The sequence below is a fragment of the Phyllobates terribilis genome, unplaced genomic scaffold (genome assembly GCF_046119375.1).
Source record: "Phyllobates terribilis strain yellow unplaced genomic scaffold, ASM4611937v1 Scaffold_1__5_contigs__length_1240528914, whole genome shotgun sequence".
NCBI classification, from domain to species: domain Eukaryota; kingdom Metazoa; phylum Chordata; class Amphibia; order Anura; family Dendrobatidae; genus Phyllobates; species Phyllobates terribilis.
Genome location: NW_027362761.1, coordinates 427,442,394 through 427,514,482, shown reverse-complemented (window position 1 = coordinate 427,514,482; position 72,089 = coordinate 427,442,394).

Here is a 72,089-nt window from a genome sequence, read left to right as displayed (position 1 = left end):
GGTGCAGAAGGCAGATGATCAGAGAAAAGGTGCATAGCTAATATTTTCATTCAGTCCTACTGGGTGGAGGGTATTCAAGGTCCAGATCCAACGGGACTCAAGTTGGGCCAACTTCTGTCCGATTTTTCCCCCTCGTATATTGGGTATAATTGAATCAATCCCCCTAATCCTAAAAACCGAGGCATCACAATTGTGGTAGATTTTGAAATGGCGCGGTATAGTCTTAAGGGTGGATACATCCGTGTGGTCGGCAGCAGCAATAATCCCCAACACATGTTCGCGAACCCGAATCTTGAATTGCCGGGTAGTCATCCCTACATATAGTAATCCACATGGGCATGTAGCCGAATATATCACATATTTGGTGGTACATGTGATAAATTTTTTGATCTTGTAGATTTTGGACCCATCTGATCCCAAGAACGTATCGCAACGTTCAACATTTGGGCATGCCACACACCGACCACACGGAGCACACCCAGATCTCCCGGGCTGTCCGTCCAAAAATGTGCCACCCCCAGAGCCCTCATAATGTGACCGTACTAGATAATCACGAAGATTCCTAGACCGTCTAGTGGTGATTGATGGTTTGTCCGAGATAAACCTCGAGATAATCGGATCAGCCTTCAAGATATGCCATGATTTAGATAGTATTCCTCTAAGACAAGGGAATTGGGAGTTAAAACTCGTGACAAATCTAACTTGCCCGGAGTTGCATCTCCTATTTTTGTTGTCATATAGTAAACTATTTCGGGAAGTGTGCTTGGCCCTATTATACGCCCTTTTAATCATACGTCGGCTGTATCCTCGAGCGAAAAACCTATCACTCAACTCCAACGCCTGTCTCTCGAAGTCATCATCCGTGGAGCAGATCCTCCGAATGCGGAGAAACTGACCCACGGGTACCGACCGAATAACATGTCCAGGGTGTGAGGAAGAGGCATGCAATAGCATATTAGTAGATGTGGGTTTACGGTATACAGAAGTTTGTATGCAGTTATTATCATCTCTCTTTAAGGACACATCAAGGAATTCAATCTGATGGTAATCAAATTGATATGTTAAGTGAATATTACGGTTATTCTCATTTAAGTGTTTCATGAATGCATCCAATGAAGCTATATTCCCCTGCCAGATCAGAAGGACATCATCGATGTACCGCGTCCAAAGAAGGACGCCGCCCATCGATTCACCAAGATCTGACAGGCTGAGGTCCCTTTCCCACAGCCCCAGGAACAGGCAGGCGTAGGCCGGAGCAAAGGCCGCGCCCATGGCTGTCCCCTGGAGCTGCAGGAAAAAGGACCCCTTAAAAACAAAAAAGTTATGATGAAGGCTGTGGGGCTGTGGGAAAGGGACCTCAGCCTGTCAGATCTTGGTGAATCGATGGGCGGCGTCCTTCTTTGGACGCGGTACATCGATGATGTCCTTCTGATCTGGCAGGGGAATATAGCTTCATTGGATGCATTCATGAAACACTTAAATGAGAATAACCGTAATATTCACTTAACATATCAATTTGATTACCATCAGATTGAATTCCTTGATGTGTCCTTAAAGAGAGATGATAATAACTGCATACAAACTTCTGTATACCGTAAACCCACATCTACTAATATGCTATTGCATGCCTCTTCCTCACACCCTGGACATGTTATTCGGTCGGTACCCGTGGGTCAGTTTCTCCGCATTCGGAGGATCTGCTCCACGGATGATGACTTCGAGAGACAGGCGTTGGAGTTGAGTGATAGGTTTTTCGCTCGAGGATACAGCCGACGTATGATTAAAAGGGCGTATAATAGGGCCAAGCACACTTCCCGAAATAGTTTACTATATGACAACAAAAATAGGAGATGCAACTCCGGGCAAGTTAGATTTGTCACGAGTTTTAACTCCCAATTCCCTTGTCTTAGAGGAATACTATCTAAATCATGGCATATCTTGAAGGCTGATCCGATTATCTCGAGGTTTATCTCGGACAAACCATCAATCACCACTAGACGGTCTAGGAATCTTCGTGATTATCTAGTACGGTCACATTATGAGGGCTCTGGGGGTGGCACATTTTTGGACGGACAGCCCGGGAGATCTGGGTGTGCTCCGTGTGGTCGGTGTGTGGCATGCCCAAATGTTGAACGTTGCGATACGTTCTTGGGATCAGATGGGTCCAAAATCTACAAGATCAAAAAATTTATCACATGTACCACCAAATATGTGATATATTCGGCTACATGCCCATGTGGATTACTATATGTAGGTATGACTACCCGGCAATTCAAGATTCGGGTTCGCGAACATGTGTTGGGGATTATTGCTGCTGCCGACCACACGGATGTATCCACCCTTAAGACTATACCGCGCCATTTCAAAATCTACCACAATTGTGATGCCTCGGTTTTTAGGATTAGGGGGATTGATTCAATTATACCCAATATACGAGGGGGAAAAATCGGACAGAAGTTGGCCCAACTTGAGTCCCGTTGGATCTGGACCTTGAATACCCTCCACCCAGTAGGACTGAATGAAAATATTAGCTATGCACCTTTTCTCTGATCATCTGCCTTCTGCACCTGCTTATCACATTACTTTGTTATATGTGACCATGATTATACCGTCCTAACAGGTTCTATGGATATTCTTTGTTTATTATTATTCTTTTATATGGTTTTAATCTATGTTTTTTGTGTTGTCTAGGATCTTGCTTTGTTTTTGTATGCTTTTTCACACTATGAATTGGGACAGTCTCAGTGGATCGAATTAACTACACAATACAGAGCGTGAAAACCTACGGCTATGAGATGCTAACCGCTCACTTGGGATAATGCCGTCTATTTTGTTGTCTTAATATATCAATTAGTCATGTATTTTATTTTATGACATAAAATATGGATCCTGCATGATCTTTATATAGATGTATATCTGTGGTATGTGATACTTTGTAATCTGTGGATGATATATGGCCATCACTAAGGAAAATATATATATAAATTGATGTAGATCTATTAGGTTGATGTTCTCCCTCTATGCTATAATTGGTAATACTATTTTGTGTTCCAACTCCTTGGGGCCACTACAGTGACTTTATGCTACCATACCATACCATGTATATCCTTTTATGGTCATGCTGTGGATGTGCGGTCTAATGTAATTTATATGTTCTGATAGATACTTGTTTTCATATTGTCCCAAATCATAGCATATATATGTGTTGTTTTATTCCTGTATATATTCTGTGAACTGACCTTGCACGCATGCGCACTATGGACTCTAGACGCTGACCGGCTCTCCGCGTCTCTGGTGCCTTCCGGCGTCCGGTCACGTGTGGCCTGCCGCCGTTTGTCATGTGACGCGGACGCCGTTTGGCGTCGCGATCTCCATGGTGACGCATGCGTCACTTCCGGTCACTTCCGGTTTTCGGCACTGCGGTATGCTGATATAAAGTGGATCCTCCACACATGTCTTCAAGCCCCCTGACGAAGGGACATCCGAAACGCGCGTCGGGGCTCCTGCTTCACGTGTGTAGCCTGTCCTCTGCCCCTGTGCCCTGACTGTCTGCTCACAGATCTCCCCTTGCTTTCCATTGGTATGTATAGTGGGGCTTCTATGGCTGTATATGAGATTACTACATGAATAATACTATTGTTATGTCTAAGGGCACATGATTACTTTCTAATAGACACCTACTGATTGTACTTTTGAATATGGGGCTGTGATAGTGACTATCTATTTTGCAATTTTGTAACTATACAATGATATATTTAACACGTGGATTGTGGTTTTTGTCCATGGTATTTGTATTTTACCCCTTTTTGCTACTATGTGTTTAATAAATTTTTGATACATTTATATATCTATGGCTTTTTGATCGTTTATTTTTCTCCTTGTTTCTAACATATGTTTTGCTTACGATTTAGCCTATTATATGTCCACATCCTAGTAGTCCTGGATATGAAAATACTTATTGAGCATAATATTGATGACTCCCATATGGGACATAAACTACTGCTACGTCCATGAACTGTATGTATTATCTAACGTTTGCTGTGTTCTGCACAGGTGCTCTTTGTTCTGGTATTATGGATTACAGGGCTAAGGAAAAGTCCTGGCTGTCCCAATTTGAGCAAGCATTTGGGGGTGATGTGACGGTTGTGCAGGAGGCAGATGATCGGGGATGGGAAGATAAATCTATAATGATTCAAAATCTACTAATCAAAAGAACTAAACTGTGGTGGAATAGGGCATTCTTGGGAAAATATATTGGTCGACAGATGATCCCAAGAGGACTGCGGATCCGGGTTACTCCCACATTTCCGGTGGATGATGAACTTTTTATTAATAAATGGGAGGAGACATGCACTAAATGCTCCATGTCCCTCTTGCAGCTCCTAATAGACTTAAACGCTAGATCCATCTCGGAATTAGATGGACAAATTGATATGGCCCAGGCTGATATTAGATCCTGCTATCCATCTGAGAAGATTGCCAACTTTGATTCTCAGATTGACAAAATCCTAGATTCTACAGTTAAAAAGATACATGATTTACAGATATCTAAATTTAATAGAGATCTGAAGGACTACCACCAGAAGAAGATATATTTTTGGCGTAAGACTGGAGTGCAGATACCTAACTCTCTGCGGAAATTTTCGAATTCTTCCGCTACATCGATAAGTGGGTGTTCTGAGACTTCCTCTTCATCTATGCTGACAAGGTCCGGGACCTCCAATAAAAGGCTGCGGGATGTCAGCTTCCATCCATACAAACGTCATGACTCTAAATCTCCTGATTATAAGAGGAATAATACTAAGGTAATTAACCTCAGTAATTATATACTGACTCAGTCGGATCACTCCTTATTGAGTAGGGGGCTATCTTTTGCACCGGTTGCACAATTTGATATATTTTCCACAATAAAAGACTTGCATATTTTTGCTCGATCTTTGATCTTTAAGAAACACTTCTTTGATGGTGGTCTCAATGATCTTTTCCCAACAGAGGAGGAACAGGCAGCGCTGAGGACATTGGAGGAATTATCTTCTGAACATAATACTCCTATAGGAGGTAAGATCCCTGAGTCTATACGTCCCCGCTCCAGGAAGTTCCCCCCCATGGCGACCTGTGCCAACGTGGATCTCTTTGTTCGGATTGTCTCGGGGGAACTCAGGGCTTTGTCCCGTTTTGGGGCCCGCCGCGACAATTTGACAAGAGACGAACGTGTAAGACTTAGTGCATTACAGAAAATACCTGACATATTGATAAAACCGGCGGATAAGGGGGGCAATATTGTTATCTGGCCAAAGTCAATGTATGAGAAAGAGGCATATCGTCAGCTAAATAACAAATTATGCTATAAAAAACTTACATACAATCCCTTAACATCATATATGACGGAACTTAAATCTATTGTCTACAGGGCAGTAGATGAGGGTACTATTACGAAGGAATTGGCTGCCGCTCTGATTGTATCTGAGCCAACAATCTCTACATTGTATCTACTACCGAAAATTCATAAAGATGCTGTTGCCCCCCCAGGTCGCCCTATTATTTCAGGAGAGGGGAACTTCTTGGAGAATGTTGGTAGGTGGATTGACTCACATCTGCAGCCGCTGGTGGAGAGTCTGCCATCCTTTTTGAAAGATACAGGTGAACTATTGAGGAGAGTGGATTGTTTACATATTGAGAATGACACTGTACTGGTGGCTGCGGATGTTGAGTCATTGTACACCAACATTAGACACGTGGACGGACTTGCAGCCGTAAAATTCTTTTTGGGTACATCAACTTTACCAAGCCCACTTAGGGATCTTATCCTCGAACTCCTTCAATTTGCCCTTCATCATAACTTTTTTGTTTTTAAGGGGTCCTTTTTCCTGCAGCTCCAGGGGACAGCCATGGGCGCGGCCTTTGCTCCGGCCTACGCCTGCCTGTTCCTGGGGCTGTGGGAAAGGGACCTCAGCCTGTCAGATCTTGGTGAATCGATGGGCGGCGTCCTTCTTTGGACGCGGTACATCGATGATGTCCTTCTGATCTGGCAGGGGAATATAGCTTCATTGGATGCATTCATGAAACACTTAAATGAGAATAACCGTAATATTCACTTAACATATCAATTTGATTACCATCAGATTGAATTCCTTGATGTGTCCTTAAAGAGAGATGATAATAACTGCATACAAACTTCTGTATACCGTAAACCCACATCTACTAATATGCTATTGCATGCCTCTTCCTCACACCCTGGACATGTTATTCGGTCGGTACCCGTGGGTCAGTTTCTCCGCATTCGGAGGATCTGCTCCACGGATGATGACTTCGAGAGACAGGCGTTGGAGTTGAGTGATAGGTTTTTCGCTCGAGGATACAGCCGACGTATGATTAAAAGGGCGTATAATAGGGCCAAGCACACTTCCCGAAATAGTTTACTATATGACAACAAAAATAGGAGATGCAACTCCGGGCAAGTTAGATTTGTCACGAGTTTTAACTCCCAATTCCCTTGTCTTAGAGGAATACTATCTAAATCATGGCATATCTTGAAGGCTGATCCGATTATCTCGAGGTTTATCTCGGACAAACCATCAATCACCACTAGACGGTCTAGGAATCTTCGTGATTATCTAGTACGGTCACATTATGAGGGCTCTGGGGGTGGCACATTTTTGGACGGACAGCCCGGGAGATCTGGGTGTGCTCCGTGTGGTCGGTGTGTGGCATGCCCAAATGTTGAACGTTGCGATACGTTCTTGGGATCAGATGGGTCCAAAATCTACAAGATCAAAAAATTTATCACATGTACCACCAAATATGTGATATATTCGGCTACATGCCCATGTGGATTACTATATGTAGGGATGACTACCCGGCAATTCAAGATTCGGGTTCGCGAACATGTGTTGGGGATTATTGCTGCTGCCGACCACACGGATGTATCCACCCTTAAGACTATACCGCGCCATTTCAAAATCTACCACAATTGTGATGCCTCGGTTTTTAGGATTAGGGGGATTGATTCAATTATACCCAATATACGAGGGGGAAAAATCGGACAGAAGTTGGCCCAACTTGAGTCCCGTTGGATCTGGACCTTGAATACCCTCCACCCAGTAGGACTGAATGAAAATATTAGCTATGCTCCTTTTCTCTGATCATCTGCCTTCTGCACCTGCTTATCACATTACTTTGTTATATGTGACCATGATTATACCGTCCTAACAGGTTCTATGGATATTCTTTGTTTATTATTATTCTTTTATATGGTTTTAATCTATGTTTTTTGTGTTGTCTAGGATCTTGCTTTGTTTTTGTATGCTTTTTCACACTATGAATTGGGACAGTCTCAGTGGATCGAATTAACTACACAATACAGAGCGTGAAAACCTACGGCTATGAGATGCTAACCGCTCACTTGGGATAATGCCGTCTATTTTGTTGTCTTAATATATCAATTAGTCATGTATTTTATTTTATGACATAAAATATGGATCCTGCATGATCTTTATATAGATGTATATCTGTGGTATGTGATACTTTGTAATCTGTGGATGATATATGGCCATCACTAAGGAAAATATATATATAAATTGATGTAGATCTATTAGGTTGATGTTCTCCCTCTATGCTATAATTGGTAATACTATTTTGTGTTCCAACTCCTTGGGGCCACTACAGTGACTTTATGCTACCATACCATACCATGTATATCCTTTTATGGTCATGCTGTGGATGTGCGGTCTAATGTAATTTATATGTTCTGATAGATACTTGTTTTCATATTGTCCCAAATCATAGCATATATATGTGTTGTTTTATTCCTGTATATATTCTGTGAACTGACCTTGCACGCATGCGCACTATGGACTCTAGACGCTGACCGGCTCTCCGCGTCTCTGGTGCCTTCCGGCGTCGGGTCACGTGTGGCCTGCCGCCGTTTGTCATGTGACGCGGACGCCGTTTGGCGTCGCGATCTCCATGGTGACGCATGCGTCACTTCCGGTCACTTCCGGTTTTCGGCACTGCGGTATGCCGATATAAAGTGGATCCTCCACACATGTCTTCAAGCCCCCTGACGAAGGGACATCCGAAACGCGCGTCGGGGCTCCTGCTCCACGTGTGTAGCCTGTCCTCTGCCCCTGTGCCCTGACTGTCTGCTCACAGATCTCCCCTTGCTTTCCATTGGTATGTATAGTGGGGCTTCTATGGCTGTATATGAGATTACTACATGAATAATACTATTGTTATGTCTAAGGGCACATGATTACTTTCTAATAGACACCTACTGATTGTACTTTTGAATATGGGGCTGTGATAGTGACTATCTATTTTGCAATTTTGTAACTATACAATGATATATTTAACACGTGGATTGTGGTTTTTGTCCATGGTATTTGTATTTTACCCCTTTTTGCTACTATGTGTTTAATAAATTTTTGATACATTTATATATCTATGGCTTTTTGATCGTTTATTTTTCTCCTTGTTTCTAACATATGTTTTGCTTACGATTTAGCCTATTATATGTCCACATCCTAGTAGTCCTGGATATGAAAATACTTATTGAGCATAATATTGATGACTCCCATATGGGACATAAACTACTGCTACGTCCATGAACTGTATGTATTATATTAATTTTAAGACTGACTGATTGCGGTGAGCCCTGACTGCGCAGTATGGAGGTGGTGTGAATTCACTCTGCACAGTTGTCTCATTAAGGCAGAGGTTGAGTGCGCAGATGGAGGCCCTAGAGGAGGTGGAGGAGGCAGAAGCAGTCGAGGAAGTTGGAAATACAGAGGTTTGTTCTGCAAGCCTTTGGGATTCCAAGATTTGTGGAGCAGCCTTTTCCCCACCTGCCCCCACAGCCACCAGAGTCACCCAGTGCCCAGTCAGCGAGATGTAACGTCCTTGACCATGCTTACTCGTCCAGGTGTCTGTGGTGAAATGCACCCTGGCAGACATAGATTTAGTCAAGGAACAGGCAATGTTGTCTGCGACATGCTGGTGTAGTGCAGGCACAGCTTTCTTAGAGAAGTAATGGTGACTGGGCAACTGTTACTGGGGAACTGCGCCAGCCATCAGCTTTCGGAAACCGTCTGTATCTACCAGGCGGAAAGGCATCATTTCCGTGACCAACAGATTGTAGACAGTGGTTCAACCTCTTAGCTTTCTCATGTGTTGGATGAAACAATCTTTTATGTGACCACAACTGCGGGACCGAAGGATGGCTGCAGTGTTGAGAGAGAGCGCAGTATGGTGAAACGGACAAACTGATCGATTGTGAGTGAGGTGCAGGCAGAGATGTTACGGTGGATTGAGAAACATGTGGTGTGCTCGGTGAAACAAACACAGCAGGCATGTCCGCTTCCGTTACAGCTGACGGGTTCTCACTCAGCCTGACTGGAGCGGGTAGAGAACCGGAGGTTCTGTGGTGGGAGAACTGCGTGATTAATCTTGGCACAGTAACAGAGGAGGAGGAAGAAGCAGTGGATGTGGTTGATGGGACAGCTGATGGTTGTTGAGCTCCGCTGGTCCGCATTTCAGCGCAGTATGATTCCCAGCGTAACGCATGTTGTGTGCGCATGTGAAGGTTCATGCATGTAGTAGTCAAATTATTGCACTTTTTCCCTCTACTGAGTTTTTTCTTGCAAAGTGCACAGATAACATGAGTTGGCTCATCCTTTGCGGTGACAAAAAATGCCAGGGCTAGACAATCCTTGCCACCCCTGCGAGCTGCAGAACTGCAACTGCTGCTGGCCACAGCCACAGTTGTGGCTAAGGATGCAGTGCTTCCCGTGCTTGCATCACTCCGCATCTGCGTTGTAGGGTGAAAGATAACCTCCTCTTCTTCCTCCTCCACCTCCTCAGATGAACTACTCGGCTGCATGACTCTGGGCTCACACCAAGTAGGATCTTCAACCTCGTCATCTTCCAATGTGTTATCTCATTCCTCGCCCTCAGAGTGACCCTTCTCTTGTTGCGCTGACAGCACAGTACAGTCCGCATGAGCTTCAGGTATCTGAGTCTCATCAGGATCATCTCCCTCCCCAGTGGTTAACGTCTGGTGACGAGGGTCAGGAACCTGCTCGGACCTTACTCTGTCCTGCCCCAAATCAAACCAAAAAACATTTTGCTCATCAGTGCAGAAGCTTTCCTCCTCTTCTTGACTCTATGAATGTTTGGAGTACACTTCTGATGCCCATGGTATAGAATGGGTGAACAGTTCTACAGACTTGCCCATCTGTGGTTCGCTACAGTCAGTTGGGCAGTTGGACAGTTGTGACGCCGGGGGAAGTAAGGGTAATTGGGGTGCCACCTCTGTGGACTGTACTGTGTGTGGTGTTAAGGTGGAGAAAGAAGAGGAGAGGCCACTTGAAGCAGCGCTTGCATCCACTGGAGCACCTGCTCTTTCTGGCCATTATCAACAAGGCCTATCGTGCAGCTGCCAAAGAAAGGAAGTGGAGTAGCCCATCCACTAACAGAAGTTGTTAGTTGTCTTTGGATAGGACATAACTGTTTGGGTTCACTATTGCTTTCACTAACATTACCACCTACCCCACGTATACCTTGAACACCAAGCCTATTCCCCCCTTCCATTGCGACCTCTCTTTTTTCCACTCATGTTACTCAGATAGTGTGGTAGGAGCACGCTATTAGCAAAACAAAATTAGATTTTTTCCTCTGCAACAACTCTGCACACACCTGAATTTCAGTGGCACTAAACGACAAGGTAAGATATGGCTTGCTGTATAACGTTACTAACAGAACAAAGTATTTTTTTTAGTGTGGATGAGGCCTATATAGCATATGAGATATTCTCAAAACTATTTCAAACTGAGATGTCCCCTGTTGTATAACGTTAGGAACCGAACAAAATATTTTTTTAGTGTAGGTGAGGCCTATATAACATACGAGATATTCTCCAAACTATTTCAAACGGAGATGTCCAATGCTGTATAATGTTACTAACAGAGGAAAGTATTTTTTTAGTGTGGATGAGGCCTGTATAACATACGAGATATTCTCCAAACTATTTCAAACTGAGAAGTCCCATGCTATATAACGTTACTAACAGAAGAAAGTATTTTTTTTAGCGTGGATGAGGCCTATATAACATATGAGATATTCTCCAAACTACTGTATTTCAAACTGAGATGTCCCCTGCTGTATAGTAACATACACTGCTCAAAAAAATAAAGGGAACACTCAAATAACACATCCTAGGTCTGAATGAATGAGATATTCTCATTGAATACTTTGTTCTGTACAAAGTTGAATGTGCTGACAACAAAATCACACAGAAATCATCAATGGAAATCAAATTTATTTACCAATGGAGGCCTGGATTTGGAATCACCCCCAAAATTAAAGTGGAAAAACACACTACAGGCTGATCCAACTTTGATGTAATGTCCTTAAAACAAGTCAAAATGAGGCTCAGTATTGTGTGTGGCCTCCACGTGCCAGTATGACCTCCCTACAATGCCTGGGCATGCTCCTGATGAGGTTGCGGATGGTCTCCTGTGGAATATCCTCCAAGACCTGGACTAAAGCATCCGCCATCTCCTGGACAGTCTGTGGTGCAACGTTGGTGGATGGAGCGAGACATGATGCCCCAGATGTGGTCAATCGGATTCAGGTCTGGGGAACGGGCGGGCCAGTCCATAGCTTCAATGCCTTCATCTTGCAGGAACTGCTGACACACTCCAGCCACATGAGGTCTGGCATTGTCCTGCATTAGGAGGAACCCAGGGCCAACCGCACCAGCATATGGTCTCACAAGGGGTCTGAGGATCTCATCTCGGTACCTAATGGCAGTCAGGTTACCTCTGGCAAGCACATGGAGGGCTGTGCGGCCCTCCAAAGAAATGACACCCCACACCATTACTGACTCACTGCCAAACCGGTCATGCTGAAGGATTTTGCAGGCAGTAGATCGTCTCCAGACTCTGTCACGTCTGTCACATGTGCTCAGTGTGAACCTGCTTTCATCTGTGAATAGCACATGGCGCCAGTGGCGACATTGCCAATCCTGGTGTTCTGTGGCAAATGCCAAGCGTCCTGCACGGTGTTGGCCTGTGAGCAGAACCCCCATCTGTGGCCGTCGGGCCCTCATAACACCCTCATGGAGTCGGTTTCTATCCGATTGTGCAGACTCATGCACATTTGAGGCCTGCTGGAGGTCATTTTGCAGGGCTCTGGCAGTGCTCCTCCTGTTCCTCCTTGCACAAAGGAGGAGGTAACGGTCCTGCTGCTGGGTTGTTGCCCTCCTATGGCTCTTTCCACATCCACACAGCTACCCTTCTTGCCACAGCTCGCACTGATGTGCCATCCTGGATGAACTGCACTACCTGAGCAAAGTCTGTGGGTTGAACTGTAGACACCGCCTCATGCAACTGTACCTCTAGGGGTGAGAGCAATGGCAAAATGAAAAAGTGACCAAAAAAACAGCCAAAAAGGATGAGAACAGAGAAATGGTCTGTGGTCACCACTTGCAGAACTGCTCCTTTATAGGGGGTATCTTGCTAATTGCTTATCATTTCTACCAGTTGTCTGTTCCATTTGCACAACAGCAGGAGAAATTGATTCACAATCAGTGTTGCTTCATAACTGAACAGGTAGATTTCACAGAAGTGTTATTGACTTGGAGTTACATTGTGTTGTTTAACCCCTTTACCCCCGAGGGTGGTTTGCACGTTAATGACCAGGCCAATTTAATTACTCTGGAACGCTTCAACGGATCCCCCTGATTCTGAGAATGTTTTTTCGTGACATATTGTTCTTCATGAAAGTGGTAAAATTTCTTCGATATCACTTGCGTTTATTTGTGAAAAAATCTGAAATTTGGCAAAAATTTTGAAAATTTTGCAATTTTCAAAATTTTAATTTTTATGCCCTTAAATCAAAGAGATATGTCACACAAAATAGTTAATAAATAACATTTTCCACATGTCTACTTTACATAAGCACAATTTTGGAACAAAAATTTTTTTTAGTAGGGAGCTATAAGGGTTAAAAGTTGACCAGCGATTTCTCATTTTAACAACAAAATTTACAAAACCATTTTTTTAGAGACCACATCACATTTGACGTGACTTTGAGGGGCCTTTATGACAGAAATACCCAAAAGTGATGCCATTCCAAAAACTGCACCCCTCATGGTGCTCAAAACCACATTCAAGAAGTTTATTAACCCTTCAGGTGCTTCACAGGAATTTTTGGAATGTGGAAGAAAAAAATGAACATTTAACTTTTTTCACAACAATGTTACTTTAGACCCAATTTTTTTTATTTTCGCAGGGGTAACAGGAAAAAATGGACCCCAAAATTTGTTGTGCAATTGCCCCTGAGCACACAGATACCCCATATGTGAGAAAAAAACACTGTTTGGACACACGGCAGAGTTTGGAAGGGAAGGAGCGCCATTTGACTTTTTGAATGTAAAATTTGCTTGAATAATTAGCGGACACCGTGTTGCATTTGGGGAGCCCCTGATGTGCCTAAACAGTGGAAACCCCCCACAAGTGACACCATTTTGGAAACTAGACCCCTTAGGGAACTTATCTAGATGTGTGGTGAGCACTTTGAACCCCCAGGTGCTTCACAGAAGTTTATAACATTGAGCCGTAAAAACCGAACAAAGTATTTTTTTACTGTGTATGAGGCCTGTATAACATAGAATATATGCTCCAAGATATTTAAAACTCACATATAGCCTGCTGTATTACATTAAGAACAGCATAAAATAGATTTTTTTTATTCTGCATAAGCTCTGCATACAGCTGCATTTCAACGCCACTAAAGGACTAGGTGGCTTATAGCTGAGTGTAAAACTTTTTCGAGAGAACAAAATATTTTTTGGACTCTGGCTAGCAACAGAAAAAATCTATTTTTTACTCTGAAAACAGCTGAACTTCAACGCCACTAATGTAGTAGGTGGCTTATAGCAGAGTGTATGACGTTTGTCACAGAAAAAAATATTTTTTGGACTCTGGCTAGCAACATAAAAAAATCTATTTTTTTTACTCTGAAAACAGCTGAACTTCAATGTCACTAATGTAGTATTTGGCTTTTACCAAAGTGTATCACGTTTGTGACACAAAAAAATCTTTTGTGGACTCTGGCTAGTAACAGAAAAAAATCTATTTTTTTACTCTGAAAACAGCTGAACTTCAACGTCACTAATGAAGTTCACCAATCATCACAACTAAAATAGTAGGTGGCTTATAGCAGAGTGTATAACGTTTGCGCCACAAAAAAATCTTTTGTGGACTTTGCCTAGCAAGACAAAAAAATCTATTTTTTTACTCTGAAAACAGCTGCAGTTCATCGCCACTAAAATAGTAGGTGGCTTATAGCAGAGTGTATCACATTTGTCACAGAAAAAAATATTTTTTGGACTCTGCCTAGGACGACAAAAAATCTACTTTTTTACTCTGAAAACAGCTGAAGTTCAAAGCCACTAATGTAGTATGTGGCTTTTACCAGAGTATATCACGTTTGCGACACAAAAAAATATTTTTTGGACTCTGGCTAGAAACAGAAAAAAATAATTTTTTTTACTCTGAAAACAGCTGAAGTTCAAAGCCACTAATGTAGTATGTGGCTTTTACCAAAGTGTATCACGTTTGCGACACAAAAAAATATTTTTTGGAGTCTGGCTAGAAACAGAAAAAAAAAATTTTTTTTACTCTGAAAACAGCTGAACTTCAACGTCACTAATGTAGTATGTGGCTTTTACAAGAGTGTATCACAATTGCGAAACAAAAAAATCTTTTGTGGACTCTGCCTAGCAAGACAAAAAATCTATTTTTTTACTCTGAAAACAGCTGAACTTCAACGTCACTAATGTAGTAGGTGGCTTATAGCATAGTGTATCACGTTTGTCACAGAAAAAAAATATTTTTGGACTCTGCCTAGCAAGACAAAAAATCTATTTTTTACTCTGAAAACAGCTGAAGTTCACCGCCACTAAAATAGTAGGTGGCTTATCGCAGAGTATCACATTTGCGACAAAATAAAATTATTTTTTGGACTCTGCCTAACAAGACAAAAAATCAAATTTTTTACTCTGAAAACAGCTGAAATTCACCAATCACCACCACTAAAATAGTAGATGGCTTATAGCAGAGTGTATCACATTTGTCACAGAAAAAAATCTTTTGTGGACTTTGCCTAGGAAGACAAAAAATCCAAAAAATCTATTTTTTTACTCTGAAAACAGCTGATGTTCAACACCACTAAAATAGTAGATGGCTTATAGCAGAGTGTATCACATTTGCGAGACAAAAAATCTTTTGTGGACTCTTTTTTACTGTGCATACAGCTGAATTTCACCCACCAAAAATGACAAAGTGGGCTATCACAGCTTGCATTATCACATTAGCAAATGAAAAAAAAATTTTTTGTGCTCTGCACTGAGAAGCTCTGCAGAGTCCACAGACAGCTGAATTTCAACCCCTCAAAATCAAAAGTGGGCTATAAGGGCATACTTGCTTTATCACATTAGCAAGTGCAAAAATAGACTGAAGGTAAACTCGTGCATACAGCACAATACAACCAGTGCACAACATAGTTCTATGCCATGGGCCCTGCTGTTTCTCTCTGAATCTCAGTAGTTGCACAAGAAAAAAAAAGTGCTGCAAAGTTGATTTCACAGGTACACGGCAGAGGACTTATCTACACTATCTGACTTCCAAACAAGCGCCCATCTATCTAGCTAATATCTTTCATTAAACAGGAGCATATTCAGCAGCGTCTGTCACCGGCAGTGTGACATGCATAAAATGGTGCTGAGAGAACATGGCTGCTACTTATATAGAGTGGACATGTGATTTCTGCAGCCAATGGCACAAGCCCTTGTATCTGGTCAGTGTGGTTGCTTCCTGCACTCTGATTTGCTAGCCGCACTTTCCTCACTTAAAGTCACAGGGGAAAAAAAAAACATTACAAGTGCGCCACTGATCTGACCTGTTCTGAGCTATCACCAGCCCCCCCACTCATCTAACATGTCCCCCTGCTCAACATATATGACGCGCCCCCTGGGCCGTGGGGTACTCAGTGCCGGGCCGGTCATTGAGGGGTGATGTCACAGTGACGGTGACCTGGTCTTCGACCCAGGGTGGTCAATCAAAAGGGGAATTATTTACAGGGGATTTATAGTTTTCGTATAGAGTTTGTGACGCCACCTGTGGTATGCGGCTAAATGGAGCCGCCGCTGCTGTGCAGAACCTCTGGAGCTGATGTTTAGTGCAGCAGAATTGGTTCAGCTCTCCACAGGAAGAGCTTAGCTCCAGGGCAGTGTAGAGATGTTGTAGATGTTATATGTGATCCTGGTCGTTGTAGTGTAGGGGTGATGGTGCAGCAGCAATAACGGACAGAGGCAGTGGGCTTTTACTCATGGTTGTTGCAATCCAAGTTACAGGTACCGGTGTAACTTCCCTCGTCGTGCTGCGCGTACTCAGGGAGGGGTTCAGTCAACCCTCAGGTTTTTTCGGAGTATTTAGCGGGACCCCCTTCTGTGTGTTCTCCTTCTCTGGCTGTCTCCCTGCACCTCACACCTAGTGTCCCAATCCGGTAACCGCGGGCCTTGTCGGGCGACGTCTGTTCCGTCCCCAGGGTCCTCTATGGCTACCTTCTTGGTGAGACTGATATGGACTGTTGGCTGCAGAACCTGAAATACTGCAGCCTCCAGTTTCTAGTTGAGACATAAAGTACTCTGCTAGTTGAGGGACCGGTCCCCTTTGTGTGGCCTGACCCCTCCACCTCCTGGTAGATTCGGGCATATGGGTGGCTTCCAGCATGGCCCGTACCCCTGGGGTCCCTTCCTCGTTCCTCCTGGAGCCTTCTCCCCTGCTCCTCTCTTTCTCAGTCCTGAGCCTCTCCTCAGGCCCTCCTCCTGAGCAGAGCTCCTACAGAGCTCCTGCTCCCAACTCCTCTCACTGTAGACTATCCCCTTGACCCAAGATGGTTCCCTCTTTATCTCACTTCCTTTCTTGTGCTCCCCTGAACTATGTCCTCCAGCCAAACCCACTACATGGTTCCACCCTTCAGCTAGGGACCAGGGACTGTGCTCTCACTTAGGAGCAATCTCGCCCTGCCCACACTGAAGTGGAATGTGTTGGATGCAGGTGTTAGGGTCCCGGGCTGTACTCCTTCCTTACCTGAGAGTGAGATACCACACCTCTGGGTGAGATGCAGTACCTCTGTGGCGACCGAACCCTCAGGGGCGCCAAATATACAAGCACTATGCTAGCAAAACTGTTAAAAACGCTGTAGCTGCCCTGTAATCACGTTCCCACACTTATTCACCGAACGGTGACTATTTTCCTGAATTTAAGAAAAAATGTTCGTGTTTCCGATAACGAATCCGAATGTGCCATATTCGTGTCGAACTTAAGTTTGGAGATCGGATTTCGAACATATTTGCTCATCACTACTCAGTAGTACAACAACTCAACCTCAAAAGCCTCCTTATCACAGTCTCCTCTGAATAGTTGATGTTGAGATGTATCTGCTATGTAGCATCGGCGTCTCTGCCCCCTGCTAGGCAGAGACGCCGTCCCTCTCACCTCCTCGCTCCCCGTGCGGCGTCCTCCAGCGCTCCTCTTCCTGCTGCTGCTGCCGGCGCGCGCTGCTTCCCGGGCACTGTGCTTAGGGCGCGTGTGCTCCCTCTCTCTTAAGGGGGCCGCACGCGCCGTCCTAAGCAGTCCCCGGCCAATAGCCAGAGGACCTCCCATATATAAGGCACCTCCTCCAAAATGGAGGTGCCCGAGCAATAGTTGTTGCACAGTATACTTACCTCTGCTTCAGCCCTCAGGTCCAGTTGCCAGCCTGATTACTGTTCCAGTCCGCCAGCCTGACTACTCTCCAGCCCGACAGTCTGTCTTCCGTTCTACCTGCCAGTCTGTCTATGGGCAAGTCCGCCCGCTTACCAGGAAGCACCTGCCAGTTACCTGCCTGCTACCTGCCAAGCCTGCTAGCCCGCTCACCTGGGAGCACTCGCCTGTTACCTGCCTGGTACCTGCCAAGCCTGCTAGCCCGCTCATCTGGGAGCACTCGCCTGTTACCTGCCTGCTACCTGCCATGCCTGCTAGCCCGCTCACCTGGGAGCACTCGACTGTTACCTGCTTGTTACTAGAGATGAGCGTTGTTCTACTCGAACTGTTCGCCAATCTCAAATTCGAGCTGTTTTGGGCGGTGTTCGAGCCGGTCGGCGAACACGAACAATTTGAGAAAAATTCGGCTGTTCGAGGTTATGCTCGATAACTGTTCGTGCACCAAAATCATAACTGGATTTTTTCTCAGTAATGATGAAAATTAATGTTAATACGCAGTTTGAGTGTACAGCGGGGCGGGGGGAGGGGCAGGGGATGGATCTCTGCAGGAACAATGAAGATCTCCATTTTTTTTTCTCTTTCCCGCATTTGCAGTGGGGAGGTGCAATCTGTCAGCCTATCAGCAGCGCACACACGGAGCGAAGTGCTTTTTTTCACACAAGCAAGGGCATGTGTGATTGGCAGTGTATGTCACATGTCCTTGTCCTATAAGACCAAGCCATTTTCCCCGTCGCCACCATTTTCTCACTGCTGCAGCTGCGTGTTAGACGGCACCGCTGTTGCTGTGTGCGCTATACCTTGTTAATTTCAAGCCAATTTTCGCACAAATATACAGATAGCTTGGGAGTAGGGAATAGTTGTGATTGCAGTCCTTTTAAGGACTAGGTTACAGCATTTCCTACGACTTTTATCAGGCAGGTCTGTGCTCTTAAATAGATAGATTGTGGGAGTAAAGACTAATTGTAATTGGAGTCCTTTTCAGGACTAGGTTACATCAGTTCCTATCAGTTTTTGCCAGGCAGGTCTGTGCCAGTGCTGTGCAAGTTTTTTTCACAGCATTTGGCTGAATCTAGCAAAGCTAATCCTTTTTGGCCTATTGCAGAGTGTGTTAGTCAGTGGAGTAGCCTATCTGTGTTGCAAGATATACCACCTGTGTATAGAATACCAATTTTTTTACTGCACCTAGTGAAGTAAAATCTTTTGGGCATAGCATCATTCTATTAGTCCATCTATACTGACCTCCATCAGGTTGCAAACTGAATATAATTTTTTTCTGCATCTAGCTCTGAAAAAATATTTGGGCTTCTAGCAGTGTGTGGGACTTGGTCTATTAGTCCATCTATACTGACCTCCATCAGGTTGCAAATTAAAAATAATTTTTTTCTTCATTTAGCTCTGAAAAAATATTTGGGCTTCTAGCAGTGTGTGGGACTTGTTCTATTAGTCCTTCTATACTGACGTCCAGCAGGTTGCAAATTGAATATAATTTTTTTCTGCATCTAGCTCTGAAAAAATATTTGGGCTTCTAGCGGTGTGTGGGACTTGGTCTATTAGTCCATCTATACTGACCTCCATCAGGTTGCAAATTAAAAATAATTTTTTTCTGCATCTAGCTCTGAAAAAATATTTGGGCTTCTAGCAGTGTGTGGGACTTGGTCTATTAGTCCATCTATACTGACCTCCATCAGGTTGCAAATTAAAAATAATTTTTTTCTGCATCTAGCTCTGAAAAAATATTTGGGCATCTAGCGGTGTGTGGGACTTGGTCTATTAGTCCATCTATACTGACCTCCATCAGGTTGCAAATTGAATAAAAAAATTTTCTGCATCTAGTTCTGAAAAAATATTTGGGCTTCTAGCGGTGTGTGGGACTTGGTCTATTAGTCCATCTATACTTACCTCCATCAGGTTGCAAATTAAAAATAATTTTTTTCTGCATCTAACCCAGCCAATAGTTTTGGCCTAATACCACAGTTTGGCCACTCAGCTCTGCTCGGTTACCATCCATTGTTTTTTTGTGCAAACAACTCCAGAGTTGTGAATTAGTTAACCACCAAAATGAGTGGAAAAAGGCCTGCTGCTGGTGGAAAGGGGAATAGGCGTGTTGGGAAGGGGAAAAAAGGTTGTGTCCGTGGGGTAGGTGCAGAAGAAAGACCATCTTCCAGCCAAACTAAAATGTCTACTTCTTTTAGCGGACAATGTGATAAGATCCCTTTCTTACGGCCACGCCAATCGCTACAAATTCCAGATGAGGCACAAAAACAGCAGGTGCTTCAACGGATATCAAGTGCTCCTTTAAGTGGGCTCTCCTCCACATCAACTTCAACATCACAAATACTCCAGTCCTCAAAGGTGTCACCCAAATCGCACTTGCTTCCTCACAGCTCCCAAATCTCCAGCTGCCCGTCTGAGTATGAGGTAGAACAGATGGTTGAGTCTGCAGAGCTGTTTACTCATACTATAGCCTGGGAATCAGAGGTCGACTCCAGCGCTTCTGTGAATCCAGACGAGGAAATGATCTGCACTGATGCCCAGAATCTTTATGAGTCGGATCCAGGACCAGACGCAGAAGGTTCTGACCATAATGTAGACCCTCATTCCCAAACTGTAACTCCTGTTGGTGGAGACAATGAGGAAGACGATGATAAGACTCAAATACCTGATTGGAGCGACAACTTTAGTTTTTTGTCAGGGCAGGAACAGGTTGGCTCTGAGGACGACGGGTGTGATAACGCACAGGGTGATGATGATGAGGTCGGAGATCCCACTTACTGTCAACCCACAGTCAGCCAAGAGATGAGGTCAGCAGAGGAGGTGGAGGAAGATGCTAGTGACGACGAGGTCAGGTTGCGCCTTCCTGGACAGAGACGTAGTACTGGAAGCACGTCAACAACTGCATCCTCAAACACAACTCTGCCTCTCACCACAAGTCGTGGTGGCTCTTCAGGTCGCATGGGTGCTAAGCCTTGCATAGCCTGGGCATTTTTTCAGATCGATAAAGATGACCCAACTCGTGTTATCTGTAACATTTGTCAGCAAAAGCTAAGTAGAGGCCAAAAAATACATAGTTTGAGTACTTCATGCATGAACCGGCACATGGACATGAAGCATAAGTTGCAGTGGGAAGCTCAGTGTGCTACAATGCGGTCTAGCCGGCCGGGCCAACCACCGTCTGCCATATCTTGTGCATCCGCGGCCTCTTCATCCTCTGTGACTGGGGGGACAGCAGTCACACCTGTTTTGGGGCGCAGACCTGCCACCTCTTTACCCGCAACAGCCAGCGTGATTGGCAGGTCATCATTTTCTTTGGAGGTGGTAACACCAGCTGGTCTTGAGCGCTGTCCGACATCGATAGCACCACCTTTGGATCAAGGCAACCTAACATGTCCGCCTGCATCTTCCTCACAGACCGGCAGTTTGCCGGGGACACCCTTATCAACCCCGTCTAAGCACAATAGCCAGCCCTCGGTCCCTCAGATGTGGACAAGTAAAAGACCATTTCCTCCTAGCCATGAGAAAGCTAAGAGGTTGAATTTCACCATCTGCAAGCTCTTGGCTACAGAAATGCTGCCTTTCCGCCTGGTGGACACAGAGGATTTTCGAGACCTTATGTCCGTCGCAGTGCCCCAGTACCAGATGCCCAGTCGGCACTACTTCTCAAAGAAAGGTGTGCCTGCGCTCCACCAGCATGTCGCACACAACATCACCGCTTCTTTGAGAAACTCTGTGTGTGACAGGGTGCATTTCACCACAGACACTTGGACGAGTAGGCATGGACAGGGGCGTTACATGTCGCTGACTGGGCACTGGGTAACTATGGTGACAGCAGGACAAGGGGCTGCTGTCCAAGTCTTGCCGTCCCCACGAGTTGTGCGTCAATCCTCTTTATGTCATTTTTCCTCCACTGCTTCTGCCTCCTCAACCTCCTCTCGGTCCTCCACTAGCACCCAAAGCCTGTCTGGTCATGCCACAAGCTTTCTAACTGCGCAGAAGGGATCCTACACACCTCCTTACTATGCTGGCAGCAGGGCTCAACGTCATCAGGCGGTTTTTATTTTGAAATGTCTGGGAAATGTGAGTCACACAGCTGAGGAGTTGTGGTCAGCTCTGGAGAACCAGTTTCATTAATGGTTGTCTCCACTGGACCTGAAACCAGGGAAGGCCGTGTGCGACAATGCTGCAAACCTGTGTGCGACCCTTTGCCGGGGCAATGTCACACACGTGCCTTGTATGGCTCACGTGTTGAACCTGGTTGTCCAGCAATTTTTAGCCCACTATCCCTGACTAGATGGCCTTCTGCAGAGGGCACGGTCGCTGTGTGATGACTTCCGACATTTGCATCCCGCAGCTCAGCGACTTCTACAGAAGTCGTTGGGCCTGCCACTTCACCAGCTAAAATGCGATGTGCCTACCCGGTGGAATTCAACTCTGCACATGTTGCAGCAACTGTGGCAGCACCGACAAGCCCTGGTGCAATACGTTCTGACGTATAGCCTGGGCCAACGAGATTCAGAGGTGGGGCAAATCACGCTGGAGGAGTGGTCTCAGATCAGGGACCTATGCACCCTTCTGCACAGTTTTGAAATGGCGACGAAGATGTTTAGTGCTGACGATGCCATTATCAGCATGACTATTCCGGTGATTTACATGCTGGAGCACATGTTAAACAGAATTCGGAGTCAGGTGGTGGCACAAGAGGAGGTGGAGGAAGTAGAGGAGGAGGAGTTGTATGCGGAAGGGCTAACATCTGCAAGGTCCAGACGGTCGGCAGCACCAGGGCGGCAGGCATGTGAGGGTGCGGGATATGATTTTACCAGGGCGCATGGTAGCAGCCAAACTAGTGAGGAAGGTGCAGGAGCCCAGGAAGAAGTGGAGGACGAACTGATGGAAGACTCATCAGATGAGGGAGACCTTGATCACATTTCTGTTGTGCGAGGTTGGGGGGAGAGGACAGAGGAAGGAAGCATGATTGTTACCTCGCCACCAACACAACAGGGACTTGGTGCTCCTGGATGCGCAACACACATGAGTGCCTTCTTGCTGCACTACCTGCAACATGACCCTCGAATTGTGAGAATTAGAAATAATCCTGACTACTGGGTTGCCACACTGTTAGATCCCCGGTACAAAAGTAAATTTGCAGAAATTATTCCTGCCATAGAAAGGGATGCACGCATGCAGGAGTATCAGCAGAGACTGTTGCAGAATCTTACATGTGCTTTTCCACAAAATACCAGTGGTGCACGTAGTGAATCTCACAGTTCCAACTTGCCAACCGTGGTCTGTATGGAATTGTTCAATAAAGGGCCCAAAATTAAGATAACATAGATGGGAGAGGTCTCTATGAATAGGAATTCCTAAGTATTTGATACCCTGTGAGGGCCAGGCAAAGGGAAAGTTGGACTGGATGGAATCCTATATGGATTTAGGGAGGGAGACATCGAGGGCCTCAGACTTCGCTGCATTGATTTTAAAATTTTACCATGTAACAAAGTGATCTATTTCAGCCATAACAGCAGGGATGGATATATGTGATTGAGTGATATATACTAGGACATCATCAGCAAATAGAGAGCACTTGTACTCGGTGCCTCCCACCTCAATCCACCTAATATTGGGGTTATGGCGAATTGATGAGAGCAGGTGCTCCGTCACTAGGATGTATAAGAGAGGGGACAGAGGACATCCCTGCCTTGTCCCATTGGTGATTGTGAAAGGTGATGAAAATGTTCTGACGCACCCCCTGGGCCTTGGGACACCCGGAGCCGGACCCTTTTTGGTGGATGCTGGTGGTTGTAGTCTTCGTGGCGGCGATCCGGTTCCGTGGCTCAGGGCCGTCAAACCAGTGGCGGAACTATTTATGTGGTTTTGATGTTTAAATGTCCGACTACGCCACCCGTGGATTGCGGTCAGAGTGAACCGCCGCTACAGGGCAGACCGCTAAGGCTGGTGTTGTGGGTGCAGCAGAGCGTAGCATAACTCCCCACGGGAGGAGTATAGCCTCAGGGCAGTGTATGCGGAGGATGGGGGTGATGGTGCAGGGCAGCAGCAGTAACGACACGGAGTCAGTGATGCAGTTCAGGGCCTTTACTCACAGTTCTTATTATCCAGACCACGTCTGCAGGTAACGGCTGCCCACGTCGTACTGTGCTCACCAGGTGAGGGGCTCAGGCAACTCCCAGATAACTTTGGAGCGCTTCACAGGACCCCCTTTGTGTGTCCTTTGTCTGGCCTTTCTTACCAACACTTCTGTCCGGCTGCCTCGGGCCTCCTCTTGGTAAACTTGGCGCCAGTTTCCCTGACCCTATGTGGTGCCTTCCTAGCGGGTGGAGCAAGGGGCTGCGCCACATAAAATGTCAGAGCCTCCGGTTTCTAGCTGAGGGTCGTTTCCTGCCTCCACTAGTTCGGGGACCGGTCTCCCCCTTTGGCCTGACCCCTCCACGCAGGTGGATTCGGGCGTGCGGTGGTGACTCGCCCGTCCGCACCCCTGGGATCCCTTCATTCCTCGTTCCTGGAGCCTTCTCCGCTCCTCTTCCTTCCTTCTCCCTCTTGCAGGCCTGGGCCTCTGTTACTAGGCCCGCCTCCGGAGCAGTGCTCATGCAGAGCCCCTGCTCCCTGCCACTTCTGCTCAGACTTCTCTGCACTGAACTAAGATGGTGCCCACCTTTTATACTCCCTTCTCAATGCACCCAGGAACTGCTTCCTCCCTGCTCCTGCACTGCAGGGTTCCCCTTCCTCAGTGTTCCCTCCCCCCACTCCAGCCAGGGACAGGGACTGTCGTGCCCATCTCAGGGGCATATTGGTCGCCCTGCCCCACGGCAATGTGGTGTAATGCATGCAGGTGTCGGGTCCTGATCCACACTCCATCCTTATCTGAGAGTGAGATATCACACCTCTGGGTGAGGTGCAATACGTCTGTAGCAACCGAGCCCTCGGTGCTACAGTTCCATTTATCTTCAGCCTAGGTGACGTATTGTGATACAGGGCCGTGATTTTGGCTATAAAAGGGTCCCCTAGACCCCTACCCCAAGCTTTTTAAGAGAATCATATATGGCGTGCCAGGAGACTCTATGGAATGCTTTCTCAGCATCCAACGAGAGTATCTACTTACAAATTTTTAACTGCATCTAGCCCAGGAAATACTTTGTGCCTAGTAGCAGTGTCTGCTAGTCAGCGGATTATCCCGGCTGTTAAGCAAGCTACACCACCTGTAGTTTGGACACTTAATTTTTTCAAAGGAAATGCTTCGGGACCACGGGATACTTAGTGAAGAGCATCAGGAGGCACCCCAAGGCATAGAGGCTGGGACTGGCACTAGGATGCCTTGCGGTGGACAGCCGAGCTCGATCCTTATAAAAGCTTTTTAACTGCAGCAGCTTTAGTGGACGCTACTGGAGCTGGAATTACGCGGCTGCTGGCATGAGACTTGCCCTCCAATAGATCCTTGTAAATGGATTTAAAGTGTATTCATTCAAATTAGAGGGACAATTTAAATTAAAAAGCTTAGAGCTGCCTCCACCACAGGGGGGCTCTCTCGACCCACCAGCGGACAGGCACCAGTATTGGGAGAGGGGGGCTGGCCGTCAGGGTTCACCGCGGCTCTGGCACAAACCCGGCGACACGGAGGTGGCACGGGCAGGAGCGGACTGGCCGTCTCGGCTTCTCACTTTTTGGATTTTAGAAGGGCATGACATGCCTATATCTGTGTCTCCCCCTCCTTTTACTCCTCCACCTCTTTTCTTTTCGCATGACTATATGTACTTGTCACTTTTCCATGTGTTAGTTGTGTCTTCTGAGCAGTTTGTCAGCTTTTGGACACCTTTGAAGGTGTTTTCTATGTGTTTCTATGTGTTTTTGTTTGCCTGCCATTGGTTTTAACGGTGTTCGAAGGTGTTCGACGAACAGTTCGACGAACAGTTCGGCGAACACACGGGTGTTCGACGAACCGAACCGAACTCGAACACTACGGGGGTGGCTCAACACTACTTGTTACCTGCCAGCCTACCTGGAGACCCGACCGTCACTTGCCGGGACCACCTGTCTGCTAACCTAGAGACTCCATCCTGCTCTGCCGTCACGTGCCGTGACCACCTGTCAGCTTACCCAGAGACTTCTGCCTACTTGTTGTGCCCATCCGCTATACTGGTCAGTCCCAGTCATCTGACCCGTGGGAGTCACCTCCTCTCTTACAAGGTCATTCCCAGAGTAGCACCTGGTCCCTCTGCTCGGTCCCTCCCTGGTCATGGAGTCGTTAGCCACCGTATGACCAGGGTCGGTCTGAGTTGATACTTAGTTACGCCCCTCTGGGTCCCTCCTTGCACCGCGGCACAGAGGTTCCACCACCCGGATCCGTAACATGCTACTTATTGTCAGTACTTCATTTATGAAGGCTTATATGTGGGTTGCTGTCAATTTGCATTTTCTAAGGCTGGTAGCTGTGATCAACATATCCTCTGAAGTTGCGATGATTCTTGGTCTTCCTTTCCAGGGGCGGTCCTCATGAGAGCCAATTTCATCATTGTGATTGATGATTTTCATGACTGCCATTGAGGATACCTTCAAGATTGTAGCCGTTGTCGAAAATTGATTGATCTCTATGTCTTACAGTAATGATGAACTGTCACTTCTCTGGCTGTGAAATAGGGCTCAGCAATGTGTGGAACTGTCTACCAACACTGCCTCTACAATATATACTTGATGGTCGCAAACACATTTTGATAGCCCTTCTCCGGGTCAGTTAAATTATGGCAATACTAAACTTGTCCAATTATTTTTTTTATTTTAGTGTTTAACCCCTTTACAGCCCAAGGCGTATTAATACTTACCTGCGCCCTGGGCTTTAAGAGCCAGGTACGTATTAGTACACCCTGTTGATTTTGCCCGCACACAGGCTGTGCGAGCGCGATCGACTCCGGGTGTCAGCTGACACCCTCTGCTATGTGTCGATCGCAGCATTGGGGGGGCAAGGGGAGGTGATCGCGATTCTCACCTTCTCTCCCGGCCTCCAGCGCTGTCTGCCGCGGCTTCCCGGATGTTGCCATGATGACGTCCGGGTCACCAGACATCAGGAAGATACATTGGTCATGCACAATGCATGACCAAAGCATCTTCTGCATCTGCAGCGCTGACAGCCTGTATAGCACAGGGATGGTGCTCCATCCCTATGCTATACAGGCGATCAGAATGTAAAAAGTGAAAGTCCCATAGTGGGACAAAGTATAAAAGTCCAAAAAGTGTTAAAAAATGAAAAAAAAAAAAAAGAGGTTTGTAAAAATATATTAAAAAAAAAATAAAACAAAATAATTCACCTAAAATTAAAATATAATGTACCCATCAATAAATATTATTATGAAAAAAAAAACAATAAAAGTACAAATATTTGGTATTGCCGCGTCCAGATGACCTGACTTATAAAACTGTCCCACTAGTTAACCCTTTAGTGAACACGGTTAAAAAAAAAAAAAAAATGAAGCAAAAAACAAAGCTTTATCATCATAGCACCAAACAAAAAATGGAATAAAACACGATCAAAAAGACGAATATAAATAAAAATGGTACCGCTGAAAACATTATCTTGTTCCGCAAAAAACAAGCCGGCACACAATTCCATCAGCCAAAAAATAAAAAAGTTATAGCTCTCAGAATAAGGCGATGCAAAAAAATATTTTTTTATATAAAATAGCTTTTATTGTGTAAAAGCGCCAAAACATAGAAAAACAATATAAATGTGGTACCACTGTAAATGTACTGACCAGAACAATAAAGCTAACTTATCAATTTTACCACACGCAGAACAAGATAAAAAAAATCCATAAAAACAATTCTGGAATTGCTGATTTTTGCTTATTCTGCCTCCCAAAAATCGGAATAGAAAGCGATCAAAAAATATCACGTGCCTGAAAATGTTACTAATAAAAACATCAACTCATCCCGCAAAAAACAAGCTGTCACATGACTCTGTCGGCCAAAATCTGGAAAAATTATAGCTCTCAAAATATGGCGATGCAAAAACTAGATTTTACAAAAAAATGGGTCTTTTAGTGTGTGACAGCTGTCAATCATAAAAACCCGATATGATTCTGGTATTGCTGTAATCGCACCGACCCGAAGAATAAAGTTGTCTAATCACTTATACTGCACGAGGAACGGCATAAAAAATAAACTCTAGGGTTAGGGTTGTACTAGGGTTAGGGTTAGGGTTGGGCTACGGTTGGGGTTAGGGTTGTGCTAGGGTTAGGGTTGGGGTTGGGGTTAGGGTTGGGCTAGGGTTAGGGTTGGGGTTGGGGTTGGGGTTAGGGTTGGGCTAGGGTTAGGGTTGCGGTTGGGGTTAGGGTTGGGCTAGGGTTGGGCTAGGTTTAGGGTTGGAGTTAGGGTTGGGCTAGGGTTGGGGTTGAGCTTAGGGTTAGGGTTGGGCTAAGGTTAGGGTTGGGCTAGGGTTGGACTAGAGTTAGGGTTGTGGTTGAGGTTAGGGTTGGGCTAGGGTTAGTGTTGGGGTTGTATTAGGGTTGGGACTTTTTTCAAAAGTAAAAAAAAAAAAGATGACGATATGGAGACTAGTGTTGAATGCCAGTGCTCGCTACTTGAGTTTGCATCATCGCGGGTGCTCGAGTGACATGCTTGAGTCTCCACCCTATATGCTTCGTGGTCAAAAAAACCTCGTGGGGATTGCTTGCCATGCACGAGCGATCCCTGCATGTTTTTTTTTTTGGGTGTCTAATAACCGTGAAACATGTGGGTGGGAACTCGAGCATGTCACTTGTGCACGCACGATACTTGGTGCATACCCGAGTACCCGATGCAAACTCAAGTAACGAGCACTTGCGCTCAAGACTAATGACAACTTATTCAATATGATAACCTAATGTTATCAAATTCTGTGTCGTACCTCTGGGTTCAAAATGTTCACTATACCGCTTGGTAAAATCCATGAGGGGTGTAGTTTCCAAAATGCGGTCACTTGTGGGAGGTTTCCACTATTTAGGCACATCAGGGGCTTTCCAAATGCAACATGACGTCCGCTCTCAATTCCAGCCAGTTTTGCGTTCAAAAAGTCACACAGTGATCCTTCCCTTCTGAACTCTGCCGTGCGCCCAGACACTGTATTTTCCCCACATATGGGGTATTGGCGTACTCAGGAGAAATTGCACAACAGTTTTTTGGGTACATGTTCTCCTCCTACCCTTGTTTAAAAAAAAAATTGGGGCTAAAACATCATCTTTGTGGAATAAGTTTTATTTTTTTATTTTCACGGTTCCATGTTTTAAACATCTGCAAAGCACTTGGGGGTTCAGGGTGCTCACCATACATCTAGATAAGTTCCCTGTGGGGTCTAGTTTCCAAAATGGTGTCACTTGTGGGAGTTTTCCAATGTTTAGGCACATCAGGGGCACATCCGCTAATTATTCAAGCAAATTTTACATTCAAAAAGACAAATGGGGCTCCTTCCCTTACAAACCGTGCCGTGCGCCCAAGCAGTGGTTTTCCCCCACATATGGGGTATCTGCTTACTCAGGAGAAATTGCACAGCAAACTGCATGGTGCAATTACTCATGTTACCCTTATGAAAATGCAAAATTGGGGGCTTAAAAATATTTTTGTGGGAAAAATGTGAAAATTGGATTTTTACGACTCAATGTTATAAACTTCTATGAAGCACCTGGGGGTTCAAGGTGCTCACCACACATCTAGATAAGTTCCCTGAGGGGTCCAGTTTCCAAAATGGTGTCACTTGTGGGGGGTTTCCACTGTTTAGGCACATCTGGGGCTCTCCAAACGCAACATGGCCTCTGCTAATTATTCAAGCAAATATTACATTCAAAAAGTCAAATGGCGCTCCTTCCCTTCCGAACCCAGCCGTGTGCCAAAACAGTGTTTTTTAACCACGTATGGGGTATCTGCTTGCTCAGGGGTAATTGCACAATAAATTTTGGGGTCCATTTTTTCCTGTTACCCTTGCTAAATAAAAAAAATTGGGTCTAAAGTAACATTTTTGTAAAAAAAGTTAAATGTTATTTTTTTTCTTCCACGTTCCAAAAATTGCTGTGAAGCACCTGAAGGGTTAATAATGTTCTTGAATGTGGTTTTGAGCACCTTGAGGGGTGCAGTTTTTAAAATGGTGTCACTTTTGGGTATTTTCTGTCATAAAGACTAGTGTTGAGCGAGCACTAAAATGCTCGGGTGCTCGAAGCTCGGGCCGAGCTCACCGTGATACTTGGGTGCTCGACCCGAGCAATGAGCCCAATGTTAGTCTATGGGAGACCCGAGCATTTTTGCAGCAGCACCTCCGGCAGTCTGTAGAAAGCCTAAAAAGTGCCAAAAACGATAGTGACAGTGCTCAAAAGACATGGGGGCAGCATGGGGATCGCCCCTGGAAGCATTTCTGACCCCCAGGTCACTGCTGTCAACAAAGTGGTCAGAGGTATTAAGCCACTTTTACGGGCTCACAATAAAACGTTCAAAAACGAAACTGAAATGGTTTTCCTGTGAAATATGTTAAGGAATTTCCTTTCCAGGGTAAAGCCTTGGGTATAAGGTAAAATAAATAACCAAAAACAAAAATACTCCTCCACACCTTCGGCTATGTTCACAAGTAGCATTTTTCATGCGTTTTTGCACTTTTGGATTGCTTTCAACCGTGACAAATGCATTCACTGGGAAATGTCATTTTAACATTTTACAACCTTATCTGGCCATATGCTGTGTGACACATGCATACAGTGCAGAAAAGACATGGGGACAGCATGGGGATGACCCCTGGAAGCATCTCTGACTCCCAGGTCACTGCGTAAAAGTGTGCCCATCAGAAGTGATCCTTGCCGCATCAGAAGATGCAGACTTGCAACTATCCCCGTGCAAGTCCTTGTCCCAGGGCAGTGTTCAATTGTACCTCCCCCATTCCTTGCAATGCAAGCGCAAATATGCAGCCAACCACCCACCCACCCGCAGGCTGCAATACCATACTGCTAGCTTGCACTTGAAATGGGGCCTTTTAGTTTGGAGGAGGCCAAAGCTGGCCACTACCTCATGGCTGCTTCGGCAGTGAGGTATCCATGCTCGGTCCCCAGCCGCCAGGGGGCGGCCGGGTGTCCATACTCGGTCCCCAGCCGCCCCTCGGCCGGGTGTCCACACACGGTCCTCAGCTGCCTGGGGGTGGCCGGGTGTCCATAAACGGTTCCCAGCCGCCCCTATTTCTCCTGTCACCTTCCCCCACACTTTTCTTAGCCTGGCCTGCTTTAGGGCAGCATTGGACGAGCCCACCAGAGAACCAGACTCCTCCGGTGGGCCCTGGCTTCTCCATCAGGGGAGTTGAGAGTGCCAAGGTGAGGAGCATGATGATGATGATAGAAGATAGCATCTGCTTTGTTTTCTTTTAATGCAAGTGTAAGTGTGCTGTCTGCCACCCACCCCGAGGCTGCAATGCCATACTGCTAACTTGCATTTGAAATGGGGCCTTTTAGTTTGGAGTAGGCCGAAGCTGGCCACTACCTCATGGCTGCTTCGTTGGCCTGGTATCCATACTCAGTCCCCAGCCGCCTGGCGGCCGGGTGTCCACATTCGGTCCCCAGCCGCCAGGGGGCGGCCGGGTGTCCATTCTCGGTCCCCAGCCGCCCCGTGGCTGGGTGTCCACACACTGTCTCCAGCCACCTGGGGGCGGCCGGGTGTCCATAAATGGTCCCCAGCCGCCCCTATTTCTACTGTCACCTTCCCACACACTTTTCTTAGCCTGGCCTGCTTTAGGGCAGCATTGGATGCGCCCACCAGAGAACCAGACTCCTCCAGTGGGCCCTGGCTTCTCTATCAGGGGAGTTGAGAGTGCCAAGGTGAGGAGCATGATGATGATGATAGAAGTTAGCATCTGCTTTGTTTCCTTTTAATGCAAGCGTAAGTGTGCAGCCTGCCATCCACCCACCCCCAGGCTGCAATACCATACTGATAGCTTGCACATGAAATGGGGCCTTTTAGTTTGGAGTAGGCCGAAGCTGGCCACTACATCATGGCTGCTTCGGCGGCCTGGTATCCATACTCAGTCCCCAGCCGCCCGGCGGCCAGGTGTCCATACTCAGTCCCCAGCCGCCCGGCGGCCGGGTGTCCATACTCGGTCCGCAGCCGCCCCGCGTCCGGGTGTCCACACACGGTCCCCAGCCACCTGGGGGCAGCCGGGTGTCCATAAATGGTCCCCAGCCGCCCCTATTTCTCCTGTCACCTTCCCACACACTTTTCTTAGCCTGGCCTGCTTTAGGGCAGCATTGTACGAGCCCACCAGAGAACCAGACTCCTCCGGTGGGCCCTGGCTTCTCCATCAGGGGAGTTGAGAGTGCCAAGGTGAGGAGCATGATGATGATGATAGAAGTTAGCATCTGCTTTGTTTTTTTGGAATGCAAGCGCATGTATGTAGTAGCGGCTAGGCCTGACATGGTCAGCGTTTTGGCGCATATCCTACCTCCTCCGAGGATTGCTGGATGTTTTCCTGCTACTATCCCAGTTCTATGACTCCCATTAAAACAAAGCTTCAGGTGATAAATGATGCATGAGGTGGTGGCAAAGGAGAAAGAGCAGGAGGAACAGGGACCATTCACATCAATATCAGGCCAGTCAACCACACATGTCTTGTAAGATATGTTTCTGTACCAAAAGGAGCGGTTCAGCTACACAGTTATAGGGCATACAGTGAGTGTAATGCCTACCAAAAATTTAGAAGCACTCCAATGCCCCTTGGAAGTGACATGGATGTCAGAGAGCCTTAACTAAACCATTTTTCCATTTATAGCAACTGGGTCTCCTGTGCACTGTTGGCCTAAGCAGTGAATGGAAGGCTTTCCAAAAATTATGAGGAACTGCAATGCCCCTTGAAACAGACTTGGATTACAGCGCACTAAAAACCTTCTACCCATTATTGGGGAGTGGGTCTCCCTTAGTGTTCGCCTATGCATTGAAAAGCAAAAGCTGACTAAAATTAGGAGGAAATGCAATGCCCGTTGGAAGAGTCGTGGAGGTCGCAGTATCTTAACAAGACGGTTTTAATGCCCCTTGGAAAAGTGGTGGAGTTCACAGTAGCTTAACAAGTAGTGTTGAGCCACCCCCATAGTGTTCGAGTTCGGTTCGGTTCGTCGAACACCCGTGTGTTCGCCGAACTGTTCATCGAACTGTTCGTTGAACACCTTCGAACACCGTTAAAACCAATGGCAGGCAAACAAAAACACATAGAAACACATGGAAAACACCTTCAAAGGTGTCCAAACGCTGACAAACTGCTCAGAAGACATAACTAACACATGGAAAAGTGACAAGTACATATAGTCATGCGAAAAGAAAAGAGGTGGAGGAGTAAAAGGAGGGGGAGACACAGATATAGGCATGTCATGCCCTTCTAAAATCCAAAAAATGAGAAGCCGACACGGCCAGTTCGTTCCTGCCCGTGCCACCTCCATGTCGCCGGGTTTGTGCCAGAGCCGCGGTGGACCCTGACGGCCAGCCCCCCTCTCCCAATACTGGTGCCTGTCCGCTGGTGGGTCGAGCCCCCCCACGGTGGGGGGGGGTAACATCTGCAGAAGAAAGACCATCTTCCAGCCAAACTAAGATGTCGACTTCTTTTCGTGGACTATGTGATACGATCCCTTTCTTACGGACACGCCCATCGCTACAAATTCCAGATGAGGCACAAAAACAGCAGGTGCTTCAGCGGATATCAAGTGCTCCTTCAAGTGGGCTCTCCTCCACCTCAATTTCAACATCACAAATACTCCAGTCCTCAGAGGTGTCGCCCCAATCGCACTTGCTTCCTCACAGCTCCCAAGTCTCCAGCTGCCCATCTGAGTATGGGGTAACACAGATGGTTGAGTCTGCAGAGCTGTTTACTCATACTATAGCCTGGGAAACGGAGGTCTGCTCCAGAGCTTCTGTTAATCCAGACAAGGAAATGATCTGCACTGATGCCCAGAATCTTTATAAGTCGGATCCAGGACCAGATGAAGAAGGTTCTGAGCATAATGTAGACTCTCGTTCCCAAATTGTCACTCCTGTTGGTGGAGACAATGATGAAGACGATGATGAGACTCAACTACCTGATTGGAGCGACAACTTGACTTTTCGGTCAGGGCAGGAAGAGGTTGGCTTTGAGGACGACGGGTGTGATAACACACAGGGTGATGATGATGAGATTGGAGATCCCACTTACTGTCAACCCACAGTCAGTCAGTCCATGAGGTCAACGGAGGAGGTGGAGGAGGATGTGACTAGCCCAGGGGATGGGGATGACTCGGTACCCGGGCCTTTGCCTGGCCCTGGGGATGTCGCGGTGGTCGGCTCCCTGGCCCGTACCCTGGGGTCACTCTTTAAAAGAGTGGATAATTGTTAATTTTATAAGAGTTCGTGACGCCACCTGTGGTATCTGGTGAGAAGCACCAGCGCTGCAGCAGTCCACTGAGACCCGTGATAAGGCAGCTCGATGGTATAGCTCCCAACAGGTGGAGCTAGGTCTCAGGGCAGCATATCCAGGGGGAATGCAGGACAGGCGAGACCCAGCTGGGTCAGAGCAAGAACGGGAACGGACACGGTAGTCACTTCAGTACCTTTTACTGGAGGAAATTCAGGCACATCCCTGAGCACTGTAGGGTGAAGGGTGAATATCAGGATCCTCCCCAATGAGCGGGTGTAGGGCCTCCTGTTTCTTGCCTCTGCGTAGTAAGTTTCTGACCTGCCTGGAGCTAGGCCTAACTTTGTCTCTGTCCTGCGCTGGCTGACCTTGTGGTAGGGCCTTCTCTTGGAGTTCACGCTCCCACTATGCGGGGCCTAAGCGTCTCCTGGCTCTGTTACGTATCAGCACCTTAGCGATCCTGGGACTTGTAGTTCTCCAGGGATTCCGGTTATGCCTTACTGAATCTAGCTAGCAGGAGCCTCGTGCTCCACTGCTGGACTATTAACTGAGTTCTCTAGACAAGACTGAGCTTCACTGCAGACTGACCTCTCTTAGGCTTCTCTACTGCAGGAACTCTTCAGAGGAACTCAACTGCCTAGCTCCACCTTCCCTATTTATATCCCTAACGGGCTCCCTCCGCTGGTCTGAGCTGGAAGGTGGAGATGTGTGAATGTTTATGGGGGCCTCTTGTGGAGGATTCCATCAATACACTCTTCTAGGATCTGTGATACCAAGCACAGCGGGGCGTCGCAGATGCTATTGACGACGAGGTTAGGTTGCTCCTTCCTGGACAGAGACGGAGTACTGGAAGCACGTCAACAACTGCATCCTCAACCACAACTCTGCCTCTGACCACAAGTCGTAGTGGCTCTTCAGGTCGCACGGGCTCTAAGCCTTGCATAGCCTGGGCATTTATTCAGAATGATAAGGATGACCCAACTCGTGTTATCTGTAATATTTGTCACCAAAAGCTAAGTAGAGGCCAAAAAATCCATAGTTTGAGTTCTTCATGCATGTACCGTCACATGGATATGAAGCATAAGTTGCAGTAGGAAGCTCACTGTGCTACAATGTGGCCTAGCAGGCTGGGCCAACCACCGTCTGCCCCATCTTGTGCATCCGCGGCCTCTTCATCCTCTGTGACTGGGGGGACAGCAGTCACACATATTTTTGGACGCAGACCTGCCACCTCTTTACCTGCAACAGCCAGTGTGATTGGCAGGTCATCAGTTCATTGGGAAGTGGAAACACCTGCTGGTGTTGAGCGCTCTCTGACATCGAGAGCACCACCTTTGGATCAAGGCAACCTAACATGTCCGCCTGCATCTTCCTCACAGACCGGCAGTTTGCCGGGGACACCCTACTCAACCCCGTCTAAGCACAACAGCCAGCCCTCGGTCCCTCAGATGTGGAAAAGTAAAAGACCATTTCCTCCTAGCCATGAGAAAGCTAAGAGGTTGAATTTCACCATCTGCAAGCTGTTGGCTACAGAAATGCTGCCTTTCCGCCTGGAGGACACAGTGGATTTTCGAGACCTTATGTCCGTCGCAGTGCCCCAGTACCAGATGCCCAGTCAGCACTACTTCTCAAAGAAAGGTGTGCATGCGCTCCACCAGCATGTCGCACACAACATCACCGCTTCTTTGAGAAACTCTGTGTGTGACAGGGTGCATTTCACCACAGACACTTGGACGAGTAGGCATGGACAGGGGCGTTACATGTCGCTGACTGGGCACTGGGTAACTATGGTGACAGCAGGACAAGGGGCTGCTGTCCAAGTCTTACCGTCCCCACGAGTTGTGCGTCAATCCTCTTTATCTCGAAGTTCCTCCAATGCTTCTGCCTCCTCAACCTCCTCTCGGTCCTCCACCTGCACCCAAAGCCTGTCTGGTAATGCCACCTGCTTTCTAACTGCGCAGAAGGAATCCTGCACACCTCCTTACTATGCTGGCAGCAGGGCGCAAGGCATCAGTGTTTACTTTGAAATGTCTGGGAAATGTGAGTCACACAGCTGAGGAGTTGTGGTCAGCTCTGGAGACCCAGTTTCATGAATGGTTGTCTCCACTGGACCTGCAACCAGGGATGGCCGTGTGCGACAATGTTGCAAACCTGGGTGCGGCCCTTCGCCGGGGCAATGTCACACACGTGCCTTGTATGGCTCACGTGTTGAACCTGGTTGTCCATAAATTGTTAGCCCACTATCCCGGACTAGATGGCCTTCTGCAGTGGGCACGGTCGCTGTGTGCTCACTTCCGCCGTTCGCATCCCGCAGCTCAACGACTTACATCTCTACAGAAGTCGTTGGGCCTGCCAGTTCACCGGCTGAAATGCGATGTGCCGACACGGTGGAATTAAACTCTGACCATGTTGCAGCGACTGTGGCAGCACCGACAAGCCCTGGTGCAATACGTTCTGACGTATAGCTTGGGCCAACGAGATCCAGAGGTGGGACAAATCACGCTGCAGGAGTGGTCTCAGATCAGGGACCTATGAAGTTGACGCGCCCCCTGGGCCGTGGGATACCCTGAGCCGGGCCGGTACTGGGGGTTGTAGTCACTGTGGCGGTGACCCGGTCCGTGATCCAGGGCGGTCAATCCAAGGGTAATTTGTATATATGGGTTTTATAATGTCCGACTACGCCACCTCTGGAGTGGGGCAAAAGGGGCCGCCGCTGCGGAACAGTCCTCTGAAGCTGGTGGTTTTGCAGCAATGATATTATTACTCACCACAGGAAGAGTGTAGTTTCAGGGCAGTGTGGTTGGATGATGGTGGTTGTAGTGCAGGGAGTCAGTAATGAACACAGAGTCCGTGTGATGCAGTCCCAAGATCTTTACTCACAGTTGTTGCAGTCCAGATTACAGGTACCAGAGCAATCTCTAAGGGGTCGAGCTGTGCGTACCCCTTGAGGGGCTCAGTCCACCCCCAGATAGCTCCGGAGTACTTAGCAGGACCCCCTTCTGTGTGTCCTTTCTCTGTCCTTCTCCCTGCACCTCACACCCGGTGACACTTCTATCCGGTATCCTCGGGCCTTGGCGGGCGACTTATGTTCCGTCCCCTGGGTCTTATGTGGCTACGTTCTTAGTGAGACTGGTGTGGACTTTTACCTGCAGTACATGAAATGCTGCAGCCTCCGGTTTCTAGTTGAGCCTTGCTGTTTCTCCGCTAGTTGAGGGACCGGTTCCCCTTATCTGGCCTGACCCCTCTACCTCCTGGTAGCAGCAGGAGTACGGGTGGCCTTCTGCACGGCCCGTAGCCCTACGGTCCCTTCGGTTCCTGGAGCCTTCCTGCTCCCACTCCTCTCTTCTCTCCTTCAGTCCTGGGCCTCCCAGGCTAGGCCCGCCTCTGGGGCAGAGCTCATGCCGAGCCTCTGCTCCTGTCACTTTTCCTCCTCTGACTGGCTTGCTTTTTCTAAGATGGCTTCCTATTTATACTCTCCCTGTCATGTGCTCCGCTAAGCTGCTCCCCTAAGCACCCACTACATAGGACCCACCCACCAGCTAGGGACCTGGGACTGTGCTCTCCCTTAGGAGCAATCTCGCCCTACCCCCACTGCGGGTATGTGTTGGATGCAGGTGTTAGGGTCCCGAGCCATATGCCTTCCTTACCTGAGGGTGAGATACCACACCTCTGGATGAGATGCAGTAACTCTGTGGCGACTGAACCATCAGGGGCGCCACACACCCTTCTGCACAGTTTTGAAATGGCGACAAAGATGTTTAGTGCTGACGACGATGCCATTATCAGCATGACTATTCTGGTGATTTACATGCTGGAGCACACATTAAACAGAATTCAGAGTCAGGTGGTGGGACAAGAGGAGGTGGAGGAAGTAGAGGAGGAGTTGTATGCGGAAGGGATAACATCTCCAAGGTCCAGACGGTTGGCAGCACCAAGGCGGCAGGCATGGGAGGGTGGGGGAGAGGGATTAACCAGGGCGCATGGTAGCAGCCAAACTGTTGAGGAAGGTGCAGGAGCCGAGGAAGAAGTGGAGGACGAACTGGCGATGGGCATGGAAGACTCATCAGATGAGGGAGACCTTGATCACATTTATGTTGTGCGAGGTTGGGGGGAGAGGGCAGAGGAAGGAAGCATGATTCTTACCTCGCTACCAACACAACAAGGACTTGGTCCTCCTGGATGCGCAAGACACATGAGTGCCTTCTTGCTGCACTACCTGCAACATGACCCTCAGATTGTCAGAATTCGAAGTAATCCCGACTACTGGGTTGCCACACTCTTAGATCCCCAGTAGAAAAGTAAATTTGCCGAAATAATTCCTGCCATAAAAAGGGATTGACGCATGCAGGAGTATCTGCAGACGCTGTTGCAGAATCTTACATGTGCTTTTCCACAAAACACCAGTGGTGCACGTTGTGAATCTCACAGTTGTTACTTGCCAACCGTGGGACTGTCGAGTCTTCATCACTCAAACCGTAACAGTAACACAGTATCTGCTGGTAACAGCAATTTTGTGGAATCGTTTCACCACTTTTTTAGACCATCCTTTGCAAGGCCACAGGAGACAAGAAGTCTGACACATAGTCAATGCCTAGAGAGGATGGTGCAGGAGTATCTCCAAGTGAACATCGAAGCCATGACTGTGTCACTGGACCCTTGCTCATTTTGGTATTCCAATCTGGAAAAATGGCCGGAGCTCGCCACTCACGCCTTGGAGATCTTGTCATGCCCTGCAGCCAGTCTTCTCTCTGAACGTGTGTTCAGCGCTGCTGGTGGTGTGCTGACAGATAAGCGCACGCGTCTGTCCACTGAGAATGTAGACAGACTCACGTTCATAAAGATGAACAAATCATGGATTCGCAAGGACTTTTCTACCCCTGTGTTATCCTTGGGAGACTAAAACCTTGAGGATTTGGTAAAATCACCTCACCAACCGTTTTAAGCAACTGTGGGGCAATTGATGCCACTTAACCCTAGAACGCATGACCATAAAAATCTACACTTTCATATACCTGGGGCCTTTTAGGCCCGTGTGCAAATAACATGGAATAACTCAAACTCAAATGACAAACAACTATATACATGAAGAATACCTAGAGTTTCAAAATTCTAACTTAAGTAATCTTGCAGAAAATAGAAAACAATTAACAGGGCGGGCCTGCGAGGCCCCATGTATGCCTTCTAGGGTTAAGTTGTGTCTGTGCCACAATTTTGGGAAAAAATGGAGACTCTTTTTGGAGTCCCCTTGCTGTGTCTTACGTGACGTTGGCATCGTCAATTCCAGGTGGGTTGGGTCGCTCCCCCCCCCTTTTAACTGTAAGAAACTACATACACTATGGCTTGGGGTAACACAGATGGTTGAGTCTGAAGAGCTGTTTACTCAGAGGTCTGCTCCAAATCTTCAATGTCTGCTAGTCAGCGTAGAATTTTTAACTGCATCTAGCCTAGGCAATACTTTGGGCGTAGTAGCCCAGCTGCAAAGCAAGCTGCACCGCCTGTGTATCTAATAAGAATTTTTAAATGCATCTAGCCTAGGCAGACTGTGGGGACCCCCAACCAAACCCAGACTCTCAGCCCCCCTACTGCCCCCCTTTCCTTGACAATACAATAATGTAACTCTTACAACTGGATGAGTGAGGATCGGTCACAGCTTTATTAACTCTTTATACTCATTCCATTAGAAAGGCATTTTATTTCTAAAATAATTCAGCTTGTTGCAGCATGCCCTGGGTCTCCACTCCGGCAAGTTGGCCAACAAGTGTAACTCTCCAACATGTCCTTTCTATTTCCAGGCCACGGAGGATCCAGCGTACTCGTATGCAGGACTCTGACCACCAACCATCACTCTTAACGCTTGTTCCACTCCGTCCTGGAGTCCTGACAGGAATATGTCCAGTACAATATCGATTAAGTGAACAACGTCGGGCCGTATGAGGCCTGCTTTATCTCCTTCCAGTTGTCGGTGTCATACCACTACACCGCCTCTGTCTCTTCTAAATTTTGCCATCCGAATATTTATTACCCGCCTTGTCCGTTCGATGGCCGCACCTTGCCATACCGCTATCGGCACAATCTCTGACCATACTATAGCTAGTTTTGTGAAAAATTCTCTGAAGCGCTCAGTGTCTAGTTTCATTATTGCCATTAGTTATGCGCTGTTGTGATGACCTAGGTTGTTTCCCCCGGCCTGTATAACTAAGATGACCGGACATCTTGCCTCTCTCCCTACCTTGATTACCTCCATTAGTACCTGTGGCCATAGCAGGCCTCTAATACCTCTCTAGTTGAAATATGTGTTATGAAACTCTAATTTCCTCCCGCCTGGGCAGACTTTCGCCCTTTTTTCTGCCCAATACATATACGAGTGGCCTATCACCCACACTATTGGCTTAGAGTCACCTGTAAAAGAAACAAACCACGTTAGGATAACAAGTCCGTCTTATGTATCTTGCCAAACACGTGGATCACCATCTCCCTATCCTCTGAACTTCCGTTTCTGACAGTCCTGCTCTTGCTGCTTCCGTGGCCGCGCCTATGCGGAATGAGTGTGTCCCGTAATCTTTGGGGTGGTTCCCTGCCGATGTTATGCATTTATTAAATATAGCTTGGAACTGGTATCTTGATAATGGCATTCCATCAATGTGTGATAGGAAGAAATTACTTTGTGATCTGATGGTTAGATATGTTTTTACTATTGTTACCCGACTCAGTGTACCGTTTGTGGGTTGTAGAAGTACCCAAGTGCCCCTGCCCGCTGGAACCGTTTTCGATTTGTGTATGCGTAGACGTATTGCATTATTGGCTATGACTACATCCTGGTGTAATAAGCCTCCACTGGTGGTAATTTTGGATTGAGGGACTAATTCGCTTATGCATAGCGCCCCGAAGAAGGCGATCACAAATGCAGTAGACAGTAGTGTTGCTTCAAATTGTGAGTGTCATGTTAATGGTGTTAGGGATATGATGTGAGAAATTAGATTTAGTGACACGGGACGGGACGTCTACACTCCTGACTTGGCTGACCCCTTTTCCACCCTTTTAAGAATTGTCTGATGATGAACCTTTGTCACATCTCCCCAATTCAGTAGTTGGAAGTGAAATGCTACTCCGGTCAGACACCGCTGCGCTGACGGCCCTGATATGCCCCTCAAAATTAGCTGGTGGAGAAATTCTATGGTGACTTGTGATCTGGCTTGTTCACATTGGTCAACCCGTCTGCCTGCTACTAGTCGTGTCCACTCTTCCCAAGCCTTACCGTATGCTTGCCACGTCGACGGGGCTACTGACGCTCTGATTAATGGCATCAACTATTCGCCACTAGATCCCATAGGGAAGGTGTGCAACTGTTGCCCGATGGGTGGGCGTTGTGGAAGAGCTTTGTGAAAATCTGCCAAATGAATTGTTATAAAGCATTAGCAGCAGCTTTAGACCCCTCAGCATAGTGGCTAGCGCGGACCCATACATTGTGTTTTAGGCACAGGAATGCTAGCCTGGGTAGTAGGCCTAGCACTGGGAGAGACGATGATGCCATCTTATTAATGCAGTGCGCTAGGCTGGTGTTTTTTGTTATGAAGCGTATATTTTTGTAAGCCAGGCGAGTGCCCCATATTTCTATTGCTACCACTATTGGGAAGAAAAATTATTTTCAGGGCTAGATGAAGCTAAAAATTATTATTAATTTAAAAGCTGGTGGAGCTTGGTATAGATGGCCTAATACAATGAGTCCCACACACTGCTAGAAGGCCAAATATTTTTTCAGAGCTAGATGCAGATAAAAATTATTTTTAATTTGCAACCTGATGGAGGTCAGTATAGATGGACTAATAGAGAAAGTCCCACACACTGCTAGAAGGCCAAATATTTTTTCAGAGCTAGATGCAGACAAAAAATTATTTTGAATTTGCAACCTGATGGAGGTCAGTATAGATGGACTAATAGAGAAAGTCCCACACACTGCTAGAAGGCTAAATATTTTTTCAGAGCTAGATGCAGAAAAAAATTATATTCAATTTGCAACCTGATGGAGGTCAGTATAGATGGACTAATAGAACAAGTCGCACACACTGCTAGAAGGCCAAATATTTTTTCAGAGCTAGATGCAGATAAAAATTATTTTTAATTTGCAACCTGATGGAGGTCAGTATAGATGGACTAATAGAGAAAACCCCACACACTGCTAGAAGGCCAAATATTTTTACAGAGCTAGATGCAGACAAAAAATTATTTTGAATTTGCAACCTGATGGAGGTCAGTATAGATGGACTAATAGAGAAAGTCCCACACACTGCTAGAAGGCCAAATATTTTTTCAGAGGTAGATGCAGAAAAAAATTATATTCAGTTTGCAACCTGATGGAGGTCAGTATAGATGGACTAATAGAACAAGTCCCACACACAGCTAGAAGCCCAATATTTTTTCAGAGGTAGATGCAGAAAAAAATTATATTCAGTTTGCAACCTGATGGAGGTCAGTATAGATGGACTAATAAAACAAGTCCCACACACAGCTAGAAGGCCAAATATTTTTTCAGAGCTAGATGCAGAAAAAAATTATATTCAATTTGCAACGTGATGGAGGTCAGTATAGATGGACTAATACAACAAGTCCCACACACAGCTAGAAGCCCAAATATTTTTTCAGAGGGAGATGCAGAAAAAAATTATATTCAGTTTGCAACTTGATGGAGGTCAGTATAGATGGACTAATAAAACAAGTCCCACACACAGCTAGAAGGCCAAATATTTTTTCAGAGCTAGATGCAGAAAAAAATTATATTCAATTTGCAACCTGATGGAGGTCAGTATAGATGGACTAATAGAATGATGCTATGCCCAAAAGGTTTTACTTCACTAGGTGCAGTAAAAAAATTGGTATTCTATACACAGGTGGTTTATCTTGCAACACAGATAGGCTACTCCACTGACTAACACACTCTGCAATAGGCCAAAAAGGATTAGCTTTGCTAGATTCAGCCAAATGCTGTGAAAAAAACTTGCACAGCACTGGCACAGACCTGCCTGGCAAAAAGTGATAGGAACTGATGTAACCTAGCCCTCAAAAGGACTGCAATTACAATTAGTCTTTACTCCCAACCTATCTATTTAAGAGCACAGACCTGCCTGATAAAAGTCGTATGAAATGATGTAACGTAGTCCTCAAAAGGACTGCAATCACAACTATTCCCTACTCCCAAGCTATCTGTAGATTTGTGCGAAAATTGGCTTGAAATTAACAAGGTATAGCGCACACAGCAACAGCGGTGCAGTCTAACACGCAGCTGCAGCAGTGAGAAAATGGTGGCGACGGGGAAAATGGCTGGGTCTTATAGGGCAAGGACATGTGACATACACTGCCAATGACACATGCCCTTGCTTGTGTGAAAAAAAGCACTTCGCTCCGTGTGTGCGCTGCTGATAGGCTGACAGATTGCACCTCCCCACTGTAAATGCGGGAAAGAGAAAAAAAAATGGAGATCTTCATTATTCCTGCAGAGATTCACCCCCTGCCCCTCCCCCCGCCCCGCTGTATACTCAAACTGCGTATTAACATTAATTTTCATCATTACTGAGAAAAAATCCAGTTATGATTTTGGTGCACGAACAGTTATCGAACATAACCTCAAACAGCCGAATTTTTCTCAAATCGTTCGTGTTCGCCGAACGGCTTGAACAAAGCCCAAAACAGCTCGAATTTGAGATTGGCAAACAGTTCGAGTCGAACAACGCTCATCTCTATTAACAAGACGGTTTGAATGCCCCTTGGAAAAGTGGTGGAGGTCACAGTAGCTTAACAAGACGGTTTTAATGCCCTACGGAAGAGACGTGGAGGTCGCAGTAGCTTAACAAGACTGTTTTAATGCCGCTTGGAAAAGTGGTGGAGGTCACAGTAGCTTAACAAGATGGTTTGAATGCCCCTTGGAAAAGTGGTGGAGGTTGCAGTAGCTTAACAAGACAGTTTTAATGCCCCTTACAAGAGCCATACAGTACATCATCTTAAAAACATTATTCCCATTATTGGGGAGTGGGTCTCCCATAGTCTTTCCTTATACCTTCCAAGCAAAAGCTGCCAAAAATTAGGACGGAGGAACTTGCAATGCCCCTTACAAGAGCCATGCAGTACAGCATATTACAAACATTATTCCCATTTTTGGGGAGTGGATCTCCCATAGTCTTTGCTTATGCCTTCCAAGCAAAAATTGCCAAAAATTAGGAGGAAAAGCAATGCCCCTTCGAAGAGTCGTGGAGGTTAGAGTTAATTAAAAACAACATTTCAAGGCCCTTGGAAGAGCTGTGGAGTTCAGAGTGGTTTAACAAGACTCTTTTAATGCCCCTCGGAAGAGACGTGGAGGTCCCAGTAGCTTAACAAGACGGTTTTAATGCCCCTTGGAAGAGACCTGGAGGTCGCAGTAGCTTATCAAGATGGTTTTAATGCCCCTTGGAAAAGTGGTGGAAGTCACAGTAGATTAAAAAGACGGTTTGAATGCCCCTTTTAAAAGTGGTGGAGGTCACAGTAGCTTAACAAGACGGTTTTAATGCCCCTCGGAAGAGACGTGGAGGTTGCAGTAGCTTAACAAGACGGTTTGAATGCCCCTTGGAAAAGTGGTGGAGGTCGCAGTAGCTTATCAAGACAGTTTTAATGCCCCTTACAAGAGCCATACAGTACAGCATATTACAAACATTATTCCCATTATTGGGGAGTGGGTCTCCAATAGTCTTTGCTTATGCCTTCCATGTAAAAGCTGCCAAAAATTAGGATGGAGGAACTTCCAATGCCCCTTACAGGAGCCATGCAGTACAGCATATTACAAACATTATTCCCATTATTGGGGAGTGGGTCTCCCATAGTCTTTGCTTATGCCTTCCAAGCAAAAGCTGCCAAAAATTAGCAGGAAATGCATTGCCCGTACGAAGAGTCGTGGAGGTTAGAGTTAATTAAAAACAACATTTCAATGCCCCATGGAAGAGCTGTGGAGTTCAGAGTATTTTAACAAGACGCTTTTAATGCCCCTCGGAAGAGACTTGGAGGTCCCAGAAGCTTAACAAGACGGTTTTAATGCCCCTTGAAGGAGACGAGGAGGTCGCAGTAGCTTAACAAGACGGTTTTAATGCCCCTTGGAAGAGATGTGGAGGTCGCAGTAGCTTAACAAGATGGTTTTAATGCTCGTTGGAAGAGACGTGGAGGTCCCAGTAGCTTAACAAGACGCTTTTAATGCCCCTCGGAAGAGACGTGGAGGTCGCAGTAGCTTAACAAGATGGTTTTAATGCCCCTTGGAAAAGTGGTGGAGGTCCCAGTAGCTTAACAAGATGGTTTTAATGCCCCTTACAAGAGCCATACAGAACAGCATCTTAAAAATTTTATTCCCATTATTGGGGAGTGGGTCTCCCACAGTCTTTGCTTATGCCTTCCAAGCAAAAGCTGCCAAAAATTAGGACGGAGTAACTTGCAATGCTGGCAACACGGACCACGGTCACCCTGGTGGTATAGTGGTGGTGGAGGCTGAGGATAAGGAGAAGAGCAATATTCAGCCGAAATGAGGAAGCATAAACCCATGTGTGGGTGTGAAGCGGTGCATGGGAGTACACCTCCCGACATAACACAGTGGATTTGACTTTATGTTACTCTGCTGTCATTTTGTGGTGATGAAAAGTCTGGCCCAGTCCAGCCCTTGTTCATTTTGATAAGGGTCAGCTTGTCAGCATTGTCAGTTGACAGGCGAGTGTGCTTATCAGTTATTATTCCCCCAGCGGCACTAAAAACACGCTCCGATAACACGCTAGCGGCAGGGCAGGCCAGGACCTCCAAGGCGTACAGAGCGAGTTCATTCCAAGTGTCCAGCTTGGATACCCAATAATTAAAAGTCACAAAAGTATCACGGATGATGCTGGTACGGTCGGCAAGGTACTCCCTCACCATCTTTTGAAACTTTCCACTCCTTGTGAGAGTAAGCCGCGCCTCAGGGCCTGTAAGCTGAGCGGATCTCAGAAAACTGTCCCAGAACGTTGACAGTGTTCCCCTGCCTCTGCTGGATTGGAGTTGCATCTCTCTCGCCTGTACGCCTTGGTTGGTCAACGGACTGTGACCTCTGCCGCTAGCGTGTTCAGATTGGAATTTTTTTAACAGTTCTGCAGCAATGGCCTTCTGGTACTGCCCCATTTTTGTAGACCTCTCCACCTCAGGAATAAGAAAGTGAAAGTTCTCCTTGTAGCGTGGGTCTAAAAGTGTTACCAACCTGTAATGACTGTCACCCAACATTTTGACAACGCGAGGGTCACGGTTAAGGCAGTGTAACATAAAGTCAGCCATGCGTGCCAGACTGGTAACGGGCAAGACTTCCATGTCCTCACCAAGATGACGACTGACTATGCTCTTCTCCTCCTCCACCTCCTCCCCCCTGTCCTCAGGCCACCCACGCTGAACCGACGGTATGACAGTTGTACAGGTACTACCGTCTACAGCGCGTGATACACGCTCCTGTTCTTCCTCCTCCTCCTCCTCTCCCTCATTGTCCCCCAATGCATGTTGGGATGAGATGAATCTGGGCTGTGTGTAATCGCCCGCTACGGCTTCTTGATCCATCTCATCATACTCTGGCTGCAATGCCTCCTCTTTAATTCTCTGCAGAGAGCGTTGAAAAAGACAGACAAGTGGCATGCTGACGCTAATAATGGCGTCATCGCCACTCACCATCTTGGTGGACTCCTCAAAGTTTGTCAAGATGGTACATATGTCAGACATCCAGATCCACTCCTGAGGTCTTATGTGTGAAGTCTGACCTGAAAATCGACGGCCTTGTTGCAGTTGGTACTCCACAACTGCTCTCTTCTGCTCACAAATCCTTTGCAACATGTGGAGGGTAGAGTTCCAACGTGTGGGGACATCACACACTAGTCGGTGTGCCGGAAGCTGCAAATGCTGCTGCAACACAGCAAGGGCGGCGGAAGCTGTAGGCGACTTCCGAAAATGAGCTGACAGGCGGCGTACTTTGACGAGCAGATCTGGCATCTCGGGGTACAATTTAGTGGTCTCAGCCACAGATCTGCCTGCTCTTTCACAGCTGTCCACAACTCACAAGCAGTGTGAGGTTTATCACCTAAGCTTATGAGTTTCAGCACAGCCTGTTGCCGCTTGGCGGAGGCAGTACTGCAGTGCTTCCAGCTTGTAACTGATGTGGTGATATCTGAGATGGAGGCTGAACATGAGGAGGAGGAGGAGGATGATGCTCAGGAGCTGTACACTGTGGGGGCAACTCTGACTGACATAGGGCCCGCAATCCTCGGTGTGGGGAGGATGTGTTCCGTCCCAAGGTCCGACTGGGTCCCGGCTTCCACTATGTTTACCCAGTGTGCCGTCAGAGAGATGTACCGTCCCTGGCAACAAGAACTTGTCCACGTGTCCGTTGTCAGGTGGACTCTCCCAGTAACTGCGTTGTTGAGGGCACGGCAGATGTTTTGGGACACGTGCTTGTGTAGTGCGGGCATGGCACACCGGGCAAAATAGTGTCGGCTGGGGACCGAGTACCGAGGGACTGCCACCGCCATAACGTTGCGGAAGGATTCCGTCTCCACCAGCCTAAAAGGCAGCATTTCCAACGCAAGCATTCGTGAAATGTGCAAATTTAGGACTGTGGCCTGTGGGGCTTTGGCTGCAAATTTGCGCTTTTGTTCTAAGCTCTGGGATATGGACAATTGAATGCTGCGGTGGGACGTGGACGTTGATGCTGTTTCTTGAGAAACTGCCATAACAAGTGAAGACTGAGGGGAGGGGGCATCTTTGCATGCAGTATGGACAGGGAATTGCCTTGCGCGCACAACAGGGGGTACCATTACACGGAAAACAGCGGAAGAAGCAGTGGTGACATCCGCTGACTCTGGTAGTGGACCCTGGGGTTTGCCCCACAAAGTCGGGTGCTTTGCTGACATGTGCCTGATCATGCTGGTGGTGGTCAGGCTGGTAGTTTTGTCACCCCTGCTGATGCTGGCAATGCAGGTGGTACAAATGGTCTTTTTGGGGTTATCAGCAGAGTCTTTAAAAAAATTCCAGACTGTGGAAGACCTACCGGTTGTACTGGCAACGTCCCTCGTGTTGGTGTTACGGGGAACTGTTGCCTGCCTTCTGTGTGTCTGCTTCTTTCTGCCTGTTGGGGTACTCTGCCTCCCTCCCCCTGTGTGCTTCTGGCCTCACTCTGCGTGTCCTCCTGCCACATTGGATCAGTTACTAGATCATCCACCACCTCCTCCTCTTCCACTGGCGCACCACGATCCTCCTCCTCACTTCGTGGCAATTGTGTCTCGTGATCGTCCACCTCTTGTGACAAATTGCCAGCGTCAACTTCCTCTGGCCGTGGCTGTTCAAATATTTGGGCATTGCTACATGGGATCTCCTCTTCCACCACTTCAAGAAGAGCAGGCGAGGGGCACAAATATGGAAATGGACCAGTGAACAGCTCTTCAGAGTGTCCAAGTGTGGGATCAGTTGCTGTCTGACGACACTCAGCATGGTGGGAGAAAGGAGCATCAGGGTGAGGAGGAGTATGCGGTCGAGACTCGCGACTACTAAAACTTGACCGTGTGGAAGACAGACCGGAAGTGGTGGTGCCCAGGTAACTGGAAGTATTATCTGCTATCCAATTAATAACCTGTTCACACTGATCAGTTCGCAATACTGGTGTTGTAGTGTGCTTCCTTAGTAATTCGGTCAAGAAGTGGGAGCGAGAAGATGTGGCTGTTGGTTGTGGCACATTTTCACCTTAGCCACGGCCCCGTCCTCTACACGCACCATATCCAGAAAGTCCAGTTCCACGTCCCTTGCCACGCGCCTTGCCCATTGTAAATGAAGTAAAATAGCTTAAACTCGCTCTATCAATGGAAAAAGGGTAAGGAAAAGGAGATTAGAACTGTGGAAGAGGAAAGCCACAGTTCTATTTCTCTGGCCTACACCAGAATGTTTTATACAGATATATTTGTGTCTAAACAGTCAGGGAGACACTATTACTGTTTTTTTTTACGGAAAAAATGGCAAAAGCAGGATAATACAGAGATTTGAACCGTGGAACTGCAAAACCACAGTTCTAGTTATCTGGCCTACACCAGACTCTTTTAAACAGATATATTTGTGTCTGAACAGTCAGGGAGATACTATTACTGTTTTTTTTTACGGAAAAATGCCAAAAGCACAATAATACAGAGATTTGAACCATGGATCTGCAAAACCACAGTTCTTGTTATCTGACCCACACCAAACTCTTTTAAACAGATATATTGGTGTCTGAACAGTCACAGACACACTCAATTTTTTTTTGGGGGGGGGGGGGGATACCAAAAGGTTAATAAGACACGTATTTGTACAGTCTGACTGAGGGAAAAAAAATACAGGATTTTGATTAAAAAAAAAAGGATTTTTCCTGGCCCCTGAGACCAGGGAATAAGTCTAGCAATCTGACCAGCAGGAGCACAGAGGACTGTAATTCAGCGTTTGTTGGTATAACCACTGCATCTCCTATACAGCCTGCCTGCCTGCCTGATATCTGGGATGGATATTAGTCCTGAGAAGGACTGTTTGTTTGATTTGGCAGGCTTGAGAGACCCTACACTAACTATTTCGGAGTATAAATCTCTCCCTAGCTCAGCAGCACTGACCCTACACTGGCTGATCCGGAGCGACTGTGTCCAAGATGGCGGCGCCCAGTTTTAAATACTCGAGGTGACGCTGTGCGGCCAGCCAATCACTGTAATGCAGACAAACAACATGGCTGCGGCATTACAGTGACTGGCTGGCAATCCCTGCGTGTTCATTGGCTCTGTAAAGAGCGCCAAACGTGCAGGGCGAAGACCCGAGCTCCCGCCCGAGCAACCCGGAAATGCTCGGTGCTCGCCGAACATCCCGAGTAGTGAGATGCTCGGGCGAGTACCGAGCAGTGTCGAGCATGCTCGGTCAGCACTACTTTTAACCTTTATAGCTCCCTAGTAAAAAAAAACTTGGTTCCAAAATTTTGCTGATGTAAAGTAGACATGTGGGAAATGTTATTTATTAACTATTTTGTGTGACATATCTTCTGATTTAAGGGCATAAAAATTCAAATTTAGAAAATTGCTAAATTTTCAACATTTTCGCCAAATTTCAGTTTTTTTCACAAATAAACGCAAGTGATATCAAAGAAATTTTACCATAATCATGAAGTACAATATGTCATGAAAAAACATTCTCAGAATCAGGGTGATCCGTTGAAGCGTTCCAGAGTAATTACCTCATAAAGTGACAGTGGTCAGAATTGTAAAAATTGGCCTGGTCATTAACGTGCAAACCACCTTGGGTTGTAAAGGGGTTAAAAAAATGTAGAAATTTGTAAGAAACCAATTTGGGAGTTTGTGTTGCCATTTTCTGAGACCCATTACGTTTTCATTTTTTGATCATTGGAGCTGTAGGAAGGCTAATTTCTGTAGGGGGAGTAGATATTTTTATTGATACCATTTTGGAATGGTACTAGATTTTGACTACTTTTTTTTTATTATTTTGCAGCATTGTGGGGACAAAGATCAGCATTGTTGGCTTTATTTTATTTGATTTCTCCTTTTTGGTGTTTACCAAACGCTTTAATTTCAATTTTGATAGATTGGTGCCAATGTGTCTATTTTTATTTTTTAATAATTTTATTTTTAATGTAAGAAAAAGGGATGATACAAATTTTTATGTTTTTTAATTTTTTTGACAACTTCTTTCTACTGTATGTATTAGTTTGAATTTCAAAAGATCTGCTCATTCCTAATCTACATATATATATATATATATATATATATATATATATATATATATATATATATACACACACACTGCTCAAAAAAATGAAGGGAACACCTAAACAACAGAATATAACTCCCAAGTAAATCAAACTTCCGTGAAATCAAACTGTCCACTTTGGAAGCAACGCTGATTGACAAGCAATTTCACATGCTGTTGTGCAAATGGAATAGACAATAGATGGAAATTATTGGCAATTATCAAGACACACTCAATAAATGAGTGGTTCTGCAGGTGGGGACCACAGACCACATCTCAATACCAATGCTTTCTGGATGATGTTTTGGTCAATTTTGAATGTTGGTTGTGCTTTCGCACTCATGGTAGCATCAGACGGACTCTACAACCCACAGAAGTTGCTCAGGTAGTGCAGCTCATCCAATATGGCACATCAATGCGAGCTGTGGCAAGGTTTGTTGTGTCTGTCAGCGTAGTATCCAGAGGCTGGAGGCACTACCAGGAGACAGGCCAGTACACCAGGAGATGTGGAGGGGGCCATAGGAGAGCAACAACCCAGCAGCAGGACCGCTACCTCCGCCTTTGTGCAAGGAGGAACAGGAGGAGAACTGTCAGAGGCCTGCAAAATGACCTCCAGCAGGCCACAAATGTGCATGTGTCTGCACAAACGGTTAGAAACCGACTCCATGAGGGTGGTATGAGGGCCCGACGTCCACAGGGTGGGGTTGTGCTCACAGCCCAACACTGTGCAGAATGCTTGGCATTTGCCACAGAATACCAGGATTGGCAAAGTCGCCACTGGTGCCCTGTGCTCTTCACAGATGAAAGCAGGTTCACACTGAGCACATGTGACAGACGTGACTCTGGAGTCTGGCGATGCCTTGGAGAGCGATCTGCTGCCTGCAACATCCTTCAGCATGACCAGTTTTGGCAGTGTGTCAGTAATGGTGTGGGGTGGCATTTCTTTGGAGGGCTACACAGCCCTCCATGTACTGCCAGAGGTAGCCTGACTGTCATTAGGTACAGAGATGAGATCCTCAGACCCCTTGTGAGACCATATGCTGGTGCGGTTGGCCCTGGGTTCTTCCTAATGCAGGACATTGCCAGACCTCATGTGGCTGGAGTGTGTCAGCAGTTCCTGCAAGATGAAGGCATTGAAGCTATGGACAGGCCCGCCTGTTCCTCCTGCATCCGATTGAGCACATCTGGGACATCATGTCTTTCTCCATCCACCAACGTCACGTTGCACCACAGACTGTCCAGGAGTTGGCAGATGCTTTAGTCCAGGTCTGGGAGGAGATCCCACAGGAGACCATCCGCAACCTCATCAGGAGCATGCCCAGGCGTTGTAGGGAGATCATACAGTCATGTGTGGGCCACACACAATACTGAGCCTCATTTTGTTTAATATATTTGTTTTAACGACATTACATCAAAGTTGGATCAGCCTGTAGTGTGTTTTTCCACTTTAATTTTGGGGGTGACTCCAAATCCAGGCCTCCATTGGTTAATAAATTTGATTTCCATTGATGATTTTTGTGTGATTTTGTTGTCAGCACATTCAACTTTGTACAGAACTAACAGAACATATACACACACACACATACATCTACTATATAATTGTCTTATCCCGTCTGTCTTTCTGTCTGTCTGTCTGTCCTGGAAATCCCGGGTCGCTGATTGGTCCGGCTGCGGCCAATCAGCGATGCGGCATTTCTGAAAAACATGGCGGCCGTTAGCGGCTCATGTGTGGCACGGAGGTCAGCGGCGATGCAGCCGGGAGATGCAGCTGGCTACTCGCAGCATAAGTCCCCCGACCGCAGGCGCCGCTGACCTACATGCGGCTATCGTCGGGAGATCAGTGGCTACGGCCGCTGATCTCCCGAGGACAAGTGTGACGCCCCTCCCCTCCTCTCCTCTCCTTTCCGCTCCCCTCTCCTCCCGTCCCTCCCCCCGCTCGATCAGGACCCCGGCGTCATACTTCCCCCTCCCCTCCTTTCCCTTCCCCTCCTCTCCCCTCCCCTCTCCTCCTCTCCCCTCTCCTCTCCTCTCCTCCCGTCCCTCCCCTCTCCTCCCATCCCTCCCCCCTGCTCGATCAGGACCCCGGCACCGGCATCATACTTACGCCTCCCCGTGCCTCCGCAGCAGCTTCTGTGTCTTCCGCTGATGCTCTGTGACGTCTCAGGTCAGAGGGTGCGGTGACGTCTTTACACCGCACTCTCTCCTGACCGGTCACAGCGCACAGCATGAACATGCCGGCTTCGCTGGAGTCCAGAGAAGCAGCTGAGAAGGGAGGTGAGTATTGAATTTTTTTTTTTTTTCGTATGGGGCCATAGGGGACCTGCATGGGGCACAATGGGGGGATGGATATACAGGGGATATGACTTCCTGCATGGGGCACTATGGGAGGATGGATATACAGGGGATATGACTTCCTGCATGGGGCATTATATGGGGGGAAGAGGTGACATCCTACATGGGGCATTATATGGGGGAGAGGTGACATCCTGCATGGGGCATTATATGGGGGGAGAGGTCACATCCTACATGGGGCATTATATGGGGGGAGAGGTCACATCCTACATGGGGCATTATATGGGGGAGAGGTGACATCCTACATGGGGCATTATATATGGGGGATGTGACTTCCTGCATGGGGTATTATATACGGGGGATGTGACTTCCTGCATGGGGTATTATATACGGGGGATGTGACTTCCTGCATGGGACATTATATGCGGGGGATGTGACATCCTGCATGGGGCATTATATGGGGGGGAGAGGTCACATCCTACATGGGGCATTATATACGGGGGATGTGACTTCCTGCATGGGGTATTATATACGGGAGATGTTCCTTCCTGCATGGGGTATTATATACGGGGGATGTGACTTCCTGCATGGGGCATTATATGCGGGGGATGTGACATCCTGCATGGGGTATTATATATGGGGGATGTGACTTCCTGCATGGGGCATTATAAAGGAGGGTCGGGAGACATATGCTAGAATACCCGATGCGTTAGAATCGGGCCACCATCTAGTACTGTATAAACATGCAAATGTGATAGTTACTTGTAACAAAATTGAAAGATAGATACTATGTTACTTTGATACAATACCGTATAGAAATATAATCAGCATCGTAGTGCAGTGGTTGGTTGATGCTTGAAAAAATAAAAGAGACTACCTGTTGGAAACTCCATTTCAGCTAAACTACCAATATACAGTATAATGTATTGATTTAGTGCCCATTTACCAGTCCAAATTATTTTTCTGCTGGACAACATTACTGCAGCTCCCTATCCACAATGTGATCAGATATTGATCTCGGACTAGAGGAGAATGAGCTTGGATAATGAAGGCAATCTGAAGATGCAGGCAGTCACTGTCCAGCTACATTAGGTGTCAAGCAAACTGGACTAGTTCTGGCTGTTTCTCATCTGCTTATATACACTAAATGCCCATATTACAAGTAAATATTTAGTGACACCTCACATTAAAACTTTCATATAAATGCTTATGAGCCAATAAGGATGCCATGACAGGCATAATATGCTTAGTCGCCCTTTGAAAGGTCCTTGAAATTGACAGAAGGGAAAAGCTGAATAAACAAAATATGTTTTAACTTTTTGCCATTTCTACAAGGACATTGCTATTCTTTCCATTTCTCACTTTCAAATAGACCTAACAATTCTCTTCACTTGTTCGAAGCAGACAGATGTTCAATTATTCCTGTATCCCTGTTCTGTCTAAGACAAATGTGGTTTCATGTCTTCCGGGAATTGTTAAATCTAGTCTCATTAGACTGAAGAAAAGATGTGATAGTGTGAATCTAAAGCGATGCGTTGTTTTATCCACTGTTGGGACAGGTAGTTTTCTCTATTTGGGTTTCATACATCACTGGATACAATCGAGTCATAATTTATATTACTCTAATAATTAAGAAATATGTCTGCTATTTTTCATCTAAAGTGTTATTTACCATTCAAAGTTTTAGTTTTATGATATTATTTGAATCAATTCACGTGTGTAGCTGAAATGTGTAGGCCACAGATGAATAGAAAAATCTATTATAGTGTTACTCACCTGTGTGAATTGCGGTGAGTGCTGCATTGTGACCTGCTGAGTGCTTTTCTACCTGTTTAGATTTATTGGGCTTTTTAAAACCTATTTTCTCACTACAGTTTTAGTTTCTTAGTTTACTACCTGTGTATTTACCATTGCACTAAAATCCTGAGGTGTAGCTTTACTCACAAGGGGTTAATTAAGGGGAAGGGGTCATAATTAAGGGTTTATAAGGGGCAGCTAGTTGGGCATCCAGTCATTTGGAAGTGCATTGAGGTGAAGGGTGCATTGCTGGAAAAGGGAAAAAAAAAAAACTCTTTAAATCTCTTAGTTTGCGAGTGTGAACGAGCTGAGTGTGTCCGAAGCGTAAGTGTGAACGAAAGTAAGTGTGTGACTTGTTTTTCAGTGACTTTGGATTCAGGGAGTTTGGAAGGGAGGACTTTGGACTGAATTGCTGTCTGTATTTCATTAATTCTTTACTTTTCTTTTTACTTAACATTCTGTCTATTGCAATCCCCATTAGGAAATGAGCTCCATTATTGACAATGCTATCCAGTGTACATCTTGCCACATGTATGCATTCCTTGAACAGTCGGTCGGGGTTGCTTACTGCTACGCGAGATGTGTGCACGTTGTGCGTTTGGAAGCCCAGATACTGGATCTAAATGAGCAGCTGGCAACACTGAGATCCATTGACAACATGGAAAGGAGTCTGCTGCTCACTGAGCAGCAGCTCACTGGGGTAGATGTGGGGGAGGGTGGTAGTCCGGAGCTGCAGGACAGTGAGGTCGCTATTTGGGTGACAGTTAGAAGGGGTAGTAGAGGGAAGAGTGCCAGGGAGGCTAGTCCTGATCTGGCACACCCCAATAAGTTTGCAAAGTTGGCAGATGAGGGGAGTGACGGTACAGGGGTAGCACTGCTGCAGCAAGACATGTCCCCTGAGAGCTGGAGGAGTGTCAGCTCCAGTAAAAAGGGAAATGGGAGAGTAGGGCAGGCCAGGCAGGTGCTGGTAGTGGGGGACTGAATTATTAGGGGAACAGATAGGGCAATCTGTCACAAAGACAGGGATCGTCGAACAGTGTGCTGCCTACCTGGCGCTCGAGTCCGGCACATCGCTGATCAGGTTGACAGATTACTGGGAGGGGCTGGTGAGGACCCAGCAGTCATGGTGCACATTGGCACAAATGACAAAGTTAAAGGTAGGTGGAAGGTCCTTAAAGATGATTTCAGGAAATTAGGCTGCAAGCTGAAAGCAAGGACCTCCAAGGTGGTATTCTCTGAAATACTACCGGTACTACGTGCCACGCCAGACAGGCAACGGGAGATTAGGGAGATAAATAAGTGGCTCAAGAACTGGTGTAGGAAGGAGGGATTTGGAGTCCTGGAGAACTGGGCCGACTTCTCAGTTGGCTACACACTCTACGCTAGGGACCGGCTGCACCTTAATGGGGAGGGTGCAGCTGTGCTGGGGGAGAAAATGGCTAGAAGGTTGGAGGAGTGTTTAAACTAGGGATTGGAGGGGGAGGGTATTCATTTTATAGGTGGGGAAGATAGTGCAGATAGTGACCTGGGCACAAATAAAGAAATTGGGGGTGGGGTTAGAACAGTCAATAAAGTAAGAAGGAATAGAGGTACAGAGAGATACATAAAATGCATGTACAATAATGCCAGATGCCTCACCAACAAAATGGAGGAATTAGAATTAATTTTGTTGGAAAATAATTATGACATGGTAGGGATATCTGAGACGTGGCTGGACGAGAGACATGACTGGGCAGTTAATTTACAGGGCTATAGTCTGTTCAGAAATGACCGTACAAACAAGCGAGGGGGGGGGGTGTCTGTTTATATGTAAAATCATCCTTAAAACCTGTCTTGTGGGAGGATATATGTGAATCTAATGAAAATGTAGAGTCACTGTGGGTGGAGATAAGGGGAGGGGGAAAAAATAATGAATTACTGATAGGGGTTTGTTATAAGTAGTGTTGAGCCACCCCCGTAGTGTTCGAGTTCGGTTCGTCGAACACCCGTGTGTTCGCCGAACTGGTCGTCGAACTGTTCGTCGAACAACTTCGAACACCGTTAAAACCAAAAGGCAAGCAAACAAAAACAAATAGAAACACATAGAAAACACCTTCAAAGGTGTCCAAAAGCTGACAAACTGCTCAGAAGACATAACTAACACATGGAAAAGTGACAAGTACATATAGTCATGCGAAAAGAAAAGAGGTGGAGGAGTAAAAGGAGGGGGAGACACAAATATAGGCATGTCATGCCCTTCTAAAATCCAAAAAGTGAGAAGCCGACACGGCCAGTCCGTTCCTGCCCGTGCCACCTCCGTGTCGCCGGGTTTGTGCCAGAGCCGTGGTGGACCCTGACGGCCAGCCCCCCTCTCCCAATACTGGTGCCGGTCCGCTGGTGGGTCGAGAGAGCCCCCCTGTGGTGGAGGCAGCTCTAAGCTTTTTAATTTAAATTGAATCTCTAATTTGAATGAATACACTTTAAATCCTTTTACAAGGATCTATTGGATGGCAAGTCTCATGCCAGCAGCCGCGTAATTCCAGCTCCAGTAGCGTCCACTAAAGCTGCTGCAGTTAAAAAGCTTTTATAAGGATCGAGCTCGGTTGTCCACCGCAAGGCATCCTACCGCCAGTCCCAGCCCCTATGCCTTGGGGTGCCTCCCGATGCTCTTCACTGCGTATCCCGTGGTCCTGAAGCATTTCCTTTGAAAAAATAAAGTGTCCAAACTACAGGTGGTGTAGCTTGCTTAACAGCCGGGATAATCCGCTGACTAGCAGACACTGCTACTAGGCACAAAGTATTTCCTGGGCTAGATGCAGTTAAAAATTTGTAATTAGATACTCTCGTTGGATGCTGAGAAAGCATTCCATAGAGTCTCCTGGCACGCCATATATTATTCTCTTAAAAAGCTTGGGGTAGGGGTCTAGGGGACCCTTTTATAGCCAAAATCACGGCCCTGTATCGCAATACGTCACCTAGGCTGAAGATGAATGGAACTGTAGCACCCTGAGGGCTCGGTTGCTATAGAGGTATTGCACCTCACCCAGAGGTGTGATATCTCACTCTCAGGTAAGGATGGAGTGTGGATCAGGACTAGAGATGAGCGTTGTTCTACTCGAACTGTTCGCCAATCTCAAATTCGAGCTGTTTTGGGCGGTGTTCGAGCCGTTCGGCGAACACGAACAATTTGATAAAAATTCGGCTGTTCGAGGTTATGTTCGAAAACTGTTCGTGCACCAAAATCATAACTGGATTTTTTCTCAGTAATGATGAAAATTAATGTTAATACGCAGTTTGAGTGTACAGCGGGGCGGGGGGAGGGGCAGGGGATGGATCTCTGCAGGAACAATGAAGATCTCCATTTTTTTTTCTCTTTCCCGCATTTGCAGTGGGGAGGTGCAATCTGTCAGCCTATCAGCAGCGCACACACGGAGCGAAGTGCTTTTTTTCACACAAGCAAGGGCATGTGTCATTAGCAGTGTATGTCACATGTCCTTGCCCTATAAGACCAAGCCATTTTCCCCGTCGCCACCATTTTCTCACTGCTGCAGCTGCGTGTTAGACGGCACCGCTGTTGCTGTGTGCGCTATACCTTGTTAATTTCAAGACAATTTTCGCACAAATATACAGATAGCTTGGGAGTAGGGAATAGTTGTGATTGCAGTCCTTTTAAGGACTAGGTTACAGCATTTCCTACGACTTTTATCAGGGAGGTCTGTGCTCTTAAATAGATAGGTTGTGGGAGTAAAGACTAATTGTAATTGGAGTCCTTTTCAGGACTAGGTTACATCAGTTCCTATCAGTTTTTGCCAGGCAGGTCTGTGCAAGTTTTTTTCACAGCATTTGGCTGAATCTAGCAAAGCTAATCCTTTTTGGCCTATTGCAGAGTGTGTTAGTCAGTGGAGTAGCCTATCTGTGCTGCAAGATATACCACCTGTGTATAGAATACCAATTTTTTTACTGCACCTAGTGAAGTAAAATCTTTTGGGCATAGCATCATTCTATTAGTCCATCTATACTGACCTCCATCAGGTTGCAAATTAAAACTAATTTTTATCTGCATCTACAGTACCTCTGAAAAAATATTTGGGCATCTAGCTGTGTGTGGGACTTGTTGTATTAGTCCATCTATACTGACCTCCATCAGGTTGCAAACTGAATATATTTTTTTCTGCATCTAGCTCTGAAAAAATATTTGGCCTTCTAGCAGTGTGTCGGACTTTCTCTATTAGTCCATCTATACTGACCTCCATCAGGTTGCAAATTAAAAATAATTTGTATCTGCATCTACAGTACCTCTGAAAAAATATTTGGGCTTCTAGCTGTGTGTGGGACTTGTTGTATTAGTCCATCTATACTGACCTCCATCAGGTTGCAAATTAAAAATAATTTTTATCTGCATCTACAGTACCTCTGAAAAAATATTTGGGCTTCTAGCTGTGTGTGGGACTTGTTGTATTAGTCCATCTATACTGACCTCCATCAGGTTGCAAACTGAATATATTTTTTTCTGCATCTACCTCTGAAAAAATATTGGGCTTCTAGCTGTGTGTGGGTCTTGTTCTATTAATCCATCTATACAGACCTCCATCAGGTTGCAAACTGAATATAATTTTTTTCTGCATCTACCTCTGAAAAAATATTTGGCCTTGTAGCAGTGTGTCGGACTTTCTCTATTAGTCCATCTATACTGACCTCCATCAGGTTGCAAACTGAATATATTTTTTTCTGCATCTAACCCAGCCAATAGTTTTGGCCTAATACCACAGTTTGGCCACTCAGCTCTGCTCGGTTACCATCCATTGTTTTTTTGTGCAAACAACTCCAGAGTTGTGAATTAGTTAACCACCAAAATGAGTGGAAAAAGGCCTGCTGCTGGTGGAAAGGGGAATAGGCGTGTTGGGAAGGGGAAAAAAGGTTGTGTCCGTGGGGTAGGTGTTAAAGCAACAGTAACATCTGCAGAAGAAAGACCATCTTCCAGCCAAACTAAAATGTCTACTTATTTTAGCGGACAATGTGATAAGATCCCTTTCTTACGGCCACGCCAATCGCTACAAATTCCAGATGAGGCACAAAAACAGCAGGTGCTTCAACGGATATCAAGTGCTCCTTTAAGTGGGCTCTCCTCCACATCAACTTCAACATCACAAATACTCCAGTCCTCAGAGGTGTCACCCCAATCGCACTTGCTTCCTCACAGCTCCCAAATCTCCAGCTGCCCGTCTGAGTATGAGGTAGAACAGATGGTTGAGTCTGCAGAGCTGTTTACTCATACTATAGCCTGGGAATCAGAGGTCGACTCCAGCGCTTCTGTGAATCCAGACGAGGAAATGATCTGCACTGATGCCCAGAATCTTTATGAGTCGGATCCAGGACCAGACGCAGAAGGTTCTGACCATAATGTAGACCCTCATTCCCAAACTGTAACTCCTGTTGGTGGAGACAATGAGGAAGACGATGATAAGACTCAAATACCTGATTGGAGCGACAACTTTCGTTTTTTGTCAGGGCAGGAACAGGTTGGCTCTGAGGACGACGGGTGTGATAACACACAGGGTGATGATGATGAGGTTGGAGATCCCACTTACTGTCAACCCACAGTCAGCTAAGAGATGAGGTCAGCAGAGGAGGTGGAGGAAGATGCTAGTGACGACGAGGTCAGGTTGCGCCTTCCTGGACAGAGACGTAGTACTGGAAGCACGTCAACAACTGCATCCTCAAACACAACTCTGCCTCTCACCACAAGTCGTGGTGGCTCTTCAGGTCACATGGGTGCTAAGCCTTGCATAGCCTGGGCATTTTTCAGATCGATAAAGATGACCCAGCTCGTGTTATCTGTAACATTTGTCAGCAAAAGCTAAGTAGAGGCCAAAAAATACATAGTTTGAGTACTTCATGCATGAACCGGCACATGGACATGAAGCATAAGTTGCAGTGGGAAGCTCAGTGTGCTACAATGCGGCCTAGCCGGCCGGGCCAACCACCGTCTGCCATATCTTGTGCATCTGCGGCCTCTTCATCCTCTGTGACTGGGGGGACAGCAGTCACACCTGTTTTGGGGCGCAGACCTGCCACCTCTTTACCCGCAACAGCCAGGGGGATTGGCAGGTCATCATTTTCTTTGGAGGTGGTAACAGCAGCTGGTGTTGAGCGCTGTCCGACATCGATAGCACCACCTTTGGATCAAGGCAACCTAACATGTCCGCCTGCATCTTCCTCACAGACCGGCAGTTTGCCGGGGACACCCTTATCAACCCGTCTAAGCACAATAGCCAGCCCTCGGTCCCTCAGATGTGGACAAGTAAAAGACCATTTCCTACTAGCCATGAGAAAGCTAAGAGGTTGAATTTCACCATCTGCAAGCTCTTGGCTACAGAAATGCTGCCTTTCCGCCTGGTGGACACAGAGGATTTTCGAGACCTTATGTCCGTCGCAGTGCCCCAGTACCAGATGCCCAGTCGGCACTACTTCTCAAAGAAAGGTGTGCCTGCGCTCCACCAGCATGTCGCACACAACATTAACGCTTCTTTGAGAAACTCTGTGTGTGACAGGGTGCATTTCACCACAGACACTTGGACGAGTAGGCATGGACAGGGGCGTTACATGTCGCTGACTGGGCACTGGGTAACTATGGTGACAGCAGGACAAGGGGCTGCTGTCCAAGTCTTGCCGTCCCCACGAGTTGTGCGTCAATCCTCTTTATGTCAAAGTTCCTCCACTGCTTCTGCCTCCTCAACCTCCTCTCGGTCTTCCACCTGCACCCAAAGCCTGTCTGGTCATGCCACAAGCTTTCTAACTGCGCAGAAGGGATCCTGCACACCTCCTTACTATGCTGGCAGTAGGGCTCAACGTCATCAGGCGGTTTTTACATTGAAATGTCTGGGAAATGTGAGTCACACAGCTGAGGAGTTGTGGTCAGCTCTGGAGAACCAATTTCATGAATGGTTGTCTCCACTGGACCTGAAACCAGGGAAGGCCGTGTGCGACAATGCTGCAAACCTGGGTGCGGCCTTTCGCCGGGGCAATGTCACACATGTGCCTTGTATGGCTCACGTGTTGAACCTGGTTGTGCAGCAATTTTTAGCCCACTATCCCAGACTAGATGGCCTTCTGCAGATGGCACGGTCGCTGTGTGCTCACTTCCGCCGTTCGCATCCCGCAGCTCAGCGACTTACATCTCTACAGAAGTCGTTGGGCCTGCCACTTCACCGGCTAAAATGCGATGTGCCTACCCGGTGGAATTCAACTCTGCACATGTTGCAGCGACTGTGGCAGCACCGACAAGCCCTGGTGCAATACGTTCTGACGTATAGCCTGGGCCAACGAGATTCAGAGGTGGGGCAAATCACGCTGGAGGAGTGGTCTCAGATCAGGGACCTATGCACCCTTCTGCACAGTTTTGAAATGGCGACGAAGATGTTTAGTGCTGACGATGCCATTATCAGCATGACTATTCCGGTGATCTACATGCTGGAGCACATGTTAAACAGAATTCGGAGTCAGGTGGTGGCACAAGAGGAGGTGGAGGAAGTAGAGGAGGAGGAGTTGTATGCGGAAGGGCTAACATCTGCAAGGTCCAGACGGTCGGCAGCACCAAGGCGGCAGGCATGTGAGGGTGGGGGAGATGGTTTTACCAGGGCGCATGGTAGCAGCCAAACTAGTGAGGAAGGTGCAGGAGCCCAGGAAGAAGTGGAGGACGAACTGATGGAAGACTCATCAGATGAGGGAGACCTTGATCACATTTCTGTTGTGCGAGGTTGGGGGGAGAGGACAGAGGAAGGAAGCATGATTGTTACCTCGCCACCAACACAACAGGGACTTGGTGCTCCTGGATGCGCAACACACATGAGTGCCTTCTTGCTGCACTACCTGCAACATGACCCTCGAATTGTGAGAATTAGAAATAATCCTGACTACTGGGTTGCCACACTCTTAGATCCCCGGTAGAAAAGTAAATTTGCAGAAATTATTCCTGCCATAGAAAGGGATGCACGCATGCAGGAGTATCAGCAGAGACTGTTGCAGAATCTTACATGTGCTTTTCCACAAAATACCAGTGGTGCACGTAGTGAATCTCACAGTTCCAACTTGCCAACCGTGGGACCGTCAAGTGTTCAGCACTCAAACCGTAACAGAACCACAGTATCTGGTGGTAACATCAATTTTGCGGAATCATTTCACCACTTTTTTAGCCCTTCCTTTGCAAGGCCACAGGAGACAAGAAGTCTGACACATAGTCAACGCCTAGAGACGATGGTACAGGAGTATCTCCAAGTAAACATTGAAGCCACGACTGTGTCACTGGACCCTTGCTCTTTTTGGGCTTCCAATCTGGATAAATGGCCGGAGCTAGCCACTTACGCCTTGGAGATCTTGTCATGCCCCGCAGCCAGCGTTCTGTCTGAACGTGTGTTCAGCGCTGCTGTTGGTGTGCTGACAGATAAGCGCACGCGGCTCTCCACTGATAATGTAGACAGACTCACGTTCATAAAGATGAACAAATCATGGATCCGAAACGACTTTTCTACCCCTGTGTCATCCTGGGGAGAGTAAAAGCTTGATGATTGTTTAAAATCACCCTACCAACCGTTTTAAGCTTTCAAATTACTAATCATGTTTATCTGTATCTTGGCTGGAAAATAATTTGGGCTTTGTAGCAGTGTGCAGCACTGATCCTATTAGGCCATCTATAATAAGCTTCACCAGATTTAAAATTAAAAATAATTTTTAGCTGCATCTAGCCCGGAAAATAATTTTGGGGCTCCGAGATGCGTAAGACACATAAGTGCCTTCTTGCTGCACTACCTGCAGCATGACCCTCATATTGTCAGAATTCGAAGTAATCATGACTACTGGGTTGCCACACTCTTAGATCCCCCAAACTTTTCGATCAACCTTTTCATTTTAATAAAGACCAAAAAAATGGTCATTTTTGAAATTATAAGCATTAGCAGGTTATTAGAAACTGAAATCAAACAGTTTTCAACTCAAAACTTTATTCTAGGTGATGTTACATTTTCACATAGGACCCCTTGTTCGAAAGGAGCTCCTGAACTCTCTCGTCCATTGAATGTCAGGTTTTGGATGGTTTCTGCTTCAATTGTTTTGCATGAGGACAGAATACCCTCCCAGAGCTGTTGCTTAGATGTGAACTGCCTCCCGCCATCATAGACACTCCTTTTAATGATGCTCCAAAGGTTCTGAATGGGGTAGAGGTCAGGGGAGCATGGGGGTCACACCATAAGTTTGTCCCCTTTTATGCCCATATCAGCCAGAGATGCAGATGTTTTATGTGCAGCATGAGATGGTGCATTATCATGCAGAAAAATGATCTTGCTGTGAAATACACGTTTCTTCTTCTTGAACCATGGCAGGAAGTGCTGTTTGAGAAAATCCACATACATTATTGAGTTCATCTTTAGCGCCTTCAGGGATCCTAAAGGGGCCGACAATCTCTCTCCCCATGATTCCAGCCCAAAACATTACTCCACCTCCTCCTTGTTGGCGCTGTAGCCGTGTTTGCGTGGGGTGTCCATCAACCAGCCATCCTCCACTCCATCCATCTGGACCATCGAGCGCTGCACGGCACTCATCCGTGAACAAAACAGTTTTGAAATCAGTCTTCATGTAATGTTTATCCCACTGGAGCCGTTTCTGCTTGTGTGAAATGGATAGAGGAGGTCGACAGGATGGCGTATGCACAGCTGCAAACCTCTGAAGGACCCTGCATCTTGTTGTTCGGGGGACGTTGGAGGCACAAACAGCTTCAAAAACTTGTCTGCTGCTATGACAAGGCTTTTTTGCCGCTGCTCTTTCAACCTGATGTAATTGCCTGTAGGAAAGAGTCCTCAATTTGCCCTTATCAGCACGCACACGTGTGTACTGTGAATCAGCTACATACTTCTTGATTGCCAAGACACTTCATCCTGATCATCGCACAATGTTGATTGTAGTCATGCCTTGACCTAAACACTCCACAATTTGTTGCTTCTCAGCAGCCGACACATCCTTTTTCTTTCCCATTTTGGCAGAAAATGTAGGCTGCTTAATAATGTGAGACAGCCTTCTTAAGTAGTCTTGCCTTTCATTGGACACACCTGCCAAACTAATTAGCACAGGTGTCTGCAATTGCTTACAGTGATATAAAGAGCCCTGACACACATCACCATCAATGAGTTTAACTGACAAACAAACAAATTCTTCCCTTATCACTCCTAAACACTTTTTGCATAATAATTTGGAACACAGTGTACATGTGCTTTTCCACAAAACACCAGTGGTTCACGTAGTGAATCTTACAGTTCTAACTTGCCAACCGTGGTCTGTATGGAGTTGTTCAATAAAGGGCCCAAAATTAAGATAACATAGATGGGAGAGGTCTCTATGAATAGGAATTCCTAAGTATTTGATACCCTGTGAGGGCCAGGCAAAGGGAAAGTTGGACTGGATGGAATCCTATATGGATTTGGGGAGGGAGACATCGAGGGCCTCAGACTTCGCTGCATTGATTTTAAAATTTGACCATGTAACAAAGTGATCTATTTCAGCCATAACACCATGGATGGATATATGTGATTGAGTGATATATACTAGGACATCATCAGCAAATAGAGAGCACTTGTACTCGGTGCCTCCCACCTCAATCCACCTAATATTGGGGTTATGGCGAATTGATGAGAGCAGGTGCTCCGTCACTAGGATGTATAAGAGAGGGGACAGAGAACATCCCTGCCTTGTCCCATTGGTGATTGTGAAAGGTGATGAAAATGACGCGCCCCCTGTGCCTTGGGACAGCCGGAGCCGGACCCTTTTTGGTGGATGCTGGTGGTTGTAGTCTCCGTGGCGGCAACCCGGTTCCGTGGCTCAGGGCGGTCAAACCAGTGGCGCCAAGTTTACCAAGAGGAGGCCCGAGGCAGCCGGACAGAAGGCTTGGTAAGAAAGGCCAGACAAAGGACACACAAAAGGGGTCCTGTGAAGCGCTCCAAAGTTATCTGGGAGTTGCCTGAGCCCCTCACCTGGTGAGCACAGTGCGACGTGGGCAGCCGTTACCTGCAGAAGTGGTCTGGATAATAAGAACTGTGAGTAAAGGCCCTGGACTGCATCACTGACTCCGTGTCGTTACTGCTGCTGCCCTGCACCATCACCCCCATCCTCCGCATACACTGCTCTGAGGCTATACTCCTCCCGTGGGGAGTTATGCTACGCTCTGCTGCACCCACAACGCCAGCCTCAACGGTCTGCCCTGCAGTGACGGTTCACTCTGACCGCAATCCACGGGTGGCGTAGTCGGATGTTTAAACATCAAAACCACATAAATAGTTCCACCACTAGTTTGACCGCCCTGAGACACGGAACCGGGTCGCCGCCACGGAGACTACAACCACCAGCATCCACCAAAAAGGGTCCGGCTCCGGGTGTCCCAAGGTCCAGGGGGCGCGTCAGAACATTTTCATCACCTTTCATAATCACCAATGGGACAAGGCAGGGATGTCCTCTGTCCCTTCTCTTATACATCCTAGTGACGGAGCACCTGCTCTCATCAATTCGCCATAACCCCAATATTAGGTGGATTGAGGTGGGAGGCACCGAGTACAAGTGCTCTCTATTTGCTGATGATGTCCTAGTATATGTCACTCAATCACATATATTCATCCCTGCTGTTATGGCTGAAATAGATCACTTTGTTACATAGTCAAATTTTAAAATCAATGCAGCGAAGTCTGAGGTCCTCGATGTCTCCCTCCCCAAATCCATACAGGATTCCATCCAGTCCAACTTTCCCTTTGCCTGGCCCTCACAGGGTATCAAATACTTAGGAATTCCTATTCATAGAGACCTCTCCCGTCTATGTTATCTTAAATTTGGGCCCTTTATTGAACAACTCCATACAGACCACGGTTGGCAAGTTAGAACTGTAAGATTCACTACGTGAACAACTGGTGTTTTGTGGAAAAGCACATGTACACTGTGTTCCAAATTATTATGCAAAAAGTGATTAGGAGTGATAAGGGAAGAATTTGTTTGTTTGTCAGTTAAACTCATTTATGGTGATGTGTGTCAGGGCTCTTTATATCACTGTAAGCAATTGCAGACACCTGTGCTAATTAGTTTGGCAGGTGTGTCCATTGAAAGGCAAGACTACTTAAGAAGGCTGTAACACATTATTAAGCAGCCTACATTTTCTGCCAAAATGGGAAAGAAAAAGGATGTGTCAGCTGCTGAGAAGCAACAAATTGTGGAGTGTTTAAGTCAAGCATGACTACAATCAACATTGTGCGATGATCAGGATGAAGTGTCTTGGCAATCAAGAAGTATGTAGCGGATTCACAGTACACACGTGTGCGTGCTGATAAGGGCAAATTGAGGACTCTTTCCTACAGGCAATTACGTCAGGTTAAAAGAGCAGCGGCAAAAAAGCCTTGTCATAGCAGCAGACAAGTTTTTGAAGCTGCTGGTGCCTCCAACGTCCCCCGAACAACAAGATGTAGGGTCCTTCAGAGGTTGCAGCTGTGCGTATGCCATCCTGCCGACCTCCTCTATCCACTGCACACAAGCAGAAACGGCTCCAGTGGGCCAAACAATACATGAAGACTGATTTCAAAACTGTTTTGTTCACGGATGAGTGCCGTGCAACGCTCGATGGTCCAGATGGATGGAGTGGAGGACGGCTGGTTGATGGACACCCCACGCAAACACGGCTACAGCGCCAACAAGGAGGAGGTGGAGTAATGTTTTGGGCTGGAATCATGGGGAGAGAGATTGCCGGCCCCTTTAGGATCCCTGAAGGGGTAAAGATGAACTCCATAATGTATGTGGAGTTTCTCAAACAGCACTTCCTGCCATGGTTCAAGAAGAAGAACCGTGTATTACACAGCAAGATCATTTTCATGCATGATAATGCACCATCTCATGCTGCACATAACACATCTGCATCTCTGGCTAATGTGGGCATAAAAGGGGACAAACTTATGGTGTGACCCCCATGCTCCCCTGACCTCTACCCCATTCAGAACCTCTGGAGCATCATCAAAAGGAGTGTCTATGATGGCGGAAGGCAGTTCACATCTAAGCAACAGCTCTGGGAGGGTATTCTGTCCTCATGCAAAACAATTGAAGCAGAAACCATCCAAAACCTGACAAATTCAATGGACGAGAGAGTTCAGAAGCTCCTTTCGAACAAGGGGTCGTATGTGCAAATGTAACATCACCTAGAATAAAGTTTTGAGTTGAAAACTGTTTGATTTCAGTTTCTAATAACCTGCTAATGCTTATAATTTCAAAAATGACCATTTTTTTGGTCTTTATTAAAATGAAAAGGTTGATCGAAGAGTGTGGGGGATCTAAGAGTGTGGCAACCCAGTAGTCAGGATTACTTCGAATTCTGACAATCTGAGGGTCATGTTGCAGGTAGTGCAGCAAGAAGGCACTTATGTGTCTTGCGCATCTCGGAGCCCCAAAATTATTTTCCGGGCTAGATGCAGCTAAAAATTATTTTTAATTTTAAATCTGGTGGAGCTTAGTATAGATGGCCTAATAGAATCAGTACTGCAAACTGCTACAAAGCCCAAATTATTTTCCAGCCAAGATACAGATAAACATGATTAGTAATTTTAAATCTGGTGGAGCTTAGTATAGATGGCCTAATAGAATCAGTACTGCACGCTGCTACAAAGCCCAAATTATTTTCCAGCCAAGATACAGATAAACATGATTAGTAATTTGAAAGCTTAAAACGGTTGGTGAGGTGATTTTAACCAATCATCAAGCTTTCACTCTCCCCAGGATGACACAGGGGTAGAAAAGTCGTTTCGGATCCATGATTTGTTCATCTTTATGAACGTGAGTCTGTCTACATTATCAGTGGAGAGCCGAGTGCGCTTATCTGTCAGCACACCACCAGCAGCACTGAACACACGTTCAGACAGAACACTGGCTGCGGGGCATGACAAGATCTCCAAGGCGTAAGTGGCTAGCTCCGGCCATTTATCCAGATTAGAAGCCCAAAAAGAGCAAGGGTCCAGTGACACAGTCATGGCTTCAATGTTTACTTGGAGATACTCCTGTACCATCGTCTCTAGGCGTTGACTATGTGTCAGACTTCTTGTCTCCTGTGGCCTTGCAAAGGATGGGCTAAAAAAGTGGTGAAATGATTCCGCAAAATTGATGTTACCAGCAGATACTGTGTTTCTGTTACGGTTTGAGTGCTGAACACTCGACGGTCGCACGGTTGGCAAGTTGGAACTGTGAGATTCACTACGTGCACCACTGGTGTTTTGTGGAAAAGCACATGTAAGATTCTGCAACAGTCTCTGCTGATACTCCTGCATGCGTGCATCCCTTTCTATGGCAGGAATAATTTCTGCAAATTTACTTTTGTACCGGGGATCTAAGAGTGTGGCAACCCAGTAGTCAGGATTATTTCTAATTCTCACAATTCGAGGGTCATGTTGCAGGTAGTGCAGCAAGAAGACACTCATGTGTCTTGCGCATCCAGGAGCACCAAGTCCCTGTTGTGTTGGTGGCGAGGTAACAATCATGCTTCCTTCCTCTGTCCTCTCCCCCCAACCTCGCACAACAGAAATGTGATCAAGGTCTCCCTCATCTGATGAGTCTTCCATCAGTTCATCCTCCACTTCTTCCTGGGCTCCTGCACCTTCCTCACTAGTTTGGCTGCTACCATGCGCCCTGGTAAAACCATCTCCCCCACCCTCACATGCCTGCCGCCTTGGTGCTGCCGACCGTCTGGACCTTACAGATGTTAGCCCTTCCGCATACAACTCCTCCTCCTCTACTTCCTCCACCTCCTCTTGTGCCACCACCTGACTCCGAATTCTGTTTAACATGTGCTCCAGCATGTAAATCACCGGAATAGTCATGCTGATAATGGCATCGTCAGCACTAAACATCTTCGTCGCCATTTCAAAACTGTGCAGAAGGGTGCATAGGTCCCTGATCTGAGACCACTCCTCCAGCGTGATTTGCCCCACCTCTGGATATCGTTGGCCCAGGCTATACATCAGAACGTATTGCACCATGGCTTGTCGGTGCTGCCACTGTCGCTGCAACATGTGCAGAGTTGAATTCCACCGGGTAGGCACATCGCATTTTAGCCGGTGAAGTGGCAGGCCCAACGACTTCTGTAGAGATGTAAGTCGCTGAGCTGCGGAATGCAAACGGCGGAAGTGAGCACACAGCGACTGTGCCCTCTGCAGAAGGCCATCTAGTCCGGGATAGTGGGCTAAAAATTGCTGGACAACCAGGTTCAACACGTGAGCCATACAAGGCACATGTGTGACATTGCCCCGGCGAAGGGCCGCACCCATGTTTGCTGCATTGTCGCACACAGCCTTCCCTGGTTTCAGGTCCAGTGGAGACAACCATTCATGAAATTGGTTCTCCAGAGCTGACCACAACTCCTCAGCTGTGTGACTCACATTTCCCAAACATTTCAAAGTAAAAGCCGCCTGATGACGTTGAGCCCTACTGCCAGCATAGTAAGGAGGTGTGCAGGATCCCTTCTGCACAGTTAGAAAGCTTGTGGCATGACAAGACAGGCTTTGGGTGCAGGTGGAGGACCGAGAGGAGGTTGAGGAAGCAGAAGCAGTGGAGGAACTTTGAGATAAAGAGGATTGACACACAACTCGTGGGGACGGCAAGACTTGGACAGCAGCCCCTTGTCCTGCTGTCACCATAGTTACCCAGTGACCAGTCAGCGACATGTAACGCCCCTGTCAATGCCTACTCATCCAAGTGTCTGTTGTGAAATGCACCCTGTCGCACACAGAGTTTCTCAAAGAAGCGGTGATGTTGTGTGCGACATGCTGGTGGAGCGCAGGCACACCTTTCTTTGAGAAGTAGTGCCGACTGGGCATCTGGTACTGGGGCACTGCGACAGACATAAGGTCTCGAAAATCCTCTGTGTCCACCAGGTGGAAAGGCAGCATTTATGTAGCCAAGAGCTTGCAGATGGTGAAATTCAACCTCTTAGCTTTCTCATGGCTAGGAGGAAATGGTCTTTTACTTGTCCACATCTGAGGGACCGAGGGCTGGCTGTTGTGCTTAGACGGGGTTGATAAGGGTGTCCCCGGCAAACTGCCGGTCTGTGAGGAAGATGCATGCGGACATGTTAGGTTGCCTTGATCCAAAGGTGGTGCTATCGATGTCGGACAGCGCTCAACACCAGCTGGTGTTACCACCTCCAAAGAAAATGATGACCTGCCAATCACGCTGGCTGTTGCGGGTAAAGAGGTGGCAGGTCTGCGTCACAAAACAGGTGTGACTGCTGTCCCCCCAGTCACAGAGGATGAAGAGGCCGCGGATGCACAAGATGTGGCAGACGGTGGTTGGCCTGGCCGGCTAGGCCGCATTGTAGCACAGTGAGCTTCCCACTGCAACTTATGCTTCATGTCCATGTGCCGGTTTATGCATGAAGTACTCAAACTATGTATTCTTTGTCCTCTACTTAGCTTTTGCTGACAAATGTTACAGATAACACGAGTTTGGTCATCTTTATCGACCTGAAAAAATGCCCAGGCTATGCAAGGCTTAGCACCCATGCGACCTGAAGAGCCACCACGACTTATGGTGAGAGGCAGAGTTGTGTTTGAGGATGCAGTTGTTGACGTGCTTCCAGTACTACGTCTCTGTCCAGGAAGGCGCAACCTGACCTCGTCGTCACTAGCATTCTCCTCCACCTCCTCTGCTGACCTCATCTCTTGGCTGACTGTGGGTTGACAGTAAGTGGGATCTCCAACCTCATCATCATCACCCTGTGTGTTATCACACCCGTCGTCCTCAGAGCCAACCTGTTCCTGCCCTGACAAAAAACTAAAGTTGTCACTCCAATCAGGTATTTGAGTCTCATCATCGTCTTCCTCATTGTCTCCACCAACCGGAGTTACAGTTTGGGAATGAGGGTCTACATTATGCTAAGAACCGTCTGCGTCTGGTCCTGGATCCGACTCATAAAGATTCTGGGCATCAGTGCAGATCATTTCCTCGTCTGGATTCACAGAAGCGCTGGAGCCGACCTCTGATTCCCAGGCTAT